Source organism: Pteronotus mesoamericanus, unplaced genomic scaffold (genome assembly GCF_021234165.1).
Source record: "Pteronotus mesoamericanus isolate MK-2021 breed Mesoamerican mustached bat unplaced genomic scaffold, CSHL_Meso_final contig_56, whole genome shotgun sequence".
NCBI classification, from domain to species: Eukaryota; Metazoa; Chordata; class Mammalia; order Chiroptera; family Mormoopidae; genus Pteronotus; species Pteronotus mesoamericanus.
This window is the reverse complement of record NW_026555201.1, coordinates 16168495-16240583: the sequence shown is the minus strand read 5'-3', so window position 1 is coordinate 16240583 and position 72089 is coordinate 16168495. Positions and strand designations below refer to the sequence as shown.

The window sequence follows — 72089 nt, the reverse complement described above, 5'->3', positions numbered from 1 at the left end:
TGAATACACTGCTTAATGACAAGGCAGTGCTGTGTTGATACTTAATTTTTCTGCCTTGTCTCTTTGCAAATGTAATACTTGGACTACAAATATTGCCCCTGTCAGTTTGCATACAAAATTAATCTAGTTATTTGAACAATCCCTGCCTATGCTTTATTGTCTAGAGTGGCAATTTTAACCTTTTTCATCTCATGACACACATAAACTAATTACTAAAATTCTGTGGCACACCAAAAAAATATTTTTTTTTGCTGATCTGATAAAAAATATAGGTATAATTTTGATTCACTCACACACGACGCTACTGTTGTGTTGGCTGTTGTCATTTTTTTGTATGACAATCTAATGGAAAAGAGGTGAGTACCCCTGACTAAATAGTCAAATATTGCATGTTTTTAAAATTCTTGTGATATTGAAATTCGCTAGCCTAGAGGCTAAGCAGGGGAATTCCACAAGGAGAGAGTTTTGCTACTTTTCTTACACTTCACTAAGGAAGGCAAAGGATTAACCATTAATGAGCGCGTATTATTTATTTCTCACAGTTTCCCTGAAAGGTTTGTGTTTCTCACCAAAGCGTTTTCTAGTTGAGCATCATAAGGATCCGAGAAAGTAAGTAAATCACCGAAGGTTCCTCAGGGCAGTAAAGGAATGGCTCTAAAATCAGCGCTACTCTCTCTGAACTAACAGCTCCTAAATGTCAACCGTTCACTTCAGTATCAGCCTCAGAAACTGTTATATCTGAATACCATGTTAATAAGCATTTACCTCAAATCAACTCACTTTGTAGATTTGAAATGTTTATCTAGAAAGGAAACTATCATAAATAAAAATCCATTATCAATAGTGATAAACAGAAAGCAGCTATAAGAGTCTGCATGGGCAAAATTCTTGTCCTTCAGCTCATCCTGAGCTGATTGCAACTGCATTGTGACTTTTAAAAAGCTTTTCTTTCTGGCTCTGTTGGCCCTAAGAGGCCTTGGTCAACCCTTATTTCCCACCCTGCCCCAGTCCTTCTCTCTGAGAACTGAATGCTGCTTATCAAATAAGTGTAAAAAGTCTGTACGTCTTGAAGCTTGACCTGAGAGAAGCCCCTTCCCCACCTACCGCCAGGAATATCATACTTAGCTTCTCGTGTATAGTTGATAAGCACGCACACTTTGGGAAACTCCAAAACAAGCTGCTTTTTCAAGCTCCCTTAAAAGAAAACAAAAAACTAAACCCAAATACTGCTGAGGGATCAAAACACAAACAGTGCAGTTCTGAGGCGTATGAATTGCCCTAGTCATTCAGTATGACTTTGGAAAAACACAAAGGGCTAATGTATCCTTTTTAGTAGATAACTTTTCTCTTCTAAAGCTCTCCATGGGTGATATTTATTTATTTTTAGAGTCCTGTGGCTAGCACACTGGACTGGGGCATGATCTATTCATTTGTGCTCTCTTCAGTGTGGAAGGCAATTGCTACAGTTGAATAAATTGTGTCATGAACCAAACTAGCAACAACACAGATGGGTTAATGGTGCTTTGGGCTTTTGTTTTGTTGGCAATCATCTTTCTCTAGTTCCTTCCAGAATCTGAAAGGAAACATTCGTTGTAGCTGCAATGAATTTTCTTTGGAACAAAACTTGTTAAAAGTTGTTGATTCTCTTAATGAAAACCTTTTTGGGTGATGGCAGTTTGCTTGCTAGATCTAGCCTGTTCCTCTAGTATATGCAGGTCCCTGATTACTGTTCTATGTGCATGTGCCGTTATTAAAGAGTTGTTAAATTGTACCCCAGTGGGATCTACCCTTCTGGACAGCCTAGTCTCCAAGTTTCTTGTGTTTTGTATAGCATCGTTTCTCTTTATTTCCTGATCTTGTTAGGGTTAAATAAAAAGATACTTTGCAAGTGAACAGAGAACCAGGAAACAAGAAGAAGACCCTGAATAAAATATGCCTCCAACATATTTATAGGGAGCTCTCAACTACAAATGTAATCCAGACCCAAAATATATATGTTGATTGTTTGGAAAACTCTGAGGGAGGAAAGAGTATCTTTTTCCCTCTAACTGCCTAGGTTCTCTGGCTAGGGACCTGTAAATTTCACTAACAAAAGACAGATTAACAAGAGGAAAACATACAAATGTATTTGATATAAATTTTACATGATACGAGAGCCTTCATAAGGACATGAAGACCCTGAGAAACAGTTAAATCTGAGTGTTTTTATGTTCGGTTTGATGAGGAGTAGGAAGTCATGAGAGGACAAAAGTGTATGAATTAAGTACAGTGGGCTGGGGGAAACAGCAAGGTCTGTTTTTCACATTCCTCTCGGGGTCTGTTCGTCTTAGAGACGGAGGGATGCTCCTTCCCTCTGGACCTCCTTACACAGGAAGGTCTTGGGACCTGTTTCAGGGGAAGGTCAGAGAGTCCTTCCTGTACCTGCCATTTCTCAGTTCCCTCAGGTGAAAATATTCAGTACCCCAAGACATCAGTTTGGGGAGTAGCCTGTTCTAAACCTCATCAATACTAAACAATTTTTTGCTTAAACAAAAATTTGTTGAGAGCCTAGTATGCTCTAAACGCTTGTTCCATAAAAGCAACGGGATGAATACTGTTTGGGTCCCTGAGCCAGCTCACTAAAACCTTTTCACCTAACATGGAGCTAAACTGTACCACAAATTGTGCAAGTCATGTCTCCGAGCCCTGGGAACAGCAGGCCATGTGATAAGAAGGGAGAAAGGAAGGAGAAGCAGAAAGAACGATACTTTCTTTCTCTGTTTTGGGAACTGGCCAATGATTAGTTAATACTTGTTTTTTGGGGCCAGAAACTATTCTGGATGTTTTATATAAAGTAAGGCATTTAAAGAGCTCCTTTTTGATTTGTTTTGTCACCCATCTTCCTCCTATACCCCTTCTTAACTCTTCGAGCACCTCCCTCGACAATACCCAGGAGCAGTGCTGTCCTGTGCTCTCCGCCCTGGCTTTGGCCCTGGCTAGATCGATACTCCAGGGTGTTTCCTGCTCTACAATCCTCTGTTCTCTACCCACTACTCATCAAAATTCCCATTACTTCAATGTGGCTAATTTTAGGTGCTGGAAAGAAACTTTCAAGAGACGCTTTTATTTGCAAAGAAGATGCCTCATACATCAAATTTATTCCCGGTGGTGTATCCGTGGAGCCAGCCTGGCAGTGAGGAACGGGAGTGCAGGGGTTCCAAAATTACTCGGTAGAAGGGCTGGCCCTTGTGAGAGACAGTCCGAGGAAGCCCCACCTCGGAGCTGTTTCTGTTGTGAAAGCATCTTCTCTTCTCCACTTCTGCACATGAGAAAAACACAGGGGAAAAATACCAGCAAAGATAAATGAGCACACTCAACTTCTCTTAAATTCGCTAGAACATACCAAAGCAGTGGGCGGGGAACGTGATGCTGTGAAAAGAAAGGGAGTCTTCCCTGGGTCCAGGATTTTTATTGTCGTTAATGTGCTAACACCTGTATCTGCCGATCATTGGCTGGCCCATGTGAAAATTAATTTACATTTACCCCTATTCAGGCAAGCTCTAAGTAGAAAAGTAAATCTTAAAATTATTATCTAGAACTCTCAATCCATGATGATATAAATATATATCATCCCAGTTTTATCTCAGTTCTTAATGATGATGGTGGACTAAAGCCTTCCAAGGAAAAAGATGCTGGTTCTTCTAAGTTATATTTTGGGCGTGATCTTTCCTGTCATTCCTAACTTCTAAGCAGAAGGCTAAGACTCTAATAGAGTTTTTTGTCTCCAAATGAATAATGCAGATGTCCAAAGCCATGACATCATTCCAACTCAATTTTCATTTTTATTATAGTAAAACTGCTTTATATACTTTTCTAAAGAATTTTTAAAATTGGAGTTCTGGAAAAGCACTGAAAAAAAATAAATGCAAGAATTATTATTAGTTGTTCCCTGATGAGTAAAAGGGATATTTATGCCTCTTATTTATTTTTGTGTTTTTTTCTAAGGTACTGATTGTCAAATTATATACAATGAAATATCAGTCCATAATAGAATTTCTGATTAACAATAACAAAGCTTACTTTCAGAGGTTCTTCTTATTAACTAGGCCATAAAGCCAGGCCCTTTGGCCAAGTTATGCAACCATTCATTTACCTTCTGTGACTCTTGTCACAATTACAGTTAATTGTTTGTGTTGATATATATATAAGCTCTGTCTTCCCTGTTTGACTGTGGGCAACCTGGGGAACTTCCTGTCCTGTTCACTACCATATTTTGTATCCCCAGTACGATTATAGCCCTAGGCACACAGTAGGCCTTATAAATACAGTTATCACACAGTGAGTAAACAAAGGATATTACCAGGCACCTGAGATAATTTCATAGTAATAGTGGAGCAATGAATCTGGCAAAAGTTTCTTGGCAGTTAAGGTCCAGGTAAAAACATACTGGGCTTTTTATTCTAAGTGAAAATAACATGCACATGAAGGGACAATTTTCCTTGAACGGAACTCAGAGATACAAAGTAACAGAAACGACCACATTTATGTTTTTGTAGAACAAGCAAATGCTATTTGGATGAATTATTTCACAAATACTCCCAAAAGTTGCCATTACATTTAACCAAGAATGTTCTTTATAGAGAGCAGACTACACAGCCCAAGTACATTGATATCAGTTAATCAAAACAGAATATAGCTTGATGTTAAATTGTTCAAATTTTGGAGTCAGAAGGATCTGGGTTTTTATGCTGGCTCTACCCTCTACAAGCTGTGTGATCTGGGCAATTCATTCCCTCTCTCTGAGCCTCAGTTTTCAATCTGTAAAATTTAACACTAATCCCTAGTCATTGATGTGTAGTGTGAATTAAATGAGATAATTTACGTAATCCTCTGACAAAAAGTATAGCCTCAATAAATGAAAGAGGTATTATTAGCTAACAATATGAAGCAAAACTAGAGGGATTTAAAAGAATTGATAATGACCATAACAATAGAGCAGTTTCTCCCAATCTCAGAGGCTTCGGTAAGCATTATGAAGTGACATATCTTAATCAGTTCCTTACTGAAATATTCTGGTAAATGTGGGAGATCAAGAAATTTGATATTGATGGTTAGAGGGAAAGTCATTTTTAGATACTAGATAGTAGGGAGCAAATTTGTTCTTTTAAGAAAGAAAGAGATTCCAACTCATACTCTGACCCAGAAAGAATTTCCACTCAATTGTTAGAGGGTTGATAGCAAAAATGCTTGTGGATATAATCAAACTCTATTACCAAAAATTTAAATAAGTGCTGATTGAGGTTCCCAAGGTCCATAGCACATCAAAAGAAAGGGCAGCACAGCACTACGCCATCCTGGACAGCCAAACAAGTCAGGGGAAAGCAGCAGCTCCCAAGCTCCCGGATGAACTGTGGTACCTTTGGAGTCTGCCTAAGCGTTCTGTTAAAATGTTGCAAACTGCCTACCCATACAACTCTTTGAGTTCAGGTTTAATGACCACCAAAATCTTTGACATCAGCCAACCAATAGATTGGATAGTGTCTTAGGATGACTTCTGTTACAAGAAACAATGAGGTCAACAACATAGAGGAGTGCTTATTTTCCCGTTTTTTATAGCAGAAAAACATTTATTCTAATCACTTCTTAGTCATTAAAATGAAATGGGTCTATGGCATAGACTTTATTCCTAGCTGTATTCTCAGTGTTAATGTACTAAAGCATTATAGTGATAATAAAAGAATATATGTTTCTGAAACTTGCAAAAAGATTATGGGAGAAAGCTGACATAGTTTAAAACCCTGATTGGTCTACAATGGAGGAGTGGGGGGGAAAACAAATCACATCTTGATTCCATCTAGGCTATATTTATATGGCTCATTAGAGTAAATAGTTAAGCAATTTTATTTCCTATCTTGCAATTAAGATGTAAAATTAAAAATTCTAATGCCTAGAGATTTTTTCCTAGGGTTCTTCTTCAGATATAAATAACTGATTAGATTATCTAGAGCTTACGCTCTCTAATTCAGTAGCCAATAGCCATATATGGCTATCTAAATTAAAATTTAATTTAAATGTCAGTTTCTGAATCACACTAGCCACACTTCAGTGTGGAGCTAGTGGCTACCACATGGAAAACATAGAAACAGAACATTTCAGTCACTGCGGAAAGTTTTATTGGACAGTACTGTCCTAGAATGACTAAAATTACTGGCTGCCAATTTGAGATAGTTCCTAGAACCTCACAAAATACCAACAGCAGCCCTGGTTGGTGTGGCTCAGTGGATCGAGCGCTGGTCTCCAAACCAGAAGGTTGCCAGTTTGATTCCCAGTCAGGGCACGTGCCTGGGTTGCAGGCCAGGTCCCCAGCTGGGGGTGCACAAGAGGCAACCACACACTGATGTTTCTCTACCTCTCTTTCTCCCTCCCTTTCTCTGAAAATAAATGAATAAAGTCTTTTAAAAAAAAATACCAAGGTCATTCTAAGGTGGCGGGTTGAGGGAAGTGCTTTGTCCATCAATGGAAATTTATACTTTGCAATTCCTCTTATAAATGTCATGCTGTCAGTAATTCTGTCCTGACAGCTAAGAACAGCTTCTCATTGCAAAAACAATGCTGTGTTACCAGGGTCTCTACTTAGCATGGGTTTTCTCATTAAACGGTCACAATAATACCTTCCATTAGGAAGGTATTATTTTTTTTCAAAATGCAGATGAGGAAAACAAAGCTCAGCGTGAGGAATTTATTGTCCTAAATCACTCAGTTGGTAAGATGATGATAGGAATCTAAATCCTATGTTGTCTAACTCCAAAGCCCTATGCATTGCTCACCGTAATTCACAGCCTTTCAATTGGAGAAAATTGTAATAGTGCTTCTTGTATCTGAGCCACTTTATCTTATTGACCCAGTTTCTCAAACTCAGTAACTGTGTGACTTTGAGCAAACAATTTAACATCTTCATGCTTCAGCTTACTCATCTGGAAAATGTGAATGATAACAATAGTAGCTATCTTAAAGCATTGTGAAAATTAAATAAGCATATGTGAAACATTTAGTACAGTGCTTGTTAAATGGAAAGAGCTCAATATGTGTTTGCTATTATTCTCTATTTTTCAAAGATTGGGAAAAGAGCTTTTAGTAGTTGCAATTGCTAATTATTTATAACCAGGTCTGGAAACTTTTTAAATGGTATCTGTTTTTTAAGATATCAAACAAAGAGATTGGATGATCAAGCCTTTCAACTTCAACCCCAAAAGGAGGCTGGCTTCAGCCAGTCTACTGAGGTATTGCGAAAGGAGAAACTTCTCCAAAAAGTCTGAGGACAGTAACAGAAAACTTTCAGAGCTCAGGAAGTTTGGCCAAAGCCTAGACAGTCTATTTCCACTTAACTTTCTTTTTGGAGAATGCAAGAAAATAACAGAGGATTGGTAACCTGGAGTGGAAAGAACATTGTCAGATAAGGGGCCAGGTGCTATCAAATGCACACCTTACTTAAGCTCATTAATTTTGCAGTTCTGAATCTCAGAAGACTCTAGAAGAGTCTTCCTCGCTGGCTCCTGGGAGACAAGATTCAGAACTCCTAAACCTAGGAACTTGATCGGTATCCAGGGCAATATTTTTTCACAAACTGGGGCAGGAAAACAGAACGTCAAAGTTAAGCACCGCTTTACCACTCAGAACAGAAGATTCTGCATTTTATCCATAAAAATAAGGCTGAAACAAACTACGCCTGCTAGTGCACGGTTCTAACAGTGATGGCCTCATACACTCACATACACACATATACACGTACATACATATATACACACACAGAGACAGAGACATCAGCAATAGCCTGAACCTCAAGAAAGAGAGTTCTGAACCCATTCATTTGACTAGAAATAGAAACAAACCAAATTTCAACAGCAGGAAAACAAACCACCACCAAAAACTCCTGAAACACACGCAACAAACTAAATATCTGGGCTTCTCCTTTCCTTCCGCTCAGATGAACTACAGCAGTGTCCTCGGGAGCCTATCACACTGTCCAGCTCCTAGAATAATTTTGGGGAGAGACAAGGAGTGGATTTCAGGTCCAGGAGAAATGGTATAACTTCTCACAGGAGGCTGGAGGAGAAGAGGGAGAATTTCAGAAAGCTGGAATCTTGGAAAACTCCAAAGCAGCATTTTATTTTCACATGGGGCTAGTCTTCATCATACTAACCCTTCTGCAGACCTAGGTGTTGCAGGCAGGAGGCCAGAAAGACAGGATCAAAAACATCAGCCAATAGCAAAGGAACCATCTATCACTACACATTTGCATTTCATTTATTATTAAGTCAGGATTTAGGAACAAAAAACCCCCAAATTACATTTCCCTCCTTGTTGCCTTTCCAGTTTCCTCCAAAACTGCTATTATTTTAAAAAATTAAGACTATTTCTTCTTTCTTTCTAAATTACCCTGTTTTTTGTTTATAAAAGAAAAACAAGAATAAGCCTCTTAATGCTTCTTATGTACTAGGTAGTATGCAAGCCGCTTAGGCATGATTTCATTTCATCCTCACAACCTTTAAACAGGATGGCAAGTTAAGCAGCAGAACCAGGACTACAAACCCACCTCTCTCCACACTTTAACCAGGATACTGCTCTGTTCCGTGTGGGGTGTGTGACTCATTAGTGAAAGCGCACCATGCCCACCCCACCCCCACCCCACCCCCACCCCAGATTACTCACCACACTGAGGATCTCTATTACAAAGAATTGAAAGATTACTCCTGAAGAGTTTCCTTTTGAACTTTGTCAGTATGGGGTCCCTCCCTATCATTTTCAGTTCAGATGGGACTCACATCACTTTCACATGCACATGCGTGCGCGCACACACACTTTGATGTCAGTCTCCCCTAAAATTTCTTGATAGGATGCAGCTGCCTCTACACAAATGCCTACGGAAGGATAAGTGGTGGGGGAAGTCTCACATTTTCTATTGTGTGAGCCTGTACAGTTGTTTTAGGCTTCACCTAAAGTTGGGGTTACTAGAAGAAATGATAGAATTCTGTAGCGCAGGGCCACCTGTGGCCTGATGGGGGTGTGGGGGGAGCGCAGCCGCCAGTGCCTCTTGTCCAGGTCGGGGCAGCAACTGCCCTGGCGGGACGGAGCGCCTCGCAGGGAGCGGGCGCTCCGGGACCTGAGGGTTACCATCCGGGGCCAGCTGCGACGGGAGCAGGGCTCTGCATCCCTCAGAGCCCCTCCCGGGGCTGTCACAGATGGAGGGGGATAACGTGAGTTGTCGAAAACACTTCTCTGTTTGCCAGGAGAGGGGACAAGGTGCATCTCTCTAGTGGGGAAGGCCCAGAGTCCCTTTGTTCAAAGCCTTTTATTGAAAGGGTTATCAATGGGACTAGGTAACGGGAATGCACAGGTTATCTCATTACATTAGTATGTTAATGTTCCCAGAGAATGGATGATGTTTTGAAGAAAACAAATGTCAGGGACACACCGATTTACAGGGGTCCAACTAAACACGAGAGCGTAGTAAACATACAATGCCCAAGGGTCTAGGGTTAGGGTCTGTGAATAATGTAAATTTCCTTCCCAGAATGAGCTGGCCGGAGCTTCTGAGGGAAGAACAAAGCACAATTTAAAGAATTTACTTTTAGGCCTGATTTCCCCAGGAAACACCAGGTCTGGTTTAGGACTGTCTCTGGTATTGTTCCGAGCCTGAACCAGGCAGGGGAGAGAGTGGCCAAGAGACAAGGAGACCTCTTTTGGACAGAATGAGGACTCCGGCCCCGTCCAGGCTGAGCCAAGGGGTGCAGGCCTTTTTGACCTTTCTCCGTGTTCCCCAATTTCTTGTCTGCTGCCAATACCCGATCGATATTTGTCTTAGGTTGTCATTTCTGCATAAGATAACTTACACGTCATGGATAACCAGTCATCACATGGCAAAGGAGAGAGGCAGGAGCTACGCCCCTGCCAGCCGGGACAGGTTCTGTCTCCTTAGGAGCCTGTTTTTCCAAGGCCTCCCTGATTATTTCCAGCCTTGGGGCCCTCCCGCCTGTCGGCAGGGTTAGAGTTCCTGAAACCAGACGGGGCATTTTCCAACAGAGTTCAAGATAAAATAATTTTACACTTAATGTTAAATATAACTTTTCTTACAGTCTAGATTAGAGGTTGGCAAACCTTTTCTATAAATGGCCATGTAGTAGAGTTTAGGTTTTGAATAGTTTGTCTCTTTTACAACAATTCAACTCTGCCATTGTAGGAAAAATCACCATAGACAATAGGCAAACAAATAAACTTGGTTGTGTTCCAGTAAAGCTATTTACAAAAAATATGCATTAGGCTGCGTTGGCCTGTGGGCTAAAGTCTGCAGACCAGTGGTCTGTACCAGTGCTGTCCCATAGAAATGTAATACAAGCCACAAATATTATTTAAAATTTTTTAGCAGCCACATTTTCAAAAAAGTAAAAAGAAATGGGTGAAATTAATTTTAATAATATATTTTATTTAACTCAATATAGTCAAAATAACTTTTCAACATGTAATTAGCATTAAAATTAATAACATATCTTTAATTCTTTCTTTGTGCTTCTTTGGGATCAGATGTGCATTATACACTTATGGCACATACTAATGCAGACTCGCCACATTTTAAGTGCTCAATACTGCACGCAGGTAGTAGCTGCTGCATTGGGTAGAGCAGCTCTAGACTCTTTGCAGGTATCTCTAATTCCTCTTCTGTTTCCCCTATCCTTAGGTCTACACATGTGCATACCCATCCTCTACCTACAGAGCTTGTTCCAGGATCCTTATTCCTTCCCCTGAGTTTCAGTTATTCAGTACAGAATAGCATTCAGAAACTGCCTTTGGCGGCCAATGATGACCTTTGTCACTCCAAGTCCCATAGGCATTTGTCTGTGGGTTAGGTTTCATGTTATCTGTCTTAGTCTGTTCAGGCTGCTGAACAAAAGTACCATACAGCATATGACAAACAACAAATACTTCTTTTTCACAGTTCTGGAGACTGAGAAGTCCAAGGCTGGGTGCTGGGTGATTTGCTGTCTGATGAGGGCCAGCTTTCTGATTCATAGGCTGCCATCTTCTTAATGTCCTCACCTAGCAGAGAGGATGGGAGCTCTCTGGGATCTCTTTTATAAGGGCACTAATCCAGTTCATGAGGTTCCACCATCATGACCTAATCACCTTCTAACACCATCGCATTGGAGGTTAGGCTTGAACATGTAACTTTTGTGGGGCGCAAACATTCAGTCTATAGTGGTATCCCACTGATTGCAGAGAATGTCCCAGCAAGCCACATTCTGAAGGGCAGCCCAGATACGTGTGCACGCTTCAAATGTGTACCACTTAAGGTTTTCCCACCAGATAGTTCTACACCCTCCTCTTTATGTTTGTGTCCAATTATCAAGACAGTAACTATTTGGAAATGTCTTTGTCTCTGCCTCTGTCTGTCTTGGTCTTGCTATGTCTCTGTTCTTCTGTGTCTCTATCTCTCTCTCTCCCCACCCCCAACACCCATACACACACAAAGGGAAAATATGAGTTCTTGAAGACAGTAACATCTAGTAAATTTGTAAGGAGGAAGAGAAACCTCTTTTACCCCGATTGTCCCATAATTTGCAATGCTGCCTCACTTACTTTGGATCAATGCTTCAGAATAGCTAAAAGAGCAGTATTAGTTTCTTTCCTTCATTTTTTACCTCCCAGTTTCCAGTTTTGTCTGCTTAGGCCCACCAGAAATAAGAAGCAGACCCATCACTGAGCCACTTATTCGTTATGGCCATACTTCTAGTTACCACAGACACACCTGAAAGCTTGTAAGGGCCAGATGAATCCTTAGACTAGGGCTGTATTGGTTTGAATGAGGTCAAACTACTGTTAACAGAGATTCAACACTACAGCAGCTTAAAGAATATAGAGTGTATTTCTCTGTCACACAGCCATTATAAAGAGGGTGGTCCAAGTCAGCAAGGTAGCTGCTGGGTTTTCCATCACCCCCTGGATCATGTCCTCATCTACACTGTTGGAGACCCTTAGCGACCAAGCCAGTCTCTATAGCTGGAAAATCAATGAGAATATGGACCAAGCAAAACAAATGTCTTAAAACTCAGGCTTAGAAGCAGTAGCTGTCATTTCTGCTCATGTTCTATTGGCAAAAACTTAGTTATACAGCCATACCTCAGGGTGCAGAAGGCTGAGGAGTTTAGCCTCATACATCAAGGAAGGAAAGAAGAATGAAATTAGAGGGTAAATAATAGTCTCCATCAAGGCTGATAGTCTATGGGTGTAGGGATCATTACTCTAGTTTCAAATTCATTATCTTGTATAGTATAGTGATTTTAATAGTTCTATGGGATCAAAAATGTTATTTTCATTTTATAGGTGAGGAAATTGAGGCAGTGGATTATGTAACTTTCATAAAATATTGTTCCTTGTTATAATACATTCTTCCTTCTACTATGTGTATTTGGGATATATTCTCAACTAGATCATAAAATTGTGCCCCAAACATTTCAAAAATTCAACATCTAAACACAGTAATTACTTAATAGAATTTTGCTAGGTAAATGACTGAGTTAATGATGAACATATATGTATGTGCTAATGATAGAAATTAACAGAAGCAGACTTCTTACTATATAGTTATTTTAGTAAGTATATATAGTTATAGTTATTTAGTAACTATATAGTTAAAGTTATTTTAGTAAGAACTAATATTTTAAAATTCAAGTTCTCAAGACAGCTATTAAGGGTTATCAAAGATATCTACTAATTACTTCTATAATGCTGAAACATGGAATCTTATTTATTTTATTAGTCCATTAAGCAAGCATTTACAAAAAATATAAACTAGTTAAAAAATCAGCTTTTTAAGGATTCAGCCAAAAGGTTTATATACATAAAACCACTTGATAAGAAGGTAAAGTGTTCTCTAGGTAAGATTGGTCCATATGTTAGAACAAGAAAAAGGAAGTAAACACTTAAGAGAATACTCTGTGTGATAGATTCTTTACATAATTTTCACAAAACCCTGAGGCAGCCCTTGCCTGTGTGGCTCAGTTGGTTGGAGTATAGTAAACCGAAGGGTTACAGGTTGGCCTCCCTGTCAGGGCACGCGCCTAGGTTGAGGGAGCAAGCAAGAGGCAACTGATTGATGTTTCTCTCTCACATTGATGTTGGTCTCTTTCTCTCCCTCTCTTCCCTTCTCTCTAAACTCAATAAGCATGTTCTCAGGTGAGGATAAAAAAACTATTTTTTTTTTACTATTAAGTAAAGAACATATCATTGTTTACAAATTCAGAGGGAGGTTATTGGGAGGAAAAATTTTTCCTCTGACCACTTAGGTTCAGTGTGTGATGGCCTGTGACTGAAACTAATGAAGACAGATTAACAGGAGAAAAGATATAAAGTTTTTTTTTTTAATACTTACATGCACAGGAGTTGACAAAAAATAAGTGAAACTCAAAGAAGAAGTTGTAATTAGGAGCTTTTATACCCTTCTTAAATAAGGGGAAGAATTTTGGCTCCAAGGGATGATAACTTGTGGGGAAGTGACTAGGACCTATGTGTGAGAACTAATGGAAGCTGAGGGCTATATCCGGAAGGCCTGTGTATGCAAGCTTGACTTGCCTATCTCTAGTGATAGCAGTAGCTCTTCTTTTCCTAATAGGGCAAGTAGGGCACCTTCCTCAAAGGGAAATTTATATCCTGCTTTTAGGTGATGAGAGGAGGGGAGAACTCTTCCAGCATCTGTTGACTTCCAATTGCCTTCACTTCAAAATAACCTTAATGCCAAAGTGGCATATTTTGGGGTGACATATTCTGATCCTCTTCAAGGCTCAAAAAGATTAAATACCTGTCCAGGTCTACCCAGGTAGTGAGTGGAGGACTCTGGGATTTAAATCTACCTCTGCAAGCCCAAGTGTCCATCAGTAGATGAGTGGATAAAAAAGCTGTGTTACCTTTTTACAATGGAATACTACTGGACTGTAAAAAAAAAAAAGAAAGAAAGAAAGAAAGAAAAAGAAGGCTATCTTCCCTTTTTGGGTGGATCTAGGAAGTATTATGAAGTGAAATAAGCCAGTCAGAGAAAGACAAATACCATATGATTTCACCTGTATGTGGAATCTAATGAACAAACTGAACTAGCAAAGTGGAGACAAACTCGTGGATACAGAAAACAGACTGACAGCTGTCAGAAGGGGGGGGCGTTGGGGGCTGGATGGGAAAGGTGAAGGGATTAAACAAAGAAAAGAAGCAGAAGATTCATGGATGCAGATGACTGCATGGTGAGGGAAACTGGTGGGGGAGAGAGAAGAGCGTGAAGGGAGGATAAATGATAAGAGGAAACTTGATTTGGGGTGGTAAACACACACTACAATATCCAGATGACATATTACAAACTTGTACACCTGAAACCCATATAATTTTATTAACCAGTGTCACCCCAAGAAATTCAATAAAGAACAACCAATTGACAATAAATCTACCTACCTCTGCTAGGCTCTAAATCATCTGCTTGTTTTTAAAAGATTTTATTTATTTATTTTTAAAGAGGGGGGATGGGAGGGAGAGAGGGAGGGTGAGAAACACTGATGTGAGAAACACATTGAGTGGTTACCTCTTGCATGTGCCCCAAGCAGGGACTGAACCCGAAACCCAGGCATGTGCCCTGACCGCCAATTGAACCTGCAACATTTCAGTTCGCTGGATGATGCCCAACTAACTGAGCCACACCAGTGGGGGCTAAGGCATCTGCTTTTTAAATGTAAACATTCAGAAAAACAATGTGGTTTCTTTATTTTATTTAAGATTATTGAAGTAATAGTTTCATCCCAAATAGTAACTGTATTTTTTTACTATAACATGCTGGTTCAAAGTGCTTTTATGAATTAGCTCATTTGATCCTTTAGGTGATAGAAAGGCAGGATTTGCTAAACTGGTTTTACATGTGAAGAAACTAACAAAGAATTGAATAACCTGACCATGGCCAAGCCATGGGTGGGTAACACTGCCACAACCTTGTCTAGGTCTCCTGAATCCCAGTAAATTGCTATTTTTGGTTGTTTCATTGTTGCCTCTTCCCTAACTGCCCACCCAATGAATTTTAAAGGAGCTATTTCTTTTAACCACAGACCTCTGGGGCATAAAGCCTCCCAGGGTGATAAGAAAGTCACTGTTCTGAAATCCTCTGATCTGAGTGTGGGTCTACATTCAGCAATGTGGGGTGATAGGACCTGCCTTGCGGAATGAACTGGAAGGGAGATAAGGTAGTAGAGCATAATATAGGGCCTCCATTTCCCTTATCACGGGCTTCTGTGTGGAAGGACCTCCAGCAGAAAAACCTGCTTTACTCTTTACTGAGGTCTGGGAACTTTCACCTGAGTGAATCAGTACATCAACTCGTAGCAGGAAGAGACTGCTGAATCCCGGCCATTCATCTCTGTCCTCAGGCATCTCAGACGCTCCTCTCCTCTGTCTTTTCTTCTACTCCAGCTCATCCTTGCTGACTCTTCTGCTAACTCTTTAAATGCTAGAGCTACTGGTTCTCTAGTTTTCTTCTCACCTTTTTGCTGGGCAACCTCATCCAGACTACTTGCATTGAGGACATCTTAATCCATACTTGCCCTGCTTCCCGAATTATTCTCCTGAAACTGTGCATTCAAATTCCTAACTGGGGAGGTATCACAGCTACCTCAAACACAACACATCTAGACCTCGGTTCCTTTTATACACTTGTCCCAAATTGATTTCATATAAAAGTCAGCCTCTCTTGAAAAATAAGAAAATCTGATGATACTGAAGCCGTGTGACAACAGCTAGTTAGAGGTAAGGAGTAGCTGCCTCCTTCAAAAGAAGCCTGCGGTCTCCTGGAGCTCGCCACCTCTCCCACTCTCAAGGTCCTGTGCCTGGCTGACGTCACACAAGACCTGTTTCGCCTGGCGACTGAAGATGCTTGAGTTTGTGACCACTGATCTAGTCCATACTAGGCCACCTACTGAATTAAGAAATGAATTAAAGAAACAAATAGCTTCACTCTTTTCTATTCAGGCTGGAATTACCTGATTTTATTGAATCCTGGCTTCTTCAGTTACTCAACTGGCTGTAACTTTGCCTAAGTTACTTAACCTGTCTATGTCTCAGTGATTTCATTTATGAAATCGTGGTAACCATACTAGCTACCTCACAGGTTTGTTGTGAGAGTTAACTGAGCTAAAACATGTAGGAGGCTTAAACAATGCCCAACACATCGTAAGCCACAGTGAGTGCTGTCTCAGCTCCTGCTGTTACTCTCTTCAGGATTTTTGTAACATATTTTTCAAAACTGTTTCTAATAGAGATTGCTTCATAGAGTTTTAGAAAATTGATTTAATCTGGTTCGTGACCTGTAAAGAATATCTTGATTGTGTGAAACTACACAAATGTGTTTTTTTCATTACTAAGAAATGACATTTCTGGAGTTAAATAGAGGTTCAGTTCGACAACTGAAAGTAGAGAGAATGATAGGCCCAAACTGAACTAGCAAACACTTGATACTGACACATTTCATGCCTTGACTAGAGGTTTTCTGTATACAAAATCCATGCCCAGCCAAAGGTGGAAGTCATTGTTTGAATGGTTTTGTATTCCACATGTATTTTCTACATGACCTTGAACAATTAGGCTAAAATTTCTTCCATATGGCTGTTTTCTTGCCAAGAATGCTATCCCGCTCTTGTCACACAGCAAGTTCTTACTTCTTCTTCAAGATTTGTTTCAGTGTTACTTCTGTGACATCTTTTCTGATACCCTCTTCTCTGTAATTAAACTTATATTGAGTTGTAACTGCTTATTTACATGTCTGTTTTTCTTGGAGTGAATTCCTTGAATACTGAGTCATCTTACGCGTTTAACTAGAAAAGATGTAATTACAGGCTCAGGCTCTGATGCCAGGCTGCCTGTAATCAAATTCCAACTCTGTCACTTACGGGCTGTGTGGCCTAGGGACAGGTCCTGGAGGATCTCTCTGAACCTCAACTCCTCATCTAGAACAGAGGAATAACAATAGTATCTCACAGGGTGGTTGTGAGACTTAAATCAGCTAATATTTGTAAAACTTTATAGAACAGTTTCTGGCACATAGAAGACATTTAATAAATGTTAGTGATTATTGTTGTTGCTGTTGACTTGATTTTTAAAATTTTATTTCCATATTTTATTTCTGGTTGCCTTTAATTACTCAAATGTACTCTGTTACAATAAATGTGACATCACACAAACAAAATGAAAGACAAAAATCACATGATCATACCAATAGATGCAGAAAAAGCATTTGATAAAATCCAACACCAATTTATGATAAAAATTCTCAACAAAGTGGGGATAGAGGGATCATACCTCAGCATAATAATGGCCATATATAAAAAACCTATAGCCAACATAATAGTCAATGGGCAAAAACTAAAAGTGTTTCCTCTAAGATCAGGAACAGGAGAGGGATGTCTACTTTCAACACTCTTATTCAACATAGTACTAGAAATCCTAGGCAAGGCAATTAGACAAGAAGAAGAAATAAAAGGCATCCAAATTGGAAAGGAGGGAGTAGAACAGTCATTATTTGCAACAAACATTATATCATAGAAAACCCTACAGGCTCCAACAAAAAACTACGTGACCTAATAAATGAATTTGGCAAAGTAGAAGAATACAAAATCAATGCTCAAAAATCAATGACATTTCTATACAGTAATAATGAACTATCAGAAAGAGAAACTAAGAGAACAGTCCCATCTACTATTACAACAACAAAAAATAAGGTACCTAGGAATAAATTTAATCAAGGAGGTAAAAGACCTGTATTTGGAAAACTATAGGATACTGAAAAAAGCAATTGAGGAAGATATAAATAAATGGAAAAATATACCATGTTCATGGATTGGAAGAATTAACATCATTAAAATGTCCAAACTACCCAAAGCAATCTATAGATTCAATGAAATTCCTATTAAAATACCAATGGCATATTTCAGAGATCTAGAACAAATATTCTGAAAAATGTGTGTGGAATGAAAAAAGATCCTGAATAGCCTCAGCAATCTTGAGAAAGAACAACAAATTTGGAGAGATCACAACACCTGATATCAAACTATACTATAAGGCCACAGTAAACAAAACAGTCTGGTGCTGGCATAAGAACAAACATATAGATCAATGGAACAGCACAGAGAGCCCAGAAATAAACCCACACTTTTATGGTCAATTAATATTTGACAAAAGAGGTAAGAACATATGATGGAGTAAAGACAGTCTCTTCAATAAATGGTGTTGGGAGAACTGGATTAGTACTTGCAAAAAAAAAAAAAAAAAGAAGAAGAAGAAGAAGAAACTTAGACCACCAACTTATACCGAACACAAGAATAAATTAAAAATAGATAAAAGACTTAAATGTGTCATGATACCAAAAAAAATTATAGAGGAACACATAGGCAGTAAAATTTCAAGTATCTTGTGCAGCAATATTTTTGCTGATATATCTCCTATGGCAAGGAAAACAAAAGAAAAAAATAAACAAATGGGAATACATCAAATTAAAAAGCTTCTGCACAGCTAAAGAAATCACCAGCAAAATGAAAAGGGAACCCACTGTATGGGAGAACATATTTTCTAATGATATATCAGACAAGGATTTAAACTCTAAAATATACGAGTATAAAGAACTCATACATCTCAATATAAGGAAGGTAAGAAAACCAATTACTTAAAAAATGGGCAAAGGACCTGAACAGACACCTCTCTGAAGAGGAAGTACAGATGGCCCATTGACACGTGAAAAAATGCTCAACATCATTAGCAATCAGAGAAATGCAAATTAAAACCACAATGAGATTGTCACCTCACATCTGCCAGAATGGCCGTGGTTAATAAGTCAACAAACAAGTGCTGTAGAGGATGTGGAGAAAAGGGAATCCCAGGGCACTGTTGATGGGAATACAGACTGGTACAACCACCCTGGAAAACAGTATGGAATTTCCTCACAAAATTAAAGATGGAACTATCTTTTGACCCAGCAATTCCACTTCTGGGAATATATCCGAAGAGTCCTGAAACACAAGTTCAAAAGAATATGTGCACCCCTTTGTTCATAGCACCATTATTTACAATAGCCAAGATTTGGAAACAGTGTAAGTGCCCATCAATAGATGAGTGGATATAAAAGCTGTGGTACAATCTACACAATCCAATACTATGCAGCAGTAAAAAAGAAGGAATCCTTACCTTTTGCAACAGCATGGATGGAGCTGGAGACTGTTCTGCTAAGTGAAATAAGCCAGTCAATGAAAGACAAATACCATATGATCTCATTTATAACTGGATCTAAGGAACAGAATAAACTAATGAGCAAAATAGAATCAGAGGCACAGAAACAAGGAGCAGACTGACAGCTGTTAGAAGGGGGTGCTGGTTGAAAGAAGGTAAAGGGATTAGACAAAGTATATGTGTCACCCATGGACATGACCAACAATGGATTGCCTGTGGGAAAGGCAACAAAGGGGAAAAATTGGGACAACTGTACTAGCGTAAACATTTAAAAAAATGCACTCTGCTACAACTGCTGGCAAATCTAATTTTACTGCTCTTCACTTCTTCCAGTTTAAGAGTTAATCTTTCAAAATATGAACCATACCTTGATCTGTAAAGATGGAACATTGAGAAATGAAATATATTGAATTTCTAGTATTGGCAAAATGTACATAGTCACATTCCTTTTTTTAAAAAAACAAAACTTACCTTGTAACTCCTCCCCACTTCCTGGTAAGACCTTTCTAGTTAAATAAATTGATTACCTTTATTTTTCTGTACTCTACTCTCATTCCATTCTATCTCCATTACAGTGTATTTAATATATATATATGTTTGTATTTAATTATTACATTGTATGTGAATGGTATGTAGAAATAAAAATCTGGGTGTAGAAATAAAACTATGGTTATTGCTACCAGAATACCACTGCTTCTAGGCCCTCTCAGTGAACTGAACTGGGAAATATATGTATATGTATACAAGAACCTGTAGGCACACATCCATCTATCCATAAACATGAATTAATACAGGTATCTCTGGCCTCAATCCAGTACCACGGGGCTCATTTTAGCCTTCTCTCCTTGCTTATTTGTGACTTTTTCTCTGATAATGAGAGACCTGGCTCCCAGTATCTACAATTATTTAATTATTTGTTTGACCTTAGTATTGTCAGCTGAATTGTGCCCTCCCAAATTTGTATGTTGAAGTCCTACCCTAGAGTATCACATAATGTGATCTTATTTGAAGATAGTCTTTGCAGAGGTAAGGGGTGAGCAAATTAAAATGTAGTTATTAAGGTTGGTCCTAATCCAGTATGACTGGTTTCCCTATAAAAATTAGAAATTTGAACACATACGCATAAAGGGAAGGAAGGTAATACGAAGACAAAGAAAGAAGAGAGATATCTACAAGCCAAACACAGGGTCTGGAGCAGGTCCTTCCCTCACGGCCCTCAGAAGGGACCAACTCTACCAAAACCTTGATTTCAGATTGCTAGGCGCCAGAACTGAGACAATAAATTTCTGTTGCTTAAGCCACCAAGTTTGGTACTTTTTTATGGCAGCCTTAGCAAACTAAAACAGATTTCATGGTATACAGGTAAATTAGTTCATAATTCCTATTACCACTATGAGAAACACATTTACTAAACAGTACCGTGTTTATGAATAGCCCTTTTTGCCTTTAGCCTTATAGTCTCCAAAGTCATTTCCTTGTTTACCTACCCTGTCAATGAAGTTATATTGTATATTTGTGACACAGTTAATTTGTCACAGTCTGCATTTATACCTAGGATCCCTCAACATTCTGGTAGATTTTTTTAAATTTGAATACAGCAAATGGATTTTGACAAACTGATAAAGTGTGTAGGTATCCCCTGTCTATAGAGTATAGAATAGCTCCATTAACCTAAAACCCCCCCTCCCTCTGCAGGGCCTTTCTTCATTCCCCCGAAACCCTGGCAACCACTGATATGTTTTTCATTCCTGTAATTTTGCCTTTTTGATAGGTCATGTAAGTGGAGTCATAAAATATGTAGCATTTTGAATTTGTCTTCTTTTGCTGAGCAAAAATGCATTTCAGATTCATCCATGTTGTTCAATGAATCAATAGGTTTAAAAAATTTTTCTGAATAGTGTTTCATTGTGCCACTGTTTATCTATTGACTTGTGGAAAGACAACTTCCTTGCTTCTGGTTTTTGACAATTGGAATAAAGTTGTAATAAATGTTCATCTCCAGGTGTGAGTGTTACATGAGAACATGTTTTTATTTCACTTGGGTAAATACCCAGGACTGAATATAAAATACTGCCAAACTGTCTTCCAAAATAATTGTACCATTTTGCCTTAATACCAGCAATGAATGAGAGTTCCTACTGTTCCACATTTTTTCCAACATTTTGTACCATCAGGTTTTCGGGGTTTTTTAAAGATTTTATTTATTTTTATTTTAGATAGGGGAAGGGAGGGAGAAAGAGAGGGAAGAAACATCATTGTGTGGTTGCTTCTTACACACTTCCCATGGGGGACCTAGCCTGCAACCCAGGCATATGCTCTAGACTGAGAAACAAAGTGAAGACCCTTTGGGTCACAGGCTGGCACTCAATCTACTGAGCGGCACCAGCCAGGGCTGGTTTTTTTTTGTTTTGTTTTTTTAAATTTGAGCAATTCTAATGGCTGTGTGAGGATATCTAATTGCAGCTTTACTTTGCAAGCTCACCATTTGACAGATTCATCCCTGTTGCCATGTTGTGATCAATGTTTCTGCTGCATAACACTCTATGATGTGCATGCACCACATTCTGCTATCAATTCTCCCAGTGATGGAGACTCCAATTGTCTCCAAATAATAACATGTAATTTGCTTTCTTTATTAATTGTGATCCCAAGGATTTTAACGTTTCTTTACTTTCTCTTTACCAGCAAGTAGTTTCATGGATGAGGACAAATAATATCCAAAGATCCAAACAATATCCAACTGTATCCCCAAATCTCCTTGCATATAGACTAGATTGTCAAATTTTCTCTATGAAAACATTTCTCTTTGAAACATAGACTCCATGGTAAGCGTAGTATTGGCTTCAACAGAGGATTATTTAATAAAGTATCATGATTTATTTTCAATGACTTCTACTTCCTTTTCTTCCTCCACACACCCTCCCCCCTATGCTTTCTTTCATCCTTGCTTTTTTCCTTTATTTCATTCTCTCAAACAAATATTTATTGAAGGCTTTGCCCTGCTAGTCACTTTCCAAGCCAGGGGTATACAAAAACAAGGAAACTTCCCTATAGTAATTAATAATCTAATGTAGTATATGTTGAAAGAGAAGAAAATATAGAAACATACATACATACATACATACATAAAGGAGTTGCTTGAAAACAGACAAAAGTGTACAGCCAGATATGCCTTTGTAAATTAGGAAAGGTTCTCCAAGAAGATAAAAATTTCGATCTAGGTATTGAAGGATAAGTAGAAGGAAGAACAGAGGGCATAAAAACAAAACAAAACAAAACACTTGGCATGTTGAGGGTCTAGTGAGCAGTTCAAAGTCATAAAAAGTGGGGTTCATGACAATGGGTATGGAGTGTATGGCTAGAAAAATAAGATGGCTTTGTACTGGAATGGACTTTGTAGACATAAAGTGCCACTGAAGTTTTTATAAAAAGGAGACTTAATTATGTTTATATTTTAGAACAATAACTTGTCAATATAGATCAGAGAAGACTAAGAAATTGATATTAGGGAGACTAAAAGCAAGGCTATTGCAAATCATTCAGAGAAGCAATATTGAAAACTGCCCTGAACAGTGTGACTAGGTTGGACACCATCCTGCAAAGCGAATCATTGTCGGTTTGATTCCCAGTCAGGGCACGTGCCTAGGCTGCAGGTTGGGTCCTTAGTCTAAAGACATGTGAGAGGCAGCCAATCGATGTTTCTCTCTCACATTGATGCTTCTTTCCATCTTTTTCTCCCTCCCTCCCTTCTATATAAAAATAAATATTTTTTAAAAAAATAATAAAGAAATATTGAAAATTAGTACTAAGAAATGGCCTATTTTACACCTAACTGGTCAATGTGTGAGAAACAAGGAAAAAAAGTAAAATCTGGGGCCATATTTGGGGGAAAAGTAAAATCTGGGGCCAATTAGAGGGGGAAACCCCCATCTTCATAAAAGAGTAACATCAGAGATTCGTGTGGCGATAGAATGCTTTTATATCTTGCTTGTGGTGACAGACACACAAACTTACAATGTGATAATGTTATATAGAACTATACACACAAACACATGCGGATCCAAGTGAAACTAAGGAAATCTGAGTAAGATTTTGTATTATTGTTACCGTTGTAAATTGGGTAAAGTTTACATGGGTCTCTCTGTGTTATCTGTACAATCACGTGTGAATCTACAGTCAATTCAATAAGAATTTCAATAAAAAATTATAGCAAATAAGGATATTTTCAAACAAAATCCTGCAAAGCGAATCCTGCAAAGCGAATCATTGTCGGTTTGATTTTTTTTTCAAAAAAAATCTATTATTCCTTCTTTGGATGCAAAGGGAGAAATTTAAAGCAATTTTTTTCACAATTCTGCACTGGAATTTAGACTGATTTTATGCGTTTATGAACTTAGATTGATTGTATTTATAGAATAATTTTGAAAAAAATCAAAACTAAGGTAGCAGTGATTTAAGTATACCTTGTGCAGTTTTTAGATGACAATTATCTTTGGTGCCTTTAGATCATTTTGCATACTTATTAATTGGGAGGGGAGAAAATAAACATTTATTGAGTACTTCAAGGGTCAGTCACTCCTCTGCGGGCTTTCCGTATTTCTCTGTTTCATGCTAATGAGGAGGCAGGCACTATTAGAATTATTAATGTACTTTACAAATGGGGAAACCTAAGGGTCAGAGTGTGTAAGTGTTTGTGCGAGGTCACAGAGTATTGGGATAAATCTATGCCTGCTGTACTTTCAAGCCTAAGCACTTTCCTACAACTTAGGGACTGAAATATAGACACAAACACATTTAAAATATTGTTTCTGTCATTGGCTTTTTGGTTGATCTCTACAGTATCTGTATCCAATATTTAGAAATTTGTGATACAGTACTCTTACGGTAATTGGTGTGAATTATTTCAGCTCAAAAAATGTTTAAAAATTTGCGACAAGAAAGTTTTCTATAAAGCATTTCACAAAAATAGTGTTAGATACTATTAGAAGTCTTCAGGAAAGTTCCCTCAACCTTCAAATAAAACAAAAATAAATAAACAAACATTAGTAAGGGGTTTATAATATTTCATTTTTATTGAGTGTTTATTATATGGCAGGTACCATGTTATGCGACCTTCAGATTTTAAAACATTTCACAACAAAATAGGAACAAAAAAACCTGGGCTGTTTGACTCCCAAAGCCATACTTCTAAACCACTAGGCTACAGTGCTGTAAAAATCTATCAAATGAAAATAATGGGGAATGAAGAAAAAAAGAACTTTAACCAAAAGTTTAGCACGGTCCAAGATCAATGGCCAGGGCCACCATTTATATTAATTAGATGAGTTAGCTAAATTGTGTGAGTTGGGGGTCTGAGAAGTTTCAATGTGCAAAGATCAAAGATTTCTTTAGGTTGGTCATCTTCTACTCCGTTATCTCATTTTGTTTTCTTCATAGCTCTTTCACTCACGAATATCTACAATTATTTCATTACTTGTCTGTCACTTGCCCAACCTCACTAGAACGTAAGTTCAATAAAATCAAGAATCTTGTCTTTCTTGTTCAATGCTATATCTCAAGTTGTTCCTGACACATAAATAGTTGTTTAATAAAAGCATAAATGATTGACCTTCCCTGGACTTAAGTGGCTGGAGAAGAGGGGGAAAAGGAATTAAAAGAGTATTGATAAGCCCTTAAGTCTAGGGGTGGGAGTTGAAGTGTCAGAAATTTGGAGGCCTAGGTCAGTGCCTGAAATTGGTGGGGACCCACTGGAGTGGGAGAGAAACCATCACTTCTCAATTTGGTCTCAGAAGTTCTGCCACAAAAAAGGTTTATTGAAAGGAGAAGAAATCTATTTAGTTCAATTTTAATATGTGAATTACCCAACATTGCACATAGCTTTAATTAGAATGCAGAACTCTAGAGGCCTCCACTGAAATTAGTGCCAAGTGTATGTGCATACTGAGCACTGGCCCACCCAGGTGTTATGGATTCTTTTAGAGGAGTCGTTACTGATGTCACTATAAACCTTGTTAGCTTTACATCACCTTTGAGCAGGATGTATATAAAGAAAAAAGGTTGGAAAAAAAGACAAAGAATAAAAATTAAAATTAAAATTAAAAATAAAGAAAGAAGGTTGAGAAAAACTTAAGAATCACATATGAAGAACCAAAATGAATGAGTAAAGTGAGGCATCTGTAGTATAGAGAGGGAAAGCAACTAATTTTAATGAGGTTGGGGAGTGTCAAGGGAAAAAACTGTGTCCTCTAAAATGGACTAGAGATAGTTGTTAAACATGAGGCTTATAATAGAAGACTCTAGGCGGTTTCAATTTTCAAGGAATGCAACATTTAGAGAAGAGGTTCTAAAACTTTTTGGTTTCAGGACCCCTCTACACTCTTAAAAATTGAGGACTCCACAAAACTTTTATGTGCCTTACAAATACTGATATTTATCACATTAGGAATTAAAGAAATTTTAAGAGTAGTTATTATTTTATTTAAAAACAATAGATCAATTAAATGTTAACATAAAATACTACTTTATATGAAAAATGTTGACCCCTAAAAAGAATATACTACTGCCCCGGTTGGTGTGGCTCAGTTGGTGGGTATGTTGTCACATAAGCTGAAAGGTTGCAGGTTTGATTCCTAGTTGGGGCACTTGCATGGGTTGCTGGTTCAATCCCTGGTCAAGGTGTGTGTGAGAGGTAACTGATCAATGTTTCTTTCTTACATCGATGTTTCTCATAACCTCTCTCTCTCTCCCCCTCCCTTCCTCTATAATCAATAAACATGTCCTCCAGTGAGGATTAAAAAAAATGAAGATACCTGCTAAGAAGGGCTCCTGGTGGCTCTTAACACAAAACACCTGCTAAACTCCCTACCTCTGTCACTGGACTGTCCCTCTGTGGTTCTGAGCTAGTGTTTATAAAGGTGTTCCTGGAATCCTATTTTAATCAGTAGATCTGAGGCTTTCCCCATCCAATCAGAGCTATGCAACTATATCTTCATAGCATCTTCACTGACCAATCAGAGAAGCTACCTTCTGACTAATCAGGACAGTGCTTTTGGGACCAATCAAGCTGTGAGGATTTAGAGTCCTCATTTGCATGAAGATGCCCAAACAGGGACAAAGGACAGGGACAAGGAGCAGGGACCTCTCCCTATACAAGTCAATACGTAACTTGGATTACCCACTTTTCCTTTCCACCAAAGAGTGAAGACTCTGGTTCTCCAGCAGAAGTTGAAACTCTGAAGATATTAGCAGAGCAGACAGAGCAGTGCTTTCTACCTGCAGGCGAGCCTCACCTGTACTGTTTCATAATTGAGCTGTAATACTGTTGGGCTGCTCTACATGCTGCATCCCAGTTGATCTACTTGCACAAAATCTTCTTCCTCACCAAACTCCAGATTGGAGTTCATGTTGGCTTGAAATAGCAGTAACTATCATTGGTTGACAAAAGCAACTACTTTACAGAACGAAAAAAAATTAAGTGGCATTCTTTTACATTTTTGTAAATCTTTCTAATGTCTCCTTTAACAGCAGATGACTGCATCCTAACATCTGCTTCTGTTTTCAACGTTTCCGTATCACATGTCATGTAGCCTGTGGAAACTCCACTGTAAGAGGATGAGAGTGCAAAAAGTGAGTAACTTTTTAGTAAGTACTTTTACAGAAATACTTTTGACCTCTTCCTTGAAAGGGTCTGGGAACCGGGATCACACTTTAAGAATCACTGTTTTAAGAGCGACTGTTAGTAAATCCAGCATCAACTGAAACATAGCCATGCTGTTTCTCAGCCCTGAGGATTTACTTTTTCAGAAAGATGAAACAAGACCATCTTCACTATAAAGCATCCAGAGAATAAACAAACATGCCACCTTCATTCATCAAAAAAACTAAAGCAAAAATGAGAGACCACACGTCTAGTAGAAGGATATTGGAGTAGGGCTGAGGAGCACCCCCGGAAGCCAAGGAGATCCACCCTTCAGGAGGAGCAAAACCGGTGGAAGCCGCCGCGGAGGTGGTCAGCAGGGAAGAACTGTTGTTCTTAGGGATCAAATGGGCGGGGAGAGAAAATGGTTCCCCGGGAAGGGGAGTTGCAGGAATTAGGCTGGGACAGGGACGGGGAGCTAAAGAGCGCTCGCCACCACGCTGCGGCGAGCGGGGACCAGACGGCTGGCCTCCTATCTTCGCCCTGTCCCTGTCTCAGCGCCTTTCCCCAAAATTAAAGGGGTTTAAATTTCCTTTCCAGAGGAGCGGGTAAAAAAGAGATAGCCCGGGGGTAGCAACGGTCGGAAGCGGGAACCAAGGAACCCAAGCTCGTCGCAGAGGGTTTGGAGGTCGTCAGGGAAGGACAGTTCTGTTGCTATGCAACCTGTCCTGAGCCCGCCTCCCGCTCGCGTTGCTAGGAGACGACGAGGCCGGGGGAGGGCGGTGGAACTGGTCCTACGTGCTGACGCTAATTGTATATGAGCGCGAGCGGCGGGCTCTTGGGTCTTTTTTAGCGCCATCTGCTCGCGGCGCCGCCTCCTGCTCCTCCTGCTGCCACCCTGAGTCACTGACTGCGCAGCTCCGGCCGCCTGGCTCCCCGTGCTAGACATCGGTAACGGATTGGGGCCTGAAAGAGAAGGGGGAACGTAATGTCGGCCGCGCGGTCGGCTCAGAGGGGAGGGACAGAGGAACGGGGAACCGAGAGCTGGGGTCGCGGGCCGCCCGAGGCCTCCCGGCTCGCTCTGTGGGCCATAGCCGGACCCATCCGTGGAGTTTCGACCCCGTAGCCTTAGAGGCCCTCGGGATCGGCCAGCGCCTCTTTTCCGGGAACGGCCGAGGAGACGCGGGGGTTGGTGGGCCCTGGGAGGGCCAGAGACGGTGCCAGTCTGCGCCGAGGTACACCGAGCACCACCGGCTGCTCCGCGCGGAGGGGGGCGAGGCCACGGCTTCGGCCGGGCGTCCTGAGGAGGCGGTGGCTGCGCCGCTGGCTCTCAGGGTGCGGACCGGGGGCCTGACTCGACTGATTAACCTATTGCCTCCTCGACGTCCCCGTTTCCTCAAAATTAATACCCGGAGGAGGCCGCTGGGGGATGGAAAGAACGGTGGAGGCTGCGAATTCCGATGGGTGGGAGGGGCTGTGAAGGGACGAGGCCCCGGGGCGGAGAGGGGGCGGGGAAGCTGCGAGGCTTCGGGGCTCTCCGCCTACGGGGGGCGGAGACTGTGCTGGGCGGGGAAACCCCGGCGGCTTCCCTCTGCACGTGGCCGCCACCTGGGACAGAGTGGAGCCCCAGCTTCGGTAGTACTTAGTTACTGAACGTGGTGGAGACAGTGGGGTATGAAAATGAATGGTGAACAATAAGTCTGGCTCTTGGTTGTCAAACTCTTAACCTGTTTCTCTTTGGGCTTAATTTTTTTATTGGTACAGGAGGACAGTATGAGTGTTAGTTGATAGATGATAATGCAGGGCCTCCATTGCTAGAATTTTTAAGAATGTGTGTAAAGCGCTTGTGTTAGCTGTTCTTAACGAAAGATTTGTGTGTGTGTACCTTAAGTACAATTAGAGTTTGGTCTTGACCACGCTTGCTTTTTCGGGAAGGATTGATCCTGGAACTGTTTTAAGGTGGCAATAATAAAGAATTTGGCTTGCAGTGTCTTTAATTCTTCTAGGACTTGTATTACTATCTTACAAATGAGTTCCTTTATTGAAGTTCCCAGATAAGATACTTAAGTAGCCAAGGGGTATGGTGGAGAAACTAGAATAGAATGAGGAGTTAATGTTAACTCAGCCAAGTTTGTAACAGGCCTTATCCATGCCCCCACTTCAAAAAACGGGGCAGTGATTGGAGGCAGGGGGTCAGTCTTGTTTGGTAGGGCTAGACTTCGAGAGTACAAAAAAATGAACTGGGTACAGGATGTGATCAAGGAGCCCCTGTTTTAGACTATCATTGTCTGATTGGTTTTGGAAGGATTGAACTTTAAAAACTCGGCAGTAATTGCCTGGCTTCAGGGGAGCTGAGCTGTAAAATGAAAAAAGCTGTTTTTGAAAATAGGTAATATCAAAATACCTTTTCAAATCCATTTAGGTCCTATTTTCTTGTCATCTTTAATACTACTATACTTACTGTATTTAAGAAGTAAGCCACATTAACTTTGGATAAGGGGAAAACCTTATATGTAAGTCCTCACTAACTTCATTGGTGAATTTGACTTTAAGTGATCTATAAGGAAACCAATTTACCATAGGCTAATCAATATAAACGAGTTAGGTTCCTAAATCACCTAATCAACTTTAAAATGAAACAAAACATTAAATGAAACTGATATTTGAGGGCCTACTGTATGTAAAATTAATTTAAAACTGACAGGAGGTAAATAAGATTTACAGTGATCTTTTGGGAGAATTGAGTCTCAAATGCTTGGTCAAAGTTGTCCAAGTTCAAATGGGTCAAATCTAGCATGTGCAGTTTATTTTTTAGGAAGTCTGTAGGGTAGATGAAACTGAACATTGGTTGGAGGTTGGCTTGGATATCTAGTATTGTAAAAACCTTGACTTCGTAGACCGTCTTTTTAGGTCAATGTTAATGTTCATTTTATAGATAGCATTTAAAAAATTCACCATACCTATCTGAAAATCTTTTGGAAATTTTGCCTGTACCAAAACTAACCCAGAATGCAATTGTTTGTTTTATTACTTAAGCACATTGTGTCCAGACGACTGATTTGATTCTAAACATTTTAAAATACATTCGGTACAGAGTCCTTTCATGGGAAAGGGAGCTAAAAGAAGTAGAATCTGTTTGACATCAAGTTATGAAGATGGTAAAAAACGAAATTAAGCCAAGTAAGTTTGAAGATCTAATTGACATTTTTAAGTCATGGGCAGCATCTCACCCAGCCCTCTGAGGGGTTGTACCAAATGGAAGGTTTTTTTTAATAGGAAGATGGATAAGGCAGGGTTGCTGTTAACAAAAGAAAGGATTGTTTTCTTTAGGGAAGTTTTTGTCATGCAGTTGCCTCTTTCCGTGAGGTGGGAGTAGAGGGTCCATGTGACAGATTACTTCCTTGATTTCTGCAGAAATTTCCAGGCTGATTCAGATTGTTGCTAGGAGAGGTTAAAACTGCAATTAGATCAGGTATTAAATCTAGGCTTGGTATCATGGGCTTTTAGCATGAGTGATGCCATTTTGGGCCTGTGGTTTTCTCTTTAACGATGTCAAAATACAATGCTTACTTTGTTCCTTTTTTGCTGGGTTGTAAATTTGAAGTTCTAATGACAAAAGATTAGAAATAATGACTCCTAATCAATTTAGAAAACTAATAATTAATCTCTTCAGATCAAATCAAATTTGTGATTATTTGTGTTCTTAGTTGATTCATTGAGTATTTTAATATCTGTTTGGACATATATCTTACATTATGAACCAAAAGGGAAATTGGTTGTCTATATATAAAATGTTAAGTTGTGGTGATGGTGTAAAAAAAAGAAAGTGGGGTTAGAGTAGTATTTATAACATTTCTTTTTTTTTTTTTTTTTTTTTGAAATATAATTTTTAGGGATTTTAGAGAATAGATAAAATACCAACTTTTGTTGTTCCACTTCTTTATGCATTCATTGGTTGCTTCTTGTGTGTGCCCTGACTGGGGATCTGACCCACAACCTTGGTGTATCCGGGTGGCTCTTTATCCAACTGAACTACCAGGCCAGGACTTCTATAACATTCTTTGCATGAAGGAAACTATTACAGTGTTGATAATAATCCCTATTTTGTGCTAATTTCATCTGAAAAAGTTATTTCCTTGTTGGGCCAAGTAAGGGTTAGAAGGTGAGTGCTGTTGTTTTCACTCATCCTTGTAAATTGCTTAGTATGTTGCTTAGTATATTGGTAGATAATAACAGCACTTACTGGGTGATTCTTCATGCAATGTTTTAAATTCTTCTACACATATAATAACTGATTTAGTGCTTCTGGAGGTAGATCATATGACCATTTTAAGAGGAAATTGAGGTCCATAGTAAAGAACTTACCCAGGGAAGCATAACAGCAATGATGATTTCTGGTGAGGAGTTTGTACTAGTTTTAAAGGGATAGTTCCCTTGACTTAAATTGTTATCCTGTACATCAGTTTGGAATTCAGAAACACTTTGTTGTTGTTTAGATTTTATTTATTTTTAGAGAGAGAGGAAGAGAGTGAGAAACCTTGGCGTGCAAGAGCTGTTTTCCTCAGTTGCTCTTGCACGCCCCCAAGTGGAGACCTGGTCTGCAACCCAGGCACGTGCCCTGACTAGGAATCAAACTGGCAACCTTTCATTTTGCAGGCTGGGGCTGGCACCCAGTCCGCTGAGCCATACCAGCCAGGGCTGAAAAACACTCTTGCTTAGGTTTCACTGTGCTCCAAGGAAAAGCTGCAGCACTTAGTGGTTATGAAGTCGTCTTCTAATATGTCATATTTCATGTGAATAAACTTTTTGTTTACACGTGGTGTGTATTTCCAATATCAGTCCAACCCATTGTTTTCTTTGCCATTGAATTGTATAATATCTTAGATAATGAGATCCTTTGAACAGAGGATAGTGTTCTCAAATAGGAGTCCATTTTGCTTGGGACTGACTATGAAGTTGTGTTGGAGCCATATAATATACTGAGCCCCCTGGACCACTGAAAATGTGAATGGAAAAGTAATACTTGAAAGACAGGTTTGTTGAAGTGCATCTAGAATGAGATAATGAGGTCTGAGGTAAAGGGAAATCGTATCCTTGGGATATTACTGGTTCTCTTTATTCTTTTGCTTTAAAACATGTAGTTTGTGGTGATTGGCAGTTTCACCATGAATGAGTGATTTTTCCATAAAGGAATAGTAACTACTTTGTTACTATATAATCTGTGGGGAAGTAGGCTGATAGGGAAGGCATCTTGGATTTTGGAGTGGTGGGCTGGGAATGAGTTTTAGAAGTCAGATTTTAATGCCTGTTTTTTACCACTTCTTGTGTGTTGCTGAGCAAGTTGTGTAACGTTTTATATGCAAATAATAGGAAAACCTATAATAGTCCACTACAGAGTAGGCTCTATAAATGTTAGCTTTCCTTTCTTATTGAAAGTAAGGAGAACTTAGAGTCAGTTTTACTGCAATAAGTTAGTTGGTAGCTCATGTCTGGACATCTAGTTATTATAAGATCACAAAATAATTAGCTTATGGTTTGATTCATCACTTTTTCCCCTCTTTTTCTCCACTGAAAGGTATTCTTTGTGTTCAAGTTTTTAGATAAAGGTATGCCTTCAGTCATGGTGAACCTTGTCTTTTCACTGAGATCTTCTACAATTGCATATATGAGGTAATAAGTTGAACCTTTCACCTTTATATCTCTGGTAATACTTTTCCTTAAAGTCATTTACCTGCTGTTAATACCAGTTTTCTTTTGGTTAGGATTGTATTTCACTGACAGTTTTTAATATGGGCCTTTAATTGATTTAATGTAATTACTATGGTGTTTGGTTTAAATCTGTTCTTTTTGTGCTTTGTTCATCCAGTTTTTCTCTAGTTGGTGTAAAAATACATATTTTTTTTTTCTCCTGTTTTAGAACTTATATGTCTTTTGTGGAGGGTAACCCTAGAAATTACAATACACATGCATAAGGACATTAGAGTACTTGGATGCATTTCCTCCCCTCGTAACCCTTGCCACTGACTTCATGTTGTGGTAGTTTACATTTTTAATACACACCCTGGCTGGTGTGGCTCAGTGGATTGAGTGCCATCCTGTGAATCAAAAAGTCACTGGTTTGATTCCCAGTGTAAGGCACATGCCTAGTTTGCAGGCCAGGTCCCCAGTAGGGGGTGCGTGAGAGGCAACCACACATTGAGGTTTATCTTCCTGTCTTTCTCCCTCCCTTCCATCTCTAAAAATAAATAGATAGTCTTAAAAAAAATTTTTAATACACTACATGGTGGTGATATTATTTCTTTTAAAATATTTAGATATACGTGGATATCCTTTCGCCCCTCATTTCATGTATCTTAGACCTTCCATTTGTAATCACTTGCCTTCTGCGTGAAGTCCTTTTAGAATTTATTAGTGAGAGAGCTGGAGCTTAAAGTATGTTATCTTCATATTTAAAGGATGTTTTGGTGTTAGGTATAATATTCTAAAATCTTCCATTGTTTTCAGTATGTTAAGAACAACAGCACATTCTATTGTCTTTTGGTGTTTATTACTGATAAGAAAAGAGCTGTCTTTTGTGCCTTTGAAGTTAATCTAAGTCTTTTCACTCTGTGTTTTTAAGGTGACTTCTGTTTTTAGTGTCTTGCCTTTTCCCTCATATATCTCAGATAATGTGGGTTTCTTTTTTTATTTGTACCAATTGGGATTTATAGGGCTATCATTTATTAGTTCTGGAAAATTCTTTGCTCCTAATTTCTTCAAATATTCTGCCCATTTTCTTCTTTACTCCTAAAAGTTGTTAAATCTTTGTTAGACTTTATCGTATCCTAAAATGTGTTTTAACTTTAGTATTTTCTTTCTTTTAAGTTCTGTCATATTTTGGAAGGTTTCTTAGCTTGCTTCCAGCTCACTTAATTCTCTCTCCAGCTACACTTAGTCAGCTATTAAACTTGCTCATTTAGTTTGATTTGTTATTTTTATTTCTAGAAGTCCTGTTTAGTTCTTTGCCAAATTAGCTGTATCACCTTTAGTAAATGGCTCCCCTTGTAGATATAGCTGCGGGCATTGTATTTTCAAACATAGTTAGCATGGTTGTTTTTGTCCGTGTTTAAGCTTGTAGCCTTTTTGACAATATTTAAGTCTTCATAGACTGGTTTCTGTTGTCCCTTTTGCTCTTGAAAATTACTTCTATGAATTATTTGAGGTATAGGATGAAGGGGCCTTTCACTTATATTTGAGTATGCCGGTACCTAGGAACCCTTATCAGAGACCACTTTAAGCTCATAGCTTGGGTTTTGAGGTGAACATCGATGAGGCGACATTGGGCTTTTGTTTAGGAGAACTGGTTTATAATCTCTGGGAATTTTGCCCTTTGAGGTTACTGCCTAATTTTGGAGGATTGCCATAAAGATTTCTCACCTTGAATAGGTCCATAGCTTTTGATTTCACCATAATAGTTCAAATTTGAGGTTGTCAGTTGGCCACATGGCAAAAGTGACTTCCTTATCCTTATCCTTATCCTTATCCTTTTGCTTCCTCAGGCATGATGGTTCAGAATCTGAGTGTGGAAGTATCTTTTTTAAAAAATGAATTGTTTGTAATTTTATATTTATAGAGAACTTGTAGAGATAGAGAGTTCCCATATACCCCTTCATCACTTTCCCCTGTTAACATATTACATTACCGTGGTGTATTTACTGTTCATTCTGTGCCTTCATCAGAACTAAAGGAATCTTTTACATGAATTTGCTTCTTAATAAGAACAATCTGGCAAATCTGATTTCTGGCCAAGATGGAGGCATAGGTGGACTTGCTTCACTTCCTCACACAACCATAAGAAGGGTAACAACCAATCTGAAAACAAAAAACAACCCAAACTGCCAGAAAATTGAACTGTATGGAAGTCCAACAGCCAAGGATTTAAAGAAGAAACATTCATCCAGACTGGTAGGTGGGATGGAGTGGTGAGGCTGTGGCCAGTGGAAAAGGTGGTCCCACATTCACATTTGGCAGATAAAAATCAGGAGGGGCAACTGGGAAGCAAGAAATCTGAGTCCCAGGCCAGACCGCAGTTCAGGGTACCAGCCCTGGGAAAATAAAGCCTGATAATCTCTGGCTACAAAAGCCTGTGAGGATTGTGGTGGCAGGAGAAACTACCCGTCTCTCAGAAGAGTCTGTTAAAAGGGCCCACAGGGTCCTAGAACATTCACAAACACCCCCATTTTGGAAATCAGCACCAGGACAGCAGCTAGAAGGGTGCCAGTCGCTTAAGGATGTAGGGGAAGTGACTGAAAACAAGGCAAGAGCTGAGCAAAGAAGCATTGTTCCTGTTCTGACCCTTTCTGGACATACAGTGCCAGAAAGCAGCAAAGCTGGTTGCACCACCCTGGCAAATACCTAAGGCTTTGGCCCCTTACAACATAATAGCTGTGCCAATGTGGGGGGTGAAAGCAGTTCTATTACACAGAAGCACAGGGAGGCTGCCAAATTGAGGTGACAAATATGGCCCAAATGAAAGAACAAATCAAAACTCCAGAAAAAGAACTAAGTGACATGGAGGTAGCCAACCAGATGCAGACTTCAAAACAGTGGTGATCAGGATGCTCAGAGAAATGAGACTGAGTATAGCCACAAAAATAAAGGACGAAGTGAAGGTTATATAAAGTGAAATAAAAATATACAGGGAACTAGCAGTGAAGGGAAGGAAGCTGGGACTCAAATCAATGATTTGGAACAAAAGGAAGAAAACATTGAACCAGAACAGAAAGAAGAAATAAGAATTCAAAAAAAAAAACAAGGGAAGGCTTTTGAACCTCTTTAAACATACCAACTTTAAACATACCAACATCTGAATCATAGGTGTGCCAGGAAAAGAGGAAAAGCAAGAAAGTGAAGATTTATTTTAAAAAATGATGAAGGAGAACTTCCCAAATCTGGCAAAGGAAATAGACATACAAGTTCAGGAAGCACAAATCATAAACAAGTTGGACACAAAGAGGAGCACACCAAGACACATGATAATTAAATTACCCACAATTAAAGGTGAGAGACTCTGAAAAGCAACAAGAGAAGAGAGTTACATACAAAGCAGTTCCCATAAGACTATCAGTTGATTTCTCAAAAGAAACCTTGCAGGCAAGAAGGGACTGGCAGGAAGTATTCAAAGAGATGAAAAGCAAGACCTACATCCAAGATTACTCTATCCAGCAAAGCTATCATTTAGAATGGAAGGGCAGATACAGTGCTTCCCAGATAAGATAAAAAGTTAAAGGAGTTTATCATCACCAAACCCTTATTTGAAATGTTAAAGGGACTTATCTAAGAAAAAGATCAAACCTATGAACAGTAAAGTGACAACAAACTCACAACTATCAACACTTGAAGTAAACAACTAGAACAGGAACAGAATCACAGAAATGGAGATACATGGAGGTTTATCAGTGGGGAAGGGGAGGGAGGAGAATGGGGGAAATGATACAAGGAATTACAAGCATAATTGGTAGTTACAAAATAGGGGAATACTAAGTGTAGTATAGGAAATGGAGAAGCCAAAGAGCTCATACGCATGACACATGGACATGAACTAAAGGGGAGATTGCTGGAGGGAATGGTGGTACTAGATGGGGGGAGAGGGCAAAGAGAAGAAAATGGGGCAACTGTAATATAGCATAATCAATAAAATACACTTTTTAAAAAAGATCAATCCAATAAGGAAACAGTTGTTTTTCTAATTTTATAGATGATTACATGGGGCTAGACTTTTTTCCCATAGGTGAGATTGCTGCAAAATTGGTATCAACCCAAATGATCTGACTTCAAAATTAGATCAAATTTAAAAAACAAAAAATGTGTACAACCAAGGAATCTCATTTATCCAGAATGGGCAGGTTGGAGAAGGCATCTGTGAAGAAGTAAATTCCATCCTGTTCTATCTTGAATACTGTTTAATAAAGAATCAAAATAATTTTGTTGTAGGAATTTGAATTCTGAATGTAGTGCCACAGAGTGGACACTGAGGGTTATTACACATAGGAGTAATAATTCCAAATATTAGCACTTGACTGCTAAAATCAGTACCTCTTAACATTTTAAATAAGCATATTAAACATGCTTGTTTAAGGAATTATATTGTATATCATTTTGTGAGTTAAAGACTAAGATTTTAATTTTTAAAAGATAAAAACTTGATTTTAATGTGGTTGATCTAAACTTTATCTAAAAAATTTATTTTTACTATCTGCATTACCAACGGCATTCAGCCATTTTTCTGCCTAAATGTAACACAGTTTACTTTCAGTTTTGGCTTTCTAAAAGCAGTATTTAATACAAATTTTGAAGTAAGAAAGAACTTAGGGTGTGCTGTGATTGATCCTAACAGTATTCGGGTCTGCTAATCCACTGTACCAGCATATCCAGGATAGACTAGGGGGTGTGGTGGTTATCGTTGATGTGTGTGACATGAAGTAAAATTTAAAAAGACAGGGAAGGTTAAGTTGACATAGGTTGGGACACAGAGCTTTATAACTCTCACTGAGTAACTTAAAAGGCTGACATTGGATACAGAGATTGTTAAACTTTTTTTTAAAAAGATCTTCAGGGTTGGGGGCAGGCGTAATGAGCATAGTAGGTGACAAATTTTGGCGTTTAAACGTGAGTTCGATAAAAATGAATGCTGTTAAAAATGAGTGCATTTGTTCTGTAAGGTGCTAAGTAGCCTAAAAATTTAAACAAAAATTGACCACTCATGGTTGTTACAGGAATTTGAATAAAAGATCCGTTGTATTGTTCCTTTTCAGTGATTCTGGCATACATTAGAGTGTTTACTAACAGTGCAGTTAATAAAAGTCCTTACATGATAGACTCTAAATTCCTGCTAATGTCTTGCTTATTTTAAGCAGTATCTACTGAAAAATTACTTTAGCATAGAAGTCTGTTACGTTTCATGATAATCCTTTAACACTGATGCTTTTATTTAATGGGAGTATACATTTCTTCTGGGATAGTTTTTAACATGGTATTATTTAAAGGGTTTTGGTTTTAAATGTTTTTACTGGTTTTAAATAAATTTTGTCCTTTTAACATTGATGTTTCTCTCCATAGATATTTGGAGTACTTACAACATGGCAGACATTGACAAGTAAGTGGCAGATAGTTGGTTTCTTTTTCAGAGATTTGTACTATGATGTAGATAATAGCAGTACTAGTTATGTATTATGAAAATGTACAGTAATGACCAATATTTAGTATCTACTATTATTAGAAGTTGCATGTTGCGTATCCAAAACAAAATATAGCATATATAATCACTGTCATAAATATTATAAGCCATTTATCAGTGCTTATTCTTAGGAAAGTGCTGCTCACAATAATGAATCATAAATACTTGCAGAGTCCATTTTTACCCTATATGTATTTCCCAGAGATTTTTACTGCTTACGTCGTAATATATCATCCATACAAGATAAAAAGTATATAAAAATGTCTGTGTAGAGTTTAAAGAAGGATAGGGCACTGTACAAGCTTTTAAAGATAGACTATTACTTTTAGAAGCCCTGTGTGCCCCTTCTCTATTGCATCCTCACCTTTCCTCTTCAGGGGTGTAAACACTATCTTGGCTTTTGTCTAATCATTTCTGTGTTTTTCTTTTAGAGTTTCGCCACCGACAAAATCTTAATTTTTAATTTTGAAAATCTGAATAGCAGTCACAAATGTAGATGTGTAAAGAAAAAGACAATATTACCACTATTAGTTGAAGGCTCCACGCTAGGAGAATAATAGGCAAAAGAGACTCTGGGTCATAGTCTGGCTTTAGTTTTACTAAGGCTTTTCAAGAGCTGATTTTGCAGAAGTCATTGGGCAAGGTCATGCATCCTGGAAATAGTGTTGGTGAAGTTGGCATCTGGTGGGATTATAATATGGATGGGTATCTTGTAGAAATATGATCAGAGAAAATGGGATGAGCTGCATTATTTGTTGCTTGTAATTTTACAGTAGCCTGCCACCTTAGAGGACAGTTTAAAACAGAATATTTGGGGATGGGGGAGGTATGATAAGATTATCCACAGCTTTTAATAGGTGGCAGAACATGGAGATGGAAGAGCAGGAAACTTAAGCACAAGGATAACACATTCGAGTACTAAACATACAAGAATCTGGCTAATCCTCCTAAGCATGCTGTCTTGAGCATAAAAAGTAGAGTGGCAGCAGGCATTTTAATAATAAAAAGTATTGTCACCTCAGTACATTTCTCCAATCTGGGTTCTTAGCCTTAGCTAAGAAATTGTGGATCTGTTTATTATCTTCCTAAGGTTGTCTTTTGTTTCTCCTTTCTTGGGTTTGTTCTTTGTTACATCCTGTTGTTTTCTTTTTTGGTTCTTTAATACCTTCTTAGAAGAGTACAAGGGAGGTAAATTACTTTGAGATGGTATAAATGAAAATGACATTTCTACTCTTATGCTTGAGAGTTTGTAGAATTCTGACTTGGGAATCATTTTAAAGAGTTTTGAAGGCAGTGCTCCATTGTCACCTGGCTTCCAGTGTTGCTGTGTTGAAATTCAGAGTCTTCATAATTCCTGATCATTTGTATATGGCACTTTTTTAAACAAATACACACTTATCTGTTTATGACTGGAAGCTACTCTGGTTTGGAGTTCAGAAATTTTTACATTGTTGGGTCTGTTTTTTCACCTCATGTTAACACATTTCAGTGGTAGACCCTTTGAATCTGGCCATTTGGCGACTTTTAGTAGTGGGGAATATTCTTATTTTGATTGTCTTTTTTCTGTTTTCTCTTTCTTGATCTCCTGTTATATTGTGCGTTAGACTGGTTCTCCTAATTACCTTCTGTACTATTATCTATCTTTGTCTCTTTGCTCTTTCTAGGAAAAGTTGAAGAAACTTCATCTTTCAACTCTTATATTGAGTTTCCAAATTTCTTTTTTGTAGTTCTCGAGAGCACCTTTGCTGTCTGTCCCTGTTGTTATAGCATCTTGTTCTTCTTGTTTTGTTGATTGTAATATGTGTTCTCTGGATGTTTCTTTCCCCTTTATTGTTCTTGGATTTTCCTTTCCTCTGTTTTGGCGTCAATGTGAGAGGCCTTCCTCAAAAGGAGGTTAATACCTGTTTGATTGCTCATTAAGACTGGGGTGGAATGGAGACAGGCAGTTGAAGGATGTTTTTAAAAAGCTCACTGGAAAATTTGGGTGTTGGGAAGGGGGATGCTTGTCCATTTGAGACTTTAATGTAGATTGCCATGGTGGGCATTTGTTGTGAGAATCCCCAGCATCAGAATTTTTTCTTGGCTGGTCAGTTATACCTCAGTGAAGAGTGGGTGTTCTGGGAGCCAAATTGGGACAGCTAGGGAGGTGTCTCTACATTCAGTACTTTAGTGTGCGTATTATCCTATCTTAGATAGTTGTAACTGTGATCCTCTAGTTCAGCTTCTCAGTTCATCCCTTTCCAGAGAAGAAACTGCCATATTCTATTGTAGTGAGGGAGGAGGTAAAGATTTAGCTGCTTGTCAGTTTTTGTTGTCTTCCCTATTTTATTCATATTAAGTGCTCTTTTTAAGATACCGTAATTGAGCTGGCCCTCAGCTTTCCCCACTACTTAGATTTCAGTTCTCAGTAAAGTTGCTGCTGTTGTCTCCTTGTCCTTTGGTGTGTGTCTGTTTAAAAATCCCTTTATCATAATTTTAGTAGGGATTCCGGAGGGATTGAGATCAGATGAGTATGTGCAGTCTGGCATTTTAACCTTCATTTCATTTTAAATTTGAGGGAGAAAAGGATAAATTGATTCCCTCTTTCATTATTTAATTTTGGATGCCTTTGTAGGGGGGGAGGGAAGAGGGGATTTTTGTTTTTTAAAGCAGAAGTTACCGAACTTTTCTCTGTAAAGGACCTAAACTTAAATATAGTAGGCATTTTGGGCCATATGTTCTTTTGCAACTACGCAACTGCTGTTTTAGCGTGAAAGCAGCTGTAGACAATACATAAATGATTAACATTGCTGTATTGCATAAAACTTTATTCACAAAAATAAGAGTGAGCTGGATTTGGCCATATGACATAGTTTGTGGACCCCTGTTTTAAAATTGTAAGATTTAAATGTTTAATAAATGGTTGAGTGAAATGACACTGGAGGAAGAGCTGTTCCGTGTTATCTTTAGTTACCCTTTACTCTAAGTATACTTAAGTTTATGCTGTCAGAGATACTACAGGAGTGATTATTTTGTTTTTGATAAGGCTGATTTTTTTTTCCCCTTAGTTGACAGGAACATAAATTTTGCTGGCAGAGTACAGTTAGCCTTTTCTATACTTGTCCACATATGGAAATTAGATAGTACTTGTCCACATATGGAAATCTTTTAAATGCTGTTTGTAAACATGTAAAGCAACCAAATCTCTAAACAAAATATTAAAATGTAAAGTCACAAAAGGAATTATATGATGATCTATATATTGATGTAGCTATTCTTATTTCCCTTTTTAATCCTGGTCATAATTTCATGTACAGAAACCAGATTTTTAAGATGAAATGAGAAGAATGTTATTTTAATACTTTTTATCTTCTCTTTCAATGGTGCCATCTTCTTGGCCTTCTTGTATGCATGAAGTAGTCTCAGGCCTTCTCCTTAACCTTTACTGTTCCCATCTCCACTGTGAAGTACCATAAAAGGAGGAATGTCCACAAAGATAGTGAGTACAGGCTGATAGGGCTGTTTCACGGCCATCAGGGATCCAGGATCCTTTTGTTTTTCCAAACTCTTTCATCCTTAGCTGGTTACTTCCATTAACTAGGCTGCCTCATGGTCCAAAGTTGCTGCTGGGGCTCTAGCCATCACATCCATATTCTAGTGAGGAACCAAGGTCAAAAAGGCCTCCTAGATGTTTACCATCCTATAAAGGAAGCTTCTTCAAAGTTCTATACTACTATTACTTTTCTTTCTGCTAAACAGTCACATAGACACATCTAATTAAAATGTAGTCTGGGAAATGTAGATATTTTAGTTTTGTAAACTACCACCTCATAAAATTAGGGTACTGTTACGAAGAAAAAACATTAGATGTTAGGTAGAAAGCACATACTTCCTGATACCACAGTCTCTGAACAAAAACCTGTTAAATCACATTTTTAAAGCTTGAAGTATAAACTTTATATTTGACCACATGCTTTTAAATGAAGTTTTAAGTATTTGTACTGCTTACATATGAAGTTAGAAAGAAAATAGTTATGTTTCGCGTTTCCTATTTCATATTTTTAAAAGAGGCATATTAACCTAGAAAATTAAGTTTTTCTATATATTTTTTTCTTATTTTTGGTAATTTGGTACATTTGAACTTGGTGTAATACTATGATATTGTAGCAAAGAACAGTCTGAACTTGATCAAGATTTGGATGATGTTGAAGAAGTAGAAGAAGAAGAAACTGGTGAAGAAACAAAAATCAAAGGTATTTAAATTTTTTCAGGATCCAGTGATTACTGGTACATGTCTTCTATAGGGTAGTCACAAATACCATTCTCTTTTTGATTCTTGTCTGTTTTATCCACTGGCCCATACCTCAGTTCAGTAACTGTGTGTTGTACGGGGAGGGATGGAGGAAAGATGGGGATGAAATGAGAGTAATGGAGGAGAGTATGGGTATAGTGACCCCTCAGAAGTCACTGTGTATACCCATTACTGGTAGAGTGATGTGGCATAGCTGTGGCAAACAGTTTAGCTACAGTGAGTTTTGCTTGAATTTAGAAATGTTAGAGGCGGTGGTGGTGGGAGTTGTTTTGGTGGTGCTTGTAAACAGCACTAGCTTAGGCTTATTTGCTTGAAAATATTTCATATTCAGTATGTAGACAATATGTAGTTGTGTGTTCATGTGTCCTTTTTAATCCATCCCAACCAAACAACTAAAAAGAGACGTGTTTTAAGTTATGTCCTGTAGATATGGGCCAAGAATATTAAAGTATCAGATGATTCAACTTTTTATTTCTAAGCCAGAATAAGGTTAATTGTTAAAAGACTACTGAATTTAACAGTTTTAGCTTTTATCTTGCAACATTTTCTTAACAGACTGTCCTTAATGGCCGATATTGATATTCTAAAGGCATGTTTGTTATCACAATAGTACACTATCTAATAACCAGATTAATATTAGCAGTAAATTGAACTCTAAAAACATAATTGGGAAAATGCGATTTGGAATGTCTGTTGAAGATAAAATAGCAAAACTTTTTTACATAAATCTAGCTTATTTTTGTATTAAGTATAATTTTCAGACACCATTGATAACCAAATTTTGTTTGGCTTTAGTTACAACCTTTGACTATCTCAGCTGTTAAACTTTCTCTGTTGAGATACACACAGGCACACTGTACAAACAAAAATCAAATAAATACTCAGGTCACTCATTCCACTTTCTTACCCAGACTTGTAACTGTCACTATGTTTGCAGTGTTCTGATGTGTTGTCCGCCTTTGAAGGATTATCAAGAGTCATAGATAGGCATCTGGATGAAGCTTTGAGCTTCCCAAAATGCATGATTGCTGAAACAAAGGATAGTAGTAAGAGAAAGGATATTGTTGATAGTTGTGTAAATGGTCTTGAGAAATGGCATGCATCAAAGATCACTAGGAATCTGAACTTCTCCTGCACATTGCGTTTTCCTGGAATGAATTTTCTTTAGCTTGCTGCTTGTTTCTACTCATACTAGTGATTATTGGCCAGTCAGGGAAACCCCATGATTGGATTGTCCTATTAAAATAGCATAATGCATTTTCATAAAATCCTTCTTTCGATGCCCTTTTTTTTTTTTTTTAAGCGCGTCAGCTGACTGTTCAGATGATGCAAAATCCTCAGATTCTTGCAGCCCTCCAAGAAAGACTTGATGGTCTGGTAGAAACACCAACAGGATACATTGAAAGGTACAAGTTCTTTTTCATAGTCTTTTATTTCTCTTTCTATAATCAGCATTGCAGGTGTATCTATTTTTAAGACCATCTGGGACTTATGTATGTAATAGTGGAAAGCTAATGTTTGTAATATCTAGTATAGGATTATTTGGAGTTCAAGGTTTTGGTTAAGTACCATCAATTTAGAGTTGGTCTTTTAAATTTTATTTTCATCTCCACAGGAAGTATACTGATCTTAATCATTTCTGAGATTTGTTTAGAGGTTTGTTAGAATGCACAGAATTAGAAGAAATAACAGATTTTTTATTTATTTTGTTGATCATATAAATCATTAATAATAGCCCAAATATCCTCTTGTGCTTGTAATTTTTTTACATGGCTTTATGATTTTAAGATCCATCTATGTTGCTATCTATATGTATCTCTAGTAGCTTCTAGCTTCTGAATGTTGCCCAGGTCTCATGATGTTTGTCCACCATGTTTTATTGTTTTTTCTTTGATGGGTACCTAGATTGCCTCCAAGCTCATCAACACAAAGTTTATTGTAATGGTCATCCTTGTACATGGTCTCTTAAGGAACTATGTAAGAATTTTCCTTGTGATACGTACTTACCAGTGGGTTTGCTAGCGGGTTTGCAAACCTTAAGTTCTTCCCACTTGCTTTGTAGAATGACTGTATCCAATGCACGAAGGTTGCTTTATGTATGTGTCCTTTCATGTGTCACATTTGGCATCATTCAGCTCTATAGGTTTTGTTTTATTTTTTACCAATTGAAGAGGTGCAGCCTTATTTATTTTTTTCTGATTTCTCATGAGTTTCTCTTCATGATTGTGAGGCTTTTCAGGTTGCTCATTTGTACTCTGCTCTTTTTCCTATTTGGGTTTACTGGTTTTTTTTTTTCTTGTTTTGCAGGAGTTCTTAGGTATTCTAGGTATTCCTTTTCCATTTTAGACTTTGTAAATCTATTGTGTCATTTTTATTTACTTTACGCATAGCATCCTCCATTAAACAGAAGTTATTTTTATATTTGTTAAATTTTTCAACCTATGGTTTGTTTTTGAAGTTAAGTCCTTCCTAGTTCCTTCTCTATTTCCTATTGACTAGTTTTACCTTTTACCTTTAGATCTTTAATCTCTTTAGAGTACACCTTTTTATTAGGTGTGAATAGGCATCCATTTTTTCTTTTTTTCCTTTGTTAGTGAGCTAGTTTTTGTAACACTTCAAACAGTTCATTTTCCACCATTTGTGGTACCACCTTAATAGCATGTCACTTTCTTTATAAACACCTGTTTTGTCTTTGAGCTGAACTCTCCTGTTTCTTTTCTTTTTGGTCTCATTATTGTCACACATAGTTACTATGGCGTTATAGTAGGTTTTTAATATCTGGCACGGTGAGTAGCTTTCTTCCACCACCCCTCACCTCACTCACCTCCCCCCAACACCCTCATGATTGACCTGTCAACCATCTGTAGACCTTTATTGCATATATGGTTGACAGTAAGTTTATGAGCGTTCTTTCAGAAACGAACTAAACTAAAATTTTCATAGCGATTTCACTGAATAAACATAATGAACATGGTAGAAAAAGTTGATTCTGTATCTAGAAATCTTGCTATACTTAACAATAGTAACTTGTCCTATAGTTTCCCCCATGGGCAAAAGATTTTATAACACTGCCAGGATTTTCAGTATTATGGTAAGCATTAGTGTTAAAATGGGCATCTTTGTCTTATTTCTAATCTTAACCAGGAGTGAATATAAAATCCCCATTAAATATTGTGTGTCTGTGGTTTCTTTATGACCTTTTTTCTGTCAGTTCATTTAGATTGTCTTCTGACTTTTTCTTTGAATCTGTTCAGTACATATTAAATGTATATTTTTGGAAATACATATTTTGGATATCAAACTAACCTTGCATTCCTGGAATAAGCTTAATCATGTGTTATTTCATTGAGTTGGGTAGTTAATATTTTATTCAGCGTCCTTATTCATTAGTGAAGTGAACATAGGAACATAGATCTGCATACGTGCATTTATGTATGTGTGTACAATAAAAAAGCTTTCAGAGGTGGCAATTATATCCCCTGGTTTTAGAGCCAAGATTATGATTGCCTAATGAAATGAACATGGTTGCTTTTTTTTCCTGTTTTCTTAAATCTAAGATAGGAATTAACTATTTCTCGAACTGGTAAAATTCTTCTAAAAATGGACTTGGACCTTTGGAATTTGGAAAGTAAAGGTCCTGGGGAATATTTTTCCTTCCATTCTCCCTCCCTTTCTCCCTCTCTCCGTCCGCGCCCCCCACCCCCACCCCTTCACCTCAAGTTCTCGCGCCAGTTTTGAAAATGTATGCATTTCTAAAAATGTGTGCATTTTACTAGGTTTAAAATTGATTAGTACATATAATTCATGATATTTTTAGAGATCTGATTATTTTGCCTTTGTATTCTGTATTTTGCATCTTCATTAGTTTTGCCAGTTGCCTCAGTCTTTGTTTTTAAGAACCCGCTTTTGATTTTCATTTCCATATTGTTTTTTTGTTCTTAATTGCTGCTCTTTCTGTCTTTAATATTATTTCCTTATTTCCAGTTTTCCAGTGCCTCTTTCCAATTTCTTCAGTTAAATGTTTAGTAATTTGATATTTTTAAAAAAGGTTCCTTTTATCTTTGTGGCCTTAATCTGTTTTTGTGAATGATAAGTGTGAAGATCTATATGCTGAAATTAATAGTCCAAGCCTAATCATTATGTTGTTCATGTACTTATTATTTTCTGCATCTAACAGTGTCTAGGAAGGATATGTTTAAAATGTCTGCTTACTTTATCTGTTTCTTCCTGTAAATCCATCAGTTTTGGATTGTGTCATAAATTTTCTTATTTCTGATATTAAGATAGCTTTCTTTTGGGTTTTGTTTATCTGGTATGTCTTTCCATTCTTGTATCTTGCTCTAATGTGTATGTTTGCCTCTTTATTAGTAATTTGAACTCTTTACATTTCTTAAAATTGGTAATGCTTTTGAGCTCAATTGCTACTGTCTTTTCCTTATTTTTAAATTTATCGTATTTATTTTTTCCCCTTTTCCACTTTCATTGAACAGATTGAGTTGTCTTCTGCTGGTTTCAAAGTTAATGTATTCTTTTTTTGTTATTGTGGTAAAGGCTCTAACCTAATGCCTAAGTTAATTTACCCCTATTGATTTTTTAAATTTACCAATATCTATATTGTTTACAGATAACTTCTAGTCCTTTGTTTTTTTCCTTCAAGGAAGCAGTAAAATTTATTAAGGTATTTGACCACTGATAGCTTATCTATAGCCTCTCTAGGATTTTTTAACTTAATTCAAAAATCATCTTTAATGATTACAATGAGTATTTGGCACACTTTCTAAAGCCTGATTACAACAGCATACAATTTTTATTTTGCCTTCATATCTGAACAATAGTTTAGCTATAAAATTTTAAGTTTAAAGTTCTCAGTCATCTTTCAAATTCACTTTATTACTTCTTTTGTATACACAGTGTTTTCTTTTTAAGTCTGATACCAGTCTGGTTCCTTTTGTAGGTTATTTGCTTTCTTCATTGAACTCTTAAAATTTTCTTTTGTCTTTTGATATTCATAAATACCATTAATATGTCTGGGAGTAGAGTAAGGATTTTTATATTGCATTAATTCCAAGATTCTCATTTCTTTAGATACTCATCTCCTTTTTTTCAGCTATTGTTCAGTTTGTCATTCATCTCATATCTGGATATTTTCTACCTCCTATCCGGAGACCTTTTAAACCTCATGGACTTTTTCTTCATTTGAACTTGCCTTGTTTATCCTATTTGTTGGTCATTTTAGTCACTGTATTTTTTCATATATTCCTACCTTGTTTTAGAGTTCTTGGTCTTAGTTCATATTGTTAGTATATTCCTTCATCTCTAAGTATATTTATATTCTTTTGAAATTCCTAGTCTAATAGTGCTGCTTCAGATGATAAGTATTTCATTCTTTCATAAAAATTATACTCAAGTGTTTAGTTATTTTGGCCTTAGATCTTGGAGATACTGGACTATAGGAGTTATTCCAGTAATGAGTATTGAGGGAGGAATGAAGCTCAGATTCTGGTTTGTGACAATCCCATGGAATTTAAAGAGAAGGGGAGGGGATGAGCCTAAGGAGAGTTCCCGTTACCTCAGATTTAAAGTTTGCTGACAATTCTGGGCAAATTTTTTGGCTACTTTGGGAGGAGGCAGTCTTTTGGTTGCAGTCCATTGTACCCAGATTTCAGGAGTCAGCCCTTGTGGGTTCTGAGCCAGAGTAGGGGTAGTGGCTGGTAGCCCACTAACAGAACAGCATTAAGCTTTTTATATTTAATTGTAAGAAAATGTTGATATCTTTAGGTATTTGTTTTTTACTTTTATCTAACTAAAGTTGTGGTGAAGTAAGATAATCACTTGATATACAACAATCTGTTTATGGCAGGAAATTCTAACCTGGATTCTGGATCTGTTACACAGATTCCCTGAAGTTAGGTAAATTTTGAGTGTGACCATATTTTGGGAGGAGGAGTGGTTCATAAGTGTACGCAGCTCTTTGAGGGGCTCACAGACTAGGTACATATAATCTTTTAAAAATCTGTGTGGCACCGTAAATTGTATAATTCATGAATTATATTTCAATAAAGCTGTTAAAGAGCTCGTGTCTCCTCTTCATAAAATACTACATTCTTATTTAATGTAATTTCAAATTCCAAATTAAATAGAGACCAAAATAGAAAATAATGATATAGGGTACTGTCCTTTTTCCCAATATACACATGCTTCCTTCCTTTCCCCCAATACTAACTGGTACAGGTGAGGTACCACCTTCTTTTTTTTTTTTTTTTTCTTTTTTAAGGAAATTCAGGTTATCTTTGTTCTTAGGGTTAGCATTGTCATTCCATGACATTTTAACTTTATAAGGTAGGCTGTGTTTTACAGCTGAGATGCCGTTACTGATAACAAAGCTAAATATGAGTACAATGAAAGATCTGGGTTGATAATATGATTTATATTTTTCTGTCAGTTTACTATACCTGGTTAAATTTCTGCTTTTGAACTTTTACAGTCCAGAAGCCTGTGTATTTTATATCTCTTAAAGTTCAGTTACTTTGAATTAGCATATCTTTGCTTCATATAGGAAACATATCATTCACTAACTTTTTTTGCTTCAGTTTCCATAAGATAAAAGAAGTGTGACTTGTGTCTTACTGTCATGCTGTAACTGGTTCTTTCTAACCTTTCAGCTTGCCTAAGGTAGTTAAAAGACGAGTGAATGCTCTCAAAAACCTTCAAGTTAAATGTGCACAGATAGAAGCCAAGTTCTATGAGGAAGTTCATGATCTTGAAAGAAAGTATGCTGTTCTCTATCAGCCTTTATTTGATAAGGTAATGCTTTCTACTACTTCTTTTTATTTATCTAAAATTTGAGAAGGTAGTAAAGCTCTGGAAACAATCTTTAGACCTTTCAGCAAAATAGTTATTAAAAGTACATATTTGGGAGAACCATCAATAGTAACAATCTAAGTTGTGGTATGCATTAATTAAATCTGCGGGTTCTTAATGAGAAACAGCTAATTTTTCGCTTGCTTGTCAGTGTTGTTTTTTTTTTTATGTAAGTTTTTTTTTTTTAATCATTTTAGCGATTCGAGATCATTAATGCAATTTATGAACCTACTGAAGAAGAATGTGAATGGAAACCAGATGAGGAAGATGAAATTTCGGTTGGTACCAACTTGAATTTAGTGTGTTTCATACCTTGGAAATAAACATTTTTCCTTTGAACTTCATGATGACATGCAAAGGATTGTTCCCTTTTTTCAAGTTAAGAAATGGATACCTCTAAGTGACTTGTCTTCAACTAATAATGGCAGAGCACAAATCGGTGCTCTGTTACATGACCCTGTTTCTCCGGAATTGCTATTTTAATGTTGGTTGATTAAAAGAATATATTTTGATTAAGAAACATGGAGGAATGAGGCATTGGGCAAGGATTATATTTGTTTTGGTTTTCTTGTTTACTGTGTTTAAAAGTCATTTTCATGAATTAATCTTTTTCCTAAAACTTTTTTTCTGCAGCTCCTGGTCCTGGTAGTTCTCTTTGGGAGCAATATTATAGTAGCAGTATTTATAAAAGTGGGTTTGGTAAGGGTAACAGCAATGTTTACGCATTTGGACTGGAACTGTTAGGGCTGAAAGTTGTAATTAGTGATAGAGGGTTTGCTGGTTTCTGTACTTGTGTCACTGCATTTAAATTAAGGGAATATGTAAGATTTTAATCAAGAAGTTTTATCTAAGTATTCAGTAATATGTGCTGTTGTTTATCAAGGAGGAGCTGAAAGAAAAGGCCAAGATTGAAGATGAGAAAAAGGATGAAGAAAAACAAGACCCCAAGGGAATACCTGAATTTTGGTTGACTGTTTTTAAGAATGTTGACTTGCTCAGTGATATGGTTCAGGTAATATTTCTAAAAATATAGCAGTTTATCTTAGAGAATAAACCTTTGAAATTAAAATGTCTGATGACTAGTTTTATCACTGTTGACGTCTGTAGAATGATTGCTTTCTTTGAAACAGATGGTAGGTATAGAGGGAAAGTTGCAGCTTTGGTTCATATAACCAAATAAATTATTCATTTTAAAAAATTAGATAATTGAATGGCCCCTTTGATAATTGCTCATTAATGTCTCTTGATTTCTCAGGGCTCTGTTGCCTTCTTAGATGCTTAGTGTGGGGATAGGATGTGACAGACTTTAACAGTTTCAATTGTCTTACCCAAAAGACTTTTCAGTCTGAAACAACTATTCCAAAGAACATTTGCATTTTAAAAGAGTACTGCAGATATCTTTAACTCTTTTTGTAGTTGTCACTTTCTCTGGGAAACATTGTCCTTCTTAATCAGAAACATTTCTTGAGCCACCACCACCTGTATTGTAGTACTTGTTGCCTGATATTGTGATTGTTGGGACTTAATGTCAAGAAAAAGAAATTTCAAAACAATGACTGTCTATTGAATTTCTGCCTTAGCCAGGGAGGAAAGCATCAAGCAGAAAGAAGGAAAGGAACAAGAGCAGCTAAGAGCAGTAGTTACAAAAGCAAATGTGCCTGTTTTAGACTTGGTTTTGTACTCTTTATCCCATGATAACTAGCTCTTTATGCCATTTGGTCTGGATCAGTCATTGCTACATAAAACTTCACTATAAAATGTCAGTCATCTAAGTGTTTATTGTCCGGTAACAGAACACTTAATTCTAAAATGCCACATTTCTCTCCCTCTCCCTCCCTCCGTCCCTCCCTCCCTCCCTCCCTCTCTCTCTGTATATATTTTTTTAATTTGAAGGAACATGATGAGCCTATTCTGAAGCACTTGAAAGATATTAAAGTGAAGTTCTCAGATGCTGGCCAGCCTATGGTAAAAACTTTGAAATACTTCTAATTTTGTAACATTAGGTGTTTACAGATAAATAAACAAGAATTTTTAAAAAGAGGTGTGACATTCGAAGGGGTGAGAAGAAATTAAAAGTGATACTTCATATACTTAATTGTTGGTAAGAAATAAATGTTTGAATGTTGATAATGTGTTACAACATTTATTCTTCCTTCTGCCTTTTAACTTTTCAAAATGTAGTCTATTCTTGATCTTGGCTTAAAAATGGATTAAAAAATAATATCAAGGAAACATGAGTAACAAAATACTTATTCTGTATTAAAAGGCATGGGTCTGGGAATTACATAAAACGAGATGTTAAGACCTCTACTTCCCCATTATGAGAAATTAACCAACAGCTTCTCCCAGAAACCATCAGTGGTATTATGTAAAGTATGGGCAAAGCTACTATAGGCTATAGATACTAGCACGTAATAAAGTTGGGCTTTTTCCTCTGTCAAGCTCAGGTTCTAGTGTAAGATTTATAGGTCTTTGGAGGGATAGAGGAAGGAAAGGGGTGGACTTGGTCAGTTGAAGGTTATTTACTGAAGCATTGAAATGGATGATACAGGAATTTAATTAGTTTTTATACTTTTTTTTTTTTAGAGCTTTGTTTTAGAATTTCATTTTGAACCCAATGAGTATTTCACAAATGAAGTATTGACAAAGACATATAGGATGAGGTCAGAACCAGATGATTCTGATCCCTTTTCTTTTGATGGACCAGAAATTATGGGTTGTACAGGGTGAGTTTCATTTTACTATATTAACAGAATGTTACATGTTTTTGTTTTACTTAACAATTTGTGATATTGGTAATTCCTAAGGTGTGTGCTTGATACATACATACATAGTATACCTCCAAACAAGTGAGTAAAATGTTTTCTGAGAATTTAGTCATTTTCCTAGAATTTTTCTTGGCCTCTGAGCTATTACAGACTTTTCTCCAAAGGGAGTGCACAGTTTCATTTGTTATATTGCGAATTTGTGGTAATTGTGAATATATTTATTGAAAAAGTTTGTTTAGAAATAAATTTTTTCTCTTTACACTGCTACAGAAAGCTTTTGGACCAATTTTTCCCTCTAAGATTCAAAATTAATATACTATTTATTTACAAAAATCTTAGCTCTCCTTGCAATTAAAAATAATGTGTTAATTGTGATGGATTTTTTCCCCCCTCTTTGTTTTGGAAGGTGCCAGATAGATTGGAAAAAAGGGAAGAATGTCACTTTGAAAACCATTAAAAAGAAGCAGAAACACAAGGGACGTGGGACAGTTCGTACTGTGACCAAAACAGTTTCCAATGATTCTTTCTTTAATTTTTTTGCCCCTCCTGAAGGTAAATAGTGTTTTGGTTTGGATATTGATGGTTGTTTTATCATAGTTCTGTTTAATTTTTTACTTATTTGGATTTTTCTTCTCAACTTTGCAGTTCCTGAGATTGGCGATCTGGTAAGCTGAATTTTATTTGTTGAATTGTTTCCTGTGTATGAAATGAAGATTGGTTTTCAAAAGTACAGAATAGGGTAGTTGCTACTAGTATTTTTTCCTTGAGACTTGCTGTACATAGGGAAGACCTTTATGCATCTGAAAAATTCCATTCAAAGTACCCCTAGTGGTTTCCCTGAGAAATGCTGGAAAGTTAAGGTTTTTATTTTTATTTTATTTATTTATTTTTGTTTTTGAGACTTAGCAGATATTGCTGTGAGGGATTCAGATTTTCAAGACTATAGTTTTCTTCCTAATTGAAACTAGAATGTATTTATGAAAACCTGAGATTCTCCTTCTGTTATCCCATTTGGTGTTTTTAGTAACTAATATTTTAAAAGGAAAATGTTAGTCACATAACCAAGTTGTTTATTTATACTTTACTTTTAAGCTGTAAAAGAGTAAGCAATAACCAGCTCTAATTTTTATTTCCCAAAATTTCTCTGAGTATATACACTTAATTTCTAACCTAATTTCTTTTTATTAAAAATCTTTAAATGACTACTTGATCATGCCACATGTAAGCTAGTTTAAAAATTATGAGAAGTTAAAAGTGAGGTTGAGTTTCTTCATGATTTAAATCCAAGAGTCTTGCATGTGCCAATTAAATAACAGAGTTATTAAATTTTGTACTTTTTCTTAAATAGGATGATGATGCTGAAGCTATCCTTGCTGCAGATTTTGAAATTGGTCACTTTTTACGTGAGCGTATAATCCCAAGATCAGTGTTGTACTTTACTGGAGAAGCTATTGAAGATGATGATGATGATGTGAGTGAATCTGAATCCTGCAATAAAATCATTTGTTGAGGGTATGATAGTCAGAATTAGTGAGAAGTTTAATGAATAGATGTAGTAATTTTTAGAAAGCAAGACAGAATAATGCTATTAGTATAATTACTAATTTCCTGTAGATAACTTTCCTGAATTGTTTTAAATAGGCCCTCTTTGGGTCCAATTATTGTACTTTTTATTTTTCTGCTAATTGGAAGACTGGCTGAATTAGTAAAAATTTATTATGTTTGCTTAGTGTTGGAGATCTATTATGCTCGTTAACCAAATAAAACATACCAAGGACTTTTTTTAATGCTTAAGGTAACAGTATTAGGAAGCATAGAGTTTTTATCCCAAGGAATATCATGAAATGATTAAGGTACAATTAGGCTGCCCTCAAAGGTTTGGGCGTTTTTATTGCCAAATAGCAATAATTCAAAAGGACTTCCTGTGCAGTGTGTTTCACACATAAGTATAAGCAAGTAGTATTTACACTAATAATTCTCTGATCATACTTTATCCACAATTGTACTTTGCTCTGATTTTTCCAAATTGTCAAATTTGTATGGCACTGAGCTGAGTGACTCAACAGCAATTGCTCTTGTTTTAATTTATAATCAGGCACTTTAGGGAAAGTATTTTTCCTCTGTTTAATTATTAGTGGGTACAATGGTGGATGTAAATAATGCTGTTCTCAAAAGTCTGTTAGCTTCATCAAACTTGATCCTTTTTTCCTTTTTTAGTATGATGAAGAAGGTGAAGAAGCGGATGAGGTAATGTTTACAAAATGAGCAAATTCTGTTTCAAACACATTGAGAAGCAAATTGAGTGACTTATGTATTCCTTTGCTATAATCATTATTCTGTGATTTGGGATAAAAACATTTTTTTGGAAAAATTATGATTTTAGAATCTACAGCCAAACAATGTATGTATAAGGTTTCAATAAATAAATTGCAAAACTCAGAACATTTTTTTTATTTCAAATAATTCTGTTCTGCTGCAGGGTTATCAGCTCTTTGAAGAAGTCAAAAGCTGCAGTAAACTTTTTCAACGTTGGCTGCAGTAAATCTTTTCAATAAAAGCTGTCTGGATGTCTCAAGTTGTGTTGGGAAATTTTTCATATTAGAAGCTTTCAAATTAAATTGCATTGTCACCAAACTTTGTAATCATGAAATTCTGTTGACCTATAGAGTAACTTGTATTAAATTCTTCCTACATTATGAGCCATTTCTTGCTACTCTGTACCTACTTCATGGATGCATTTTGAACTTTAATATAGGAAGGGGAAGAAGAAGATGAGGAAAATGATCCAGACTATGACTCAAAGGTGAGCAAAATTAGTGCTGTTTTCTGTTAAGTTTAAATTAGGTGAGGTTAGAGTTGGTGTATCTGAATATAAAGTTTAATTTTGTGCATTAAAGTCTAGCCCATTGAGATAGAGAGTGTGAGGGTGTGTGTCCCCGTGTTTTTGTGCAATCCCACTGGCATTTCAACAGTACGCATAATTTCAGTGCACCTCTCCTAAGAAATGTTTATTTTTGGTTCTGACCATGTATTTTTCAGTTTCTATTTTAATGACATGTTATCATGTACATTTTAAAAATAGTGTTTTAGAAGTATTTTTAAATTAACAGCTTGTGGTTTTAGGTGGTTTTCCCTCTAAAGGAAGGCTCGTAAAGGTCAGTTTTTAAATCGTCTCAATGCAGGAGTGCTTGGTTAGAGTCTTTCAACCACCTCTCTACATCGCTGGGTCCCAGTCTTATTTCTGGCATTTGTCATATCAGGGTTAGTAAAGGCCTTTGTCTTCCCACAAAATACATCATACATGTTACCGGATCCATTTGAAACTCTGGTTTCTCTTTAATACATTCATTCATTTGCTAAATACTATAAAATACCTAGAAGATAACATTAACCAAGTGAGCAGGTAAGAGGGGATAGTTAAAAATCAAATTAAATATTTTAACAGGTATGAATTTAACAGCTATATTATGAATGGAATTAGTATTTTTTTTTAATAACTGATCTATATAAGAAGGGAAAAATAACGGGTACTATGACTAACATAAATTGCTTAGTTACCTAATTTTTTGAGATATGGCTTAGTGTGTATCATTTTATGGAGTTCATTCTACAGTTTAAAATTTGGGTTTTACATTTTCATTATCTGCTAATGTTTGAATAAATAAACTTGCTATCATTGTTATACCCTTTAATTTGGCAAAAGAGAGAGCAGTGAGATGTGATGATTAAGGTAGTTAATTACTAATGAAAAGTTAACTGAAGCAGGTAGAAAAAGATAGATTGACTTGTTGTTTTCCTTTAACAGAAGGATCAAAACCCAGCAGAGTGCAAGCAGCAGTGAAGCAGGATGTATGTGGCCTTGAGGATAACCTGCACTGTAATAGCCTAAACACAACTATTATTTACTTACAGCCTTATGTTTTTGTATTTTCTTGGTAGACTCAGTAATTTTTTTCAAAGGAAAGGAGTTGATATTTTGAAGACAATTTTGTTCTACCTATCATTTTAACCTTAGCTTTTCTGCCAGATATGTTGAATGCAGAAATTCTCTTAACACTTTTTCATTCATTGCTACATAGTTTGGTTCTTCTGGGGTATTTTTATCATGTAATTGTTAGATTATAGCTACGAAAATAAATAACTGTTAAACAGATTTTTATGTTTTGCTATTTTTTTCCTTGAAGAACCAAAGTGTTTTTTCAGGTAGTTGTTACATGGGTTTAAGTTGGCTTGCACTAGCTTTGCCTTTCACTACTTTGTTTTAGAAATGCAGTGCCTATATAAAAACAATTTATCACTTAAAAAAACAAAAACTTGTCAAGCTAAGTCTATGGTTAAGAATTTCCAGTAAGACCATACACATTAACTTAGATTAATAATAGATTTTTATATTTTAAGGGATGTAGTTAAACTAAAGAACCCTAACTCAGTAGTATGGTTATTGGTTACCATAGGGAGGTGAATAAATCTGGTATTTTCAGAAATTAAGCTTTATTATTTTAACTGTACTCTTAAATTTAACCTCCATTAACTAAGCATCTTTTCTTTGTGGTAGGGTCTACCTTCTGCTTCCCTGGAAAGGATGAATTTTCATCATTTGACAAGTTCATTTCAAGTTTTTTGTTGTTGATTGTTTGCTTGCTTGCTTTTGTTTTTGCAGCCTATAATAAAAATGTTAAATATAATTTTAGTTCTCACAAATAATGTCTTAATTTTGTACTAATTCAGGCAGAAGTAGAGCTCTAGTTTGAATTAAATATTGTACTCAGTTTATCATCATTGGAGAAAAGGGTGCCAACTTTGGAAGAGGTATACTGCATTTAATGAGAAAGTGTAAAAAACAAAGACAACTGATGTAATTTTTTTTTTTAAGTTTTATTTCTTTTGTTTAAAATGAGAGAGGGCCCCTAGCCTCTGGTTAATTCCAATTCTTATTGTTTAAAGTATGAACATATTATTTACCCATGCTTCTTACTATGTATTAAAATGGGTAGTACTGTTTACTTAACTACCTCACATGTGTTAGGCATATTAAGTTAAATTATATGACATGTTTCTCAACCTTATTAAAAGCTTAAAATTTGGACCTGTTTGCACCACAAGTATGATATTTCAGCCTTTTATTCTACCATAGTTTGATAAACTAGAAAACAAAGTACTTTTTCCTGGGATCTGGTCAGGCAGTGCTCTTTGTGTGGCTCCTATTTCAATAGAAATGGATAGATAGCTAACTATTTCAAAAAGTCCCAAAGATTGTTTTTAGGTATCTCCGTTATGACCATATTGTAGAGATCATGGTACTAAAATAGGAATAAGACTGGGGGGTGGGTGGAATGCCATTAAATTTGAGATTGTAGAGCCACATTTAAAATACCTCAGGCTAATTACTGTTAATTTTTTGTGGTGAACTTAAAAGCTTTGGCAGTTAGGGTGGACTAATTGGATTGTAATTGGAGAACAGGTTAGAATTTCTGCTCATAATAAAGTAACATTAGGTTCATTTTTAGAAGTAACAGCTTCCATTTTTGGAATGTGAATACATTTTGTTATTTGTATAGTATTATCTATTTTACTCCTGAGATTTTAATTAACTACTGGAAATCCTTAACCAGTTGCAGTAGTTTATAGGGAGAAAAATGCCATGGAAACATCTTATGTGTTTCTTCCTCATTTTCAAAATGATACTGGTTGCTTTGATCAGACAGTCTGTACTATTTTTTTTTTTTTGTACCCATACCTCAACTGAACACAGCTGAACTTAAAGAAATGTTAACCTAATAATAGAATCCCATTTTTAATGAACTTAGAGTAGCAAAACCAGTAATTTTTTTTTTTTTCATTCTTTTAGGAAATAGCTATTGCCAAAGCGGGGGAATAATACTATTTCGTCTTGCTAGATAAGGGTAAATGTGGTTTGCAGAACAATTGTTCTCATAATAAAGTTGGGGTTTCAAGGGGTATCAGTGTTCATCTCTGCCATCTCTCCAGTTCCAAAATGGTTCTACTCCATTCAAGAAATTTGAAATATGTAATTGGAAATCCTTAATAAAATGTGCATTTAATTTTATAAAATGTACTGGTGATGTTTTGGGTGGTATTTTTTTCTTTTTTTCTTTTTTTTAATGACTCTTACCTTTTTTGTAAGAACAGAGAGTAGGGATATTTAGAGTTGGCTATTCTATGCTTAGGCCGTGGCGGCCTGTAAATTGGCATAATTTCAGATTATGAGCAACTTTCCAAACTCTGCTAAACAGAGTTTGTTATTGGAAGACTAGAAAGAAGGGATTCCATAGTTCTCAAGATTTTACTGAGTTAACAACTATAGATATTTTTTGAAACACTTCAAATTTTTAGTTTGTAGTTTTATGAAAGTAAAACTTACGGAATTTCTTAGAATTCTTTTATCTCAAGCAGTATTTCTGAGACAATTATATAGAACTGGTACAGAGTAGTAAATACTTAAGAAAAATGGACTTCTACCTCTACTTCTGTTTTAGCTCATTTAATAACAAGTAGACAGGAAAAAGGAGACAGTTTAAATAGAAATATTTTCATTATTTTGTGAATAGGTTAATGATATCGATTGGTATTTAAGTCCTCTAAGATAGTTGAGTTAACTTTATATTACTGCTGCTTGTAACACTATGAATTCATGTATCTATTTGTGAAAACATTGTACGATGCAGAAACATTAAAACTAACATTCAGATATTTGAATGTTTGGTTTCAGGGCTTGGTTTAGAATTTGAGTCCATTTTAAGGGTTGGTTAATCTTAGAAAAATCTTAGCCTTTATATTTTTGACTATTGAAATCAAGCTGGATGTTATTTTATTTTCACTTATTTTCTTTTCCACAATTTTAAAATTCAAAGTATACTCAAAGAATTACCCAACAAAGAACTTCAAGGGGCACTCTTTGGTTTGGGGGCGTCTACATCATAGGTTCCAAATAATTTTGGCACCTGTTTTAATACACAGACCCTTATGCAAATAATCAATAGTAGGTCCCAAATTAGTTTATTGGGATCACACTAAATGGAAACAGGGTGCCCCTGGTAATGTTTGTGGGGTTACTGAATGCGAAACGAATGGACATGTCTCATTTTAACCGTCATAGAACACTTCTCACCAAAATTTCCCTTGGTCATAGCACCCATCATTCTTAACTGTCCCATAGTGAACCAGAAAGCTCTGGACCAGTGGTTCATAAGCTATAATGAAGTCTTTGCCGCTTCCAAATTGGCTTTGGCAGAAACGAACCCCACAGACCTTGACCCCAAGTTTAATTACATAATGTGGCTCAATGTTCATAGGGCCTTGAAAGATTAAAAACAGTTACACAAAACTTAAGTGATTATTCCCACTGATTATTTCTTTTAACCAGATACTATTTTTAATGTACAAAATAAATGCATAGCTTGGAGGAAGTGTAGGTTCTTTATCATTTAGGGGTTTTTTTTTTAGTCATTGTTTATTGGTAATTGTAAACTGGTTTGTTTTTTTTTAAATGTATTCATAATTTAGGTGATGTGCTACTTAAAGTACTAATAGCTGGAAATTAAATGGTGAAATTAATCTGAGATTAATTTTTAGCTGTATGGATCATGATTTTTGTATACAGATTTAAAAATCCAGTTATTAACCTGTGACAGATAAAAAGGCAAGTTCTTGGACTGACTGACCATTCATATTTAAGGAATATGGAAATAAAATAGTTCATATTCCAAAATAGTTCACATTGGGCCGTACAATGGCTAAAAAGCCTTTAGAGTCCATTTACCACTTTGTTCATTCAGGCTCAATGTTGTGATAAGTTGTGAAAGATTTGGTTGCACTGAGAACATACTAGTACTTGGAGAGTACCTAGACCATGATAATATGCATAATGAGCATTTAGGAAGTGTGCTTTCTAAAATAAGAAAACCTAGGCTTTGGGATCATCTTTTAAATTGATGTTGGCAGTTAATTTCAGAATTAGTTGGAGGAAGGCTGGGGTGTTTTGTTGTTTTGAAGGTAAAATTGCTCCTGGCTGAGAGATGCCATACTTGGTATACAAGAATAACATGGAGATTAAGACTGTATAATACACATTTTGAATGTGTTTGACACTGTAAAAAAGTAAGAAAATTGAAGAAAATGATTTGATGCCCTTAAAGTCAGTTTAAGGATATCATTATTTCTTAAAAAAATACATGTTTTTATATGGTGATTTATTTTGCCTTTGGCTGAATCCAGAATTATTTAGGATAAAAGTAAATGAAGTCATAATTTGTCAGACTATCCTGTACTTCCCCAATATCTTACCTAGAACCCTGAACACGGGATGGGCCATCTAGGGATAGATGATGAGAGGTGTCTGTCTTGAGGTCACATGACTTAAGGCTTGGATTGGGGCTAGTCAGTATATACGGTATGTGTTTAAAAACTAGAGGCTCGGATCTGTTCTTTGCTGTTAATTGGCCTTGGTGAGTAGACCTAACCTTAAGAGCCACTTGGACAGCAACAACTCAGCCCATCTAACCTACATTTGCACTGTTTCAGTTCTGCCTGGCTGCCTTTTCATTCACCTGCAACTGACGTGCAATTAAAATAGTCACTTTTTCAGTGAACTGAAGAACCCCCTCTTTGGTTCTTCAGTTCTGAACTGGTAGGTGTATAGCAATTTTTTGTATGTGTAGATTACTTAGAATTTATTTGGACTCCTTCCAGTGTACCAGCCATAATACTGTATGGGACCGTGCAACAAGTTTAATTGATTGTCACAAGTCAATCAAGATACTCCAAGATCCTTTGTAGCAGTCACATTCGTATATACTAAGTTGCTTATATTGAGGAAATCAATAAAAGAGCCGGACTGTGAATATTGTTTGTAAACTCAAGGGGTTAGGATGTGGACAGTTTATCATCAATAGTTGTAGTTACCTAGTGCTGCATAACAAAAACACTACCAAAACAAAGCGTTAACGACAAGATTTATTTTATTGACTGCTTGGATACTTCATTTCCACTCATCATTGGCAGGGGGAGCTTTTAAAGGAGAGGAAATGGACTCATTTGAAGGCTCTCCATAGGTAGTTGACGCTGGATGAAACTTGAGCTGGAATGTTGTAAGAACTCTACCTAGACATTGCCTCACACAACAGCTAGTTTCCAAGGGTTAGGGGAAAGGGTATGCTTTTTGTGACCTATCCTGAGAAGTCTTTACTTATGTATTGGTAAGAGTGGGCTGACCACAACCCACCAATGTTTAATAAGAGGGGACTCTACATCTTATTGGAGGAATGACATTTTGGAAAAGTGAACTGGAATCTTCTATGGGCCACAAGTTCCAAGTTTTGTTTTTGTTTTTGAAAGTACTGTTGGATACAATAGTGTTGATAGAGCCAAAGCTGCAATAGTTTTACAAAAGGACCAGAAACATCAAGAAAGGTCATATATTGTATGTCTGTTTATGGAGGAAAAAATCGTATTGGAATGTTGGTTGTACAAATAATTACTGTGAATCATAAAAATGTCAAGTTTGATTAGTAAAGAAACCTCAAATGGTAAGTATCAAGTGACCATTAAGTACAAAATTCTAAGGTTGGGTGCAATATATAATGAGAGTCAGACAAACGTTGCTACACGGTATTTCCAACTCGGTGGGGCGTTTGCTTTTATAGCATTACAAATACTGATTTTTGAAACACCAACATGTGTATAATCATTTAATCTTGTTTAAAAGATGGTAATTACTCCTTCTATGTAAGGATAGAAGATGAATAACAAGGCCACAAGTTGATCTGTGTTGAAAGCAGTATGTGGCGTTTACCTGGTGCTCCTATCTGCTCTGAGAGACCCCTGCACCTGCTTTCTGTGCACAACTAGTGGTTAAATGGACACTGAGGTAGAGATTTCAGAGTATCAGGTATTTTAGACACCAGAGTTACCTGAATTTTTATTACTAGAAAAAAGGCAGCCATCCTGTGTTGCTGTCCTTGGCCTATGGTTTCCATCATTAAAGTTGCTTTGCAGTCTGAAATGCTCCAGCATGTCCAGGTTATAGGCAGCAGGTGGGGCCAAGAAAGGTGAAAGACACCTAGCATCCAGCTGCCTTTAAGGAAGACCCTATGATTGGTGCTTAAAGCACCCAAGAGGCTGTAAAGGAAGACTTGGACCACTAGAGCCAAAGCCGAGTTTGTTAGGAATTGGAGAATGGAAGTTAGGATGATAGCCACGTTGTCCACATAAACTGAAGACTTGAGGTTTGCAAAAGGATTGGTCAAGGAAATCCTAGAACACAGACAAATAACTCCATTTTAGAAATAAGCAAACAGGCCTTTAGATAAAGGAATACAGCGCAAAGGATATGTTCTGATGAGTCCCAGTCTTCACCCAAGGCTTTCGCCTGATCTTGCGTACCTTTAATAGAACGATACACACATGAAGTTGGAACAATGACCTAAGCAATCAAGTAAATAGTCATTAGAAGAAAATAGTTTCTCATCTGTTACAGGATGCTAATAGTTATTCAAATAATGATTTTGTTGCCTTTAACGTGGGGATTTGCTTCTTAACTGGTTTAGTGGCCGTGTGGAGGCTTGCCATAAAATGATTTCCTGGGTTCTATAATAAGACATCCCTCTACCTTTCTGGGCCTGGCTGTACCTCAAGTTTCATCCTTTCACCCTTTTCACTCTTCAGTCTTGCTCTGACAGCCTTCACCCCGCAATCCATGGCTTCCAAACCTGAGTTCCTCTACTCTAGTAAACCTGTTTACAGCACCTAAGTAAGTTTATCATGCCATCTATCTTCCTTTGTCCTCGAACTTTTGGAAAGAATTACCTATACTCCCTGCTTCTACTTTTCTTCTTCTAACATCCAGAAAAGGGCTTTGCTCATTTACTGTTTTTTTTTTTTTTTTTTTTTTTTTAAGTTTCAAGTAATGACCAAATTGAATAGTCTGTTCTCTCAGACTATGCCATATGTAGTAAGAGGACTGCAAAAAGTGATCCTGGGACTCTAGCCCCTTAAAGGGAGAGATTTGCCCAATTGGCTATCAGTCATATTTGAGTTGGAAACAACAACAGCGTTTACCTTGTTAGAGTAGAAGAGAATGTAAGATATTCGGTGCTTTGGGGCTCATGTACTCTTCAGCTAGGGCAATGCTTTTCTACTGCCACCCCTGAAGACCCAAAAGTCAGTATCCATTTTTTCTGAGTAACAGTTTTGTGACGCCATACTATTGGTTCTTAGTCTTCATTAGACTACCTTCCTCATCGCTCAGGTAATGTCATCTATCTGCTGAACAAAGCCAAACCCCTGCTCCATTATCCATTCAGTTTTGTCACTTCACAGCTAATACTACCCTAACAAGTAATGCATCACCAGATCCCTGCATTGTTACTTGTGGAGCATCTTCAATAAAATGTCTATTCTGTCTGCCTGCCCTGTTTTGAATGACAGCAATATATTTCCAGCCAGAATTAACATTTAGTCTCTCTCACCTTAAGTGCTGTCAATCAGCCCTTAATCGGCAATCTCTATCATGATCCACCATGCTAGTAGGCACAATGATGGAAACACTTAACCAAGATGTGTAGTGGTTGACCGGAAGTGGAATACAAATAGGAAGGAATTAGCCAAAATATCTAACAGGTGGGACTTGAACTGGGCTTTGAAGAACAAAATGTTAGAGGATTTGGGAAAGCAAAGATTGCGCAAATAGTGACAAGCTCACTTAGGGTTGAACGGAAGAGTCTAAAATGTAAAGGCAAGTAGGACTTACTCTGTTGGCGGGGGGTGGCGGGGCGTGAGCGGGCTTCCGTGTCAGGGTAAGGACTTGGAATGCCCATGCAATGGTGGGCAACTGAAAGTTTTCTATCATTTCAGGAACAGAACTGGTAGCAACACAACATACATGATAGTATGGATTCAAGTGGTTGGGCTATTACAAGAGCGTAGGTGAGAGAAATGAGAACCTGAATTAGGCTATTGGCAGAACGGAAAGGACAAAGACAGCTTGATCTCAAACAGGTAATAGTTTTAAAGACACGAGTATGAAACATCGCTATTCTGACTCGCTCTAAGCTGTGTTATACAAATTCGTCACTAGGGGGCATCAGTTCATTAGTAAGGCAGAAAGGGCGGGTAAGACAATGCACCTAAGAAATCCGGATAGTTTAGTATTCATTTGAAAAGAATATTTAACTTTTTCAGCTTGGCATTTGGGAAATTAGAATCTTTATGATGAATTTCATTTAAAAATGAAATGAATAGCAGTCAACGTGGGCATTTATGCACCAAGGGTAACTTGATACTTCTATTTTTGGGGAGACACTTGATCTTTGCTATATCCATATATTTAATAATACATCAAAAGTTTATTGTGCATTAAAAATTGGGAAGTTTATATATTAAAGGTTTTTTGATCTTGTAATCAAGTTATAAATGAAAGTAAGTACTTCATAATAACTTTAAGTTCTATTAAATGTTTTCAAGCCAGTATTAATGGATTTTTAAGCAAGTATTTGGCCATTTAAATGTTAAGTAAAAGAAATTGTTACCAATTCAGTTCCATTATTCCTTCTCATCCTTTGGTTACTCTTAACTGGAAACATTGTGATGATAATTTAATACCTGTCACAGCCATGGGGATGTAACCCTGTAGGAAATGGAGTAGCCAAAGAACTTATATGCATGACCTATAGACATGAACAATTGTGTGGGGATTGCCTGAGGGAGTGGGAAAATTGGGACAACTGTAATAAAATTTTTAAAAAGTAAAAAAAAAAACAAACAAAAAAACCTATCACAATATTCAATTCGATGTGGCTTTGGAAAGGTTTGCAGGACTTATTTTAGATAACATCTATAGAATAAGTAGCATTTAAATTCATATAGAGGCCTAGTATGTGGAGTAGTTATTCATTTGAAAATGTTACCAAATACATTGTTATGGCAAGTTTTGGAAGTTTTCTCATGAAGTCCTACAGTTTGAAAAAATTTTAAAGTAGGATGCATTATGATAAATCTCAAAAGCATTTAAAGACATTGATTTTATGTCAGGGCATCCGGTTGCATTTAAATTTTCTACATATGGTGAGTCCCTACTATGTACCATGAATGGTACTATGTGATTGGGATACATCAAAACAATGATCTTTGTCCTCTTGGAAGACTTACATTCTATAGTAAGGGGAACAGAAGCAATGGGCATAACTTGGTAGTATGTTAGGACATAATACAAACTATGGGGAAAATTAAGGGGAATTGGGTTGCAATTTTTAGACTGACTAAAATAGGCCTCATTGAGAGGACATTTGAGCAAAGACTTGAAGAAAGTTACTAGGATGGCCCTGACTGCTGGGTTAAAAAGAGATCATAAGACAACAGAAACCAGTTAGCTCATTGCAGCAATTCAGGAGAGAGAGAATGGTGATTTGGATCAGGGTGGTAAAGAAGAAAATAGATGAAATATCGATGTAGTTTTTAGGCTTAACTGATGGGATTTCCTGGCAATCCGTGGCTTGGATATCAAGAGAAATGAGTAAAAGAGAACTGCAAGGCAAGCGTGCTTCTAAACAACTGCAGTCCTGCGGCAAGAGTACAATGGACATACACACCAATGGTTAAATATTTAAAAGTTTGTTAAGTGAAAATATATTCAATGCTCCTATCTTTGCAAATATACCTCATAAGTACCTGGAAGGTCAGGTGTGTATTTCAGATTCTTAAATTCCGGTGCCAGAACTTTACTCGTGAGCAGAGCTCATCCTCAGCCCATGCCCCACCCTCTTCTACCCAGCCCTGGCCCTGAATTGTATGGCAGCAGGTCTCCTGCATATGGTGCAGGCATCCTAGCCTGCATGTTCAAAATTCCCCCTCCTTCTATACCAGTGCACACACTGGTGACATAGTGCATACTCTGGAACAAGTGGAACCATTTAGGCAGGGTATTTGGAATCCTGAATGAGTGAGCTCCAGGTAGGCATGTCATTTTGACTCATCTAAAGCTCAGGGCTCTGGTAAGGACCTCTCAGTTCTCTTAAGGGCAGCTCTCCCCGAAGGTTTTTGGCCTGAACATCTATACAGATGGTATTGCCATCAACTGAGAAGGGAGCTGCAGGTGGAGATCAGGGTGAGGAGATAAACTTGGGAGCACATATCTGTTCTCTATTAGACATCCAAATAGTACTATAAAGAAGAGTGGAAGGAAAATTTCAATTTATAGTAATACTAGCCTGGAATATATCAAACAAGACTGAAGGCTGTTTTTACTACAACCATTCTAACCAGTTAAAGATGTTAAAAAAAAAAACCAACAATAAAACAACCAAAAACCGTGAACTTTAAGTGACTCCAGACTCTTACTGAATGAATTCCATCCAGAAATTTTTTATCCCATCATATACAAACCGATGGACTCCATCTTGTCTGGAGCACTGTTTTTCAATTTTTTTTTTTTTAATTTAGGAAACACTCTATGAACCCTGCTTTATATGACTTAAAATCCCCTCAGACTTTTTCTCCTAGTGTACTACTCAGTGAAAGTCTTCACTAGTATGTGTTTTCTTGCCTGAAATGTTAGTATCATTTTTTTAAAAAACACTTCAGTACCCTTTGTTTTATTCTTTGTCAACAGTTAGATATTAATTTGGGAGTCTTTGGCATATAAATGTTATTGAAAATGATGAGACTAGATGAGATCAATAAGGGAGTGAGCATAAATAGAGGACCAAGGATGGAGCTCTGGGGTACTCTAAAAGTTGGGGCGGGAGGAGAGGACCCTGCAGAGGAGACTGAGACAGTAGCCGGAGGTTGATGGAAAATTAAGAGTAATGTCCTTGAAGGCAAATGAAGAATTGTATCCAAGAGGAGAACATGATCAACTGTATCAAATGCTACATTTGGTACAGATAGGCAACTTGATGCAGCCAGCTGTAATACATACTTTGAATGAGCCATTCCAAGTTTGTTTACCAAAGTTTTGTTTGGTAAACAAATCATGTTTACCAAAATGTTTACCAAATCTAAATGTTTACCAAAGTTTTGTTTGGTACTAAAATCATGTTTACCAAAATGATTTTGTTAGCTAATTTCTAAATTTTAGTAACTTTTAAACGAGTTTCATAGATTTTCATTATATCTACAACTGAACTTGTAGTGTTGCTTTGAAAAAAGTTATTTCCTATAATTCATTTTTTGTGAATTTATTTCATTGCCAATATGACCATTTTTGTGTGTTGGTGGTGACTGTTAAAATAAATTATGACCAAAGCTGTCATCAATCTACAGGAGTCCTATAACCTGAGATTTCCAATAATCAGTGCGCTGCAGCCAGGAAGAACACATTGTACTTCTGAGCTGCTCACAAAGTCACGAAATCATGAAATATCCAACGGAAAATTCTGAGTTTTAAAGTCTCTAGTTAAAATAAGTGCTTTTGAAAATTGTGCTTGTTCTGAAGTAATTTAGGTAGAATGCACTTGTATCCTGATAAACTGCAGGTTAGATAACACCAAATATAATGAGTTTCTCCGAAGAAAATGGCTTGGGCTTCCAGATTACACCTTATTTTTTATGCTATCAAGTTTGTATTGTATAATTTTTCCATATGAAATGACTTTCCCAAATACACCTGCCCTTGGGAACTCTGAATTACACACTTAAAGGAAGTATCCTTTCCAAATGAGTTGAATGGCATTCTGTTAAAAAGATGAACAGCTGGTCATGTAGAAATTCTCTGGAATGCCCACTTGTCCTACAAAGGCAAGGAAAGAACTGAGATGTGAGGTATACTCTTTGTTATTGGTATACAGAATTGTTTATCTTTTTTTTCACATAATCTTAGTAAAAATCCTTATGTAATTTTAATAATTGCCTTTTTCTTTAAAAGACTGCTAATCCATTAACAGTGTGAAGGTCCTGAGAACCCGCCAACTGCAATTCAGTGGGACTCAGGATTGTGCTGGAATTGTCCCATTTGCTAAAACATAGTTTCTTAGATTAAGATTCATGATCCGCCTGGTTTAAAACTATCCTTTGTTCTCAATTACCTTGGGATTAAGTTCGAAGTTCTTATCATAGTACAAAGGATTTGACTCTTGCTCAGCTCTCCAAGCTCATCTTTCACTTCTTCCCCTACTGAGTTCTTTGTTCCAGCAGCAAGGAACTAGCAGATGAGCGAAACTCTCCTTTCTTCCTCTTGGCACAGGCTGCACGCCGCCTTTCTTCTTACCTTGTCCAATTCTGACTTGTCGACGCCTGGTTTATTCCTCTTCGTGTGATTCTTCATACCCTTAAACTCAGTACACAGTTGGGGTCCTCTGTTTATTGAATGGATGACTCTCCCCACCAGGAGGTTTGGTTTCGGGTTATGGTCTTTATTCTGCTTTGTTTCTCAGATTTCTATAGAAATTGTTTGAATTTGGGGGTAGGAGTTAGAGGCAAGCACAGCGTTACCTTCCCCCTCATATTGATAAATAAAATTGCAGAACAGAATCTGGCCCACAGGCATTTTTAAAGACGGACCCACGGAGCCTAATCTGCCCTTTGAAAGGCAAAGTAAACTGCCTCGATTGCGGATTTTCTCAGCACAGGGTACTCCCCGGATTTGTAGTTAGAGTTGAGTTACTGTTGGGAGATGTTGCAGACTCTGCAGAGGGGTCAAGAAGGAAGCTGGGGAGCTTGTGTGAAAAGACAGGCTAGTGCCTGAGCTCCAGGTCGAGAGAAGGCGAGATGCCATCTGAAGTGGTCACCTTCCTCTACCCCTTTCCAACAGAACAGACGGTAGCTTTATTGCTTTAACAATCGCCATTTCTGTTCCAAGGAGACCTAGTTAAGGACCGTGAGAGAATGTAAGTGTAAAGACGCCGTGTCCTCTCGACCTTTGTGCACTGAAAGGTTTACATAGCACCGGGGAGAGCTCACTACCGCGGGTCACCACGGCTCGCTAGCCTCATCCACATCTTCCTTTCCCCCTTGCTCACCCAGGCCAGGACACTGGCTCTGCGGGATTCCAGAGCGCAAGGCGAATCCCCAGGGCTGGTTCCCGAGGGCAGAGAGCGAGGCTGGCGTTCCAGGCACTGTCCGGTAGCTGTATCCACCTCGCGGCCCCATCTTCATTTTTCTGAGGCTGTTAGCCGACTGCCCCGCAGGTCGGGAAGAGGCGGGGCGGTGGGGATAGCCTCTCAGCGCCCCCTAGACGTCGGCAAGTGTCGTCCGGCAGCTAGGGCACCCGCAGCTATCGCCCCTGGCGGAGGGCAGGAGTTTCCAGGGCTCGGGTCGCTACAGTCAACCCCGGGAAGGAGCGCGGAAGAGAGTGGGCGGTGAGAGGCGGAGCAAGGGACGCGCGGGGCGTGGACGCGGCCGGCTTTGGAAAGGCCCCAAGTTAATGAGGCGTGCGCCGGCGGCAGAGCGCCTTTCAGAGTTGGGCTTTTCCCCGCGGTGCGGGCGCCAAGAGCCGCCTTTTCCGCTGGGTGTCACTCGGGGGTGGGGGGGATGGCCCATTCAAAAGCGTCGCGAGGGAGCCAGGCCAGTGCCCTTCAGTGAGCGCTCGCAAGAGGACGGAAAAGGCCCGGAGGCTCGCAGCTCCCGGACCTTGTGGCGCATCAGGACGCGGTTACCCCTCTGCCCGGGCCCCGAGCCGCAACCGCTCTGCCTCTTGCGTGTTAGCCTCCTCTGCGCGCTCCGGGCGGGCGGTCGTGGAAACCGCTGGGGCGAGGACGGAGCGCGTCTGCTGCTGCTGCCCCCAGCCCGGGCGGCTGGAAGTGGAGAGGCCGAGCCCAGCGGCGTCCCCTCCTATGCCGGGAAGATGTTGGAGAGCAGCGGCTGCAAAGCGCTGAAAGAGGGTGTGTTGGAGAAGCGAAGCGATGGGTTGCTTCAGCTTTGGAAGAAAAAGTGCTGCATCCTTACGGAGGAGGGACTGTTGCTCATTCCCCCCAAGCAGCTGCAACACCAGCACCACCAGCAACAGCAACAGCCTGGGCAAGGGCCGGCCGAGCCGTCCCAACCCGGAGGCCCTGCCGTGGCCAGCCTCGAGCCGCCGGTCAAGCTCAAGGAATTGCACTTTTCCAACATGAAGACCGTGGACTGCGTAGAGCGCAAGGGCAAGTATATGTACTTCACTGTGGTGATGGCCGAGGGCAAGGAGATCGACTTTCGGTGTCCGCAGGACCAGGGCTGGAACGCCGAGATCACGCTGCAGATGGTGCAGTACAAGAATCGTCAGGCCATCCTGGCGGTCAAGTCCACGAGACAGAAGCAGCAGCACCTGGTCCAGCAGCAGCAGCCCCCGCAACCCCAGTCCCAGCCCCAGCCCCCGTTCCAGTCCCAGTCCCAGTCCCAGTCCCAGTCCCAGCCGCAGCCCCAACCCCAACCCAAGCTCCAGCCGCTCCACCCGTATGCGCATCCACACTCTCATCCGCATCCGCATCCACATCCACACCCGCACTCTCATCAACTACAGCACCCGCACCAACAACCGCTCTCGCAGCCGCACGGCCACCGACTTCTCCGCAGCACCTCCAACTCTGCCTGAAGGGGGCAGCACCCGGGCAAGACATAGTAACAAGGTAAGGTCCCGGGAACTCCGGCAACCGAGGGCCAGACGAGGATTGGGGCTCAGGGCTGTTAGGATTAGGAAGCGTGTTCACCAGTTGTGACTCTTGGGTGGAAAAATGAGAGGTTATTTTCTGGGTAGGTGAAAAGAGGAGAGGCAAGCCAGAGCCAGGAGATGCCGGGCAGGGAGGGGAGGGTGGGGGACGCGGGCCGGGCAGGGAGTCCTCGGGCACCGCCACCCTCCCCTCCCTGGCCCGAATGCCTTCAGTGGTGTGCGCCCCAGCGACACCTCTGGCTCTTTCAGTTTCTGCGGACTTGAGGGAGCGACCCAGGTGTCTTAACGAGCACGCTTTGTCTGCCTGACTGGCCCGAAGAGAACTGTGTCGTGGAGGAATTTGAGCCACCTACTTCATTCCGTGCCCTTTCTTTCCAGGTTTTGAGGACTTGAGGAAGTGGGACGAGCACCTTCCATTGTCTTCACTTGGATCGAAAGCAAATCTCTCTTCCCCGCACCAGGTCAAATTGTTTGGATATCACCGGACTGATAACTTGGGATTCTTCTTAGTTTTCTGCACACTCTTCATCACAATGCAGGAAACGATTTCAAGTCCAGAAGTCTTTATTTATGAACCTTTGAAAGGATATTCCATTATGGTGGAACTTCTAGGAGAGATGATGTACTGTAATTTTATTTTAATGTATTTTGATTTATGATTATTTATTAGTTTTTTTAAATACTTGTTCTAAGACATTTCTGAATGTAGGCCATTTTCTCAAAAAGGAACTTTCTTTTCAAAAATCTATTCCCTAGTAAGTTCTAATCTTGGAAAGGAAGAAAGGTCAGTGTAGAGGAAAACACTAAGAATTCATTAATTCATTACTCCTAGGGCATTTTCAGAATTTCTCACACTTTCATTGTTATGCCAGGTGGTTGAAATTAAACTCTGTGATATAACTTTTTGAGGGTTTTTTTTTTCCTTAGACATATATGTTGTGTAGAAGTTTAAAGAAGCTAAATGTTTAGAATTTTGTAATTATGAAAATCTAATTGTTTTTCTAAAAGGAAATCAGTAGTAATGCTGTCTAATTCAAAATATTTAAAACATAAGCCAACCTATGGCAAGGTGATCTTGAATGTGTGGTCAAACTAGGTATACTGTTGGGGAGAAAACCTCACTTTTATGTTATCTGTGAAGGGTTTAATAAGGAGAATTCTTTGGTTTCTTAGTAAAAATGCATTATTAGGTGTTTCATTTCAAAAAACATAGTGAAGGAAAAGGGAATCATCCAACTTGTTTGAGAGAACATTTTTGTGTTCTGTCCACAGTCGTAATTACCCTTCTCCAAGGGCTTTGCACACTTTACTTGAACCACATTTTCTTACTTTATTCTAGAAGCATAGCCTAGAATCTTGAAATTTAAAAATACAGTTTGTAACTATTTCAAAGAACTGAGAGTCATATCTTTTTGTTTTCTTACTGAAAATAATGTTGATCAGAAAAACCAACT

The 72089-nt window shown here is 37.9% G+C and overlaps 2 protein-coding genes across 6 annotated transcripts; both read left to right on the top strand.

Annotated features, from left to right (window-relative positions):
* The first annotated feature begins 27730 nt into the window (after positions 1 to 27730).
* Positions 27731 to 56744, top strand: NAP1L1 (nucleosome assembly protein 1 like 1). Of its 5 annotated transcripts, none has more exons than XM_054580130.1 (16): positions 27731 to 27856; positions 38003 to 38039; positions 42267 to 42352; positions 43715 to 43817; positions 49074 to 49215; positions 49470 to 49550; positions 50156 to 50284; positions 51166 to 51237; positions 51859 to 51998; positions 52447 to 52592; positions 52686 to 52705; positions 53389 to 53511; positions 54258 to 54287; positions 54796 to 54843; positions 55846 to 55917; positions 56596 to 56744. In XM_054580130.1, the coding sequence occupies exons 2-15, from the start codon at positions 38023 to 38025 to the stop codon at positions 55879 to 55881; spliced, it is 1173 nt and encodes a 390-aa protein (XP_054436105.1). In that variant the 5' UTR covers positions 27731 to 27856; positions 38003 to 38022; the 3' UTR covers positions 55882 to 55917; positions 56596 to 56744. The 5 variants fall into 5 exon arrangements, with proteins under 5 accessions (XP_054436105.1, XP_054436107.1, XP_054436106.1 ...); XM_054580131.1 differs by lacking the exon at positions 27731 to 27856 and adding an exon at positions 34630 to 34849; XM_054580128.1 differs by lacking the exon at positions 27731 to 27856 and adding an exon at positions 35748 to 35944.
* A 12670-nt stretch (positions 56745 to 69414) lies between these two features.
* Positions 69415 to 71466, top strand: PHLDA1 (pleckstrin homology like domain family A member 1). The gene is made up of 2 exons (XM_054580297.1): positions 69415 to 70594; positions 71014 to 71466. The coding sequence occupies exon 1, from the start codon at positions 69415 to 69417 to the stop codon at positions 70558 to 70560; it is 1146 nt and encodes a 381-aa protein (XP_054436272.1). The 3' UTR covers positions 70561 to 70594; positions 71014 to 71466.
* Positions 71467 to 72089: the final 623 nt, after the last annotated feature.

What these genes read in the sequence shown, in the direction of transcription:
- NAP1L1 (XM_054580128.1), top strand. Translation starts at nt 35,812, where the DNA reads ATGATGAAGGAGAACTTCCCAAATCTGGCAAAGGAAATAGACATACAA. An exon ending in TGAAGAAACAAAAATCAAAG is followed by an intron (nt 42,353 to 43,714) that starts GTATTTAAATTT and finishes TTTTTTTTTAAG; the next exon opens with CGCGTCAGCTGACTGTTCAG. An exon ending in AAGGTGAAGAAGCGGATGAG is followed by an intron (nt 54,288 to 54,795) that starts GTAATGTTTACA and finishes ACTTTAATATAG; the next exon opens with GAAGGGGAAGAAGAAGATGA.
- PHLDA1 (XM_054580297.1), top strand. Translation starts at nt 69,415, where the DNA reads ATGAGGCGTGCGCCGGCGGCAGAGCGCCTTTCAGAGTTGGGCTTTTCC.